At 46.2% G+C, this 72,089-nt stretch overlaps 2 non-coding genes across 2 annotated transcripts; both read right to left on the bottom strand.

The window, feature by feature from the left end:
• Positions 1–52,165: 52,165 nt before the first annotated feature.
• On the bottom strand, positions 52,166–52,319 carry LOC140457238 (5.8S ribosomal RNA). Its single transcript, XR_011953342.1, has one exon. It is a non-coding gene; the product is annotated as a 5.8S ribosomal RNA (ribosomal RNA).
• Positions 52,320–55,729: 3,410 nt separating this feature from the next.
• On the bottom strand, positions 55,730–55,801 carry trnae-uuc (transfer RNA glutamic acid (anticodon UUC)). The gene has a single exon. It is a non-coding gene; the product is annotated as a tRNA-Glu (tRNA).
• Positions 55,802–72,089: the final 16,288 nt, after the last annotated feature.

Here is a 72,089-nt window from a genome sequence, read left to right as displayed (position 1 = left end):
AATCTAGCACAGCTTTAGAGGATTACTGGCTTGCGAGAAAGGAGCTCATAAATGGACTGAGGAGAGCCATGATGGGGCACAAAAATAGGCTTGGCAAGAAGAATTAGGGAGAATCCAAATGCATTTTTCTCATACGTGAGGAATAAGAGAATTTTCGGGGAGAATGTAGGGCCGATCAGGGATAGCGTAGGGAACTTATGCATGGAGTCTGAGCAGATAGGGGAAGTCCTAAAGTAGTTTTTTGCTTCGATTTTCACCAAGCAAAGGAAACTTGTTGCAAATGAAAACTCAGAGGAGCTGGGCCAGATCAGTCTTGACCAGATCAAGATTGATGAAGTTGATGTGCTAGCAATGTTGGAAAACATTAAGATTGATAAGTCCCCAGGGCCAGACCAGATTTATCCTAGGCTGCAACGGGAAGCGTGAAAGGCGGTTGCGAAGCCGCTGGCAAGGATATTTGCCTCCTCACTCTCCATAGGCGTCGCACCAGAGGATTGGAATGAGGCGAATGCTGTTCCTTATTTCAAGAAGGGAAATAGGGACATCCCTGGCAATTAGAGACCAGCCAGTCTTACGTCTGTGGTCAGCAACATTTGGAAAAAGTTCAGAGGAATCGGATTTATGACTATTTGGCAAAGCATTATATGATTAAAGGCAGTCAGCATGACTTTTTAAGGGGCAGGTCATGCCTCACAAATCTTATTGATTTCTTTGAGGAGGTGTCAAGACAGGTGGACGACGGTCGAGCAGTGGATGTGGTGCATGTGAACTTCAGCAAGGTATTTGAGAGGGTTCCCCATTGATGGCTCATTCATAAAGTCAGGAAGTATTGGATACAGGGAGATTTGGGTATCTGGATTCAGAACTGGCTGGCTGGCTGAAGGCAGAGAGTGGTTGTAGATGGAAAGTATTCTGCTTGGAGGACAGTGTTGTGAGGGATCCCACAGGGCTTTGTTCTTGGGCCTCTGCTCTTTGTAGTTTTTATAAATGACACGGATGATGAGGTTATGGGTGGGTTAGTAACTTTGCTGATGACACAATGGTGGGGGTGGCGTCGATAGTAAAGGGGGCTTCTGTAGGCTGCAGCGCGACATAGATAGGATGCAGAGCTGGGCTGAAAATGGCAGATGGAGTTCAATCTGGATAAATGCGAAGAGTTGCATTTTGGAAGGTCAAATTCGAATCCTGAATATAATATTAAATACAGGATTCTTGGCAGTGTGGAGGAACAGAGGGACCTGGGTGCGCAAATGCACAGATCCCTCAAAGTTGCCACCCAAGTGGATAGGGTGTCAAGAAAGTATATGGTGTTTTGGCTTTCATTAACAGGGGGATCAAGTGTAAGAGCTGCGAAGTTTTCCTGCAGCTCGACAAGTCCTTGGTGAGACCACACTTGGAATATTGTGTCCAGTTGTGGTCGCCCTACTATAGGAAAGATACAGAGGCTTTGGAGAGGGTGTAAAGAAGGTTTACCAGGATGCTGCCTGGACTGGAGGGCTTGCTTTATGAAGAAAGATTGAACGAGCTTGGAACTTTCTTTCTGGAGACAAGGAGGAGGGAGAAGAGCTGATCGAGGTGTACAAAATAATGAGAGGAATAGATACAGTCAATACCCAGAGACTTTTTCCAAGGGCAGGAAAGACTAGTACGAGAGGTCATAGTTTGAAGATATGAGCAGGAATGTAAAAGGGAGACATCAGAGGTAGGTTCTTTACTCAGAGAGTTATGAATGCATGGAATGCATTGCCAGCTCTGATGGTGGAAGCAGAGTCATTGGGGACATTTAAGCGACTGCTGGACATGCATGTGAATAGCAGTCAGTTGAGGGGTGACTAGGTTAAATTACTACATTTACATTATGATCAAATCTTGGGACATCATTGTGGTCCAAAGGGCATGTTCTGTGCTGTACTGTTCTATGTTCAATGTTCTATTTAGTATATTTAAAACAGACTCAGATAAGTTTTGATTGACAAGTGGATCAAAGATTACTGAGAGGAAGCAGGAAAATTGAGTTGAAAATCTGTCAGTCGTGATCGAATGCCGGAGCAGACTTGATGGTCCTAATGGCTTCAGTTCTGTTCGTATAGAGTTGTGGCCTTATAATATTTCATTCCTGGATGGCACGGTGGCTCAGTGTTTTGCACTGCTGCCTCACAACATCAGGGAACTGGGTTCGATTTCCTTTGTGTGTTCTCGTTTCCTGCCACAGTTCAAAGTTGTGCAAATTAGGTGAACTGGCCATGCTGAATTGTCAATTGTGTTCAGGGATGTTGATGCTAGGTGCAATAGTCAAGGGTCTATGTATAGTATTATGGTTGAGAATGAGATTGTGTCGCATACTCTTTGCAGAGTCATTATGAACCTGGTGGGCTGAAGGGCCTGTTTCCATACTTTAGCGATTCTAAGAAAATGCAGGCTGCTGCAATGTTCCAATGAAGCACAACCCAAGCTCGAGTAACACCTCACTTTACACTTTGTTACGTTACAGTCTGTAGGAGTTCATATTCAATTCCATAAATTCACAGCCTGAACCGATTATGGCTGCTCTCCATTTTCCGTACACTGTCCCTCCTGGGCTCCCTAAGTTCGTGTCTTGTTTACGTTGCATTCAACAGAGAAAATAAACTTCTAATATTTACTCATTAATTTAAACCCATTATATATCTGTGTCTCTTTCACCACAATTTAAAGCCCATTTGTCTTTCACACTGGGCTTCCAATCATTCTTTCCCACCTCTTCCAAGATACAAAAACACTCATTTTCCAATCCTTTACACTTCTGAAGAAGATTTTCACTGGACTTGAATCAGTAACATTGTTTCTCTATCTCTGCAGATGTTGCCAGGCCCACTGAATTCCTTAGAAATTGAAAAGTTACAGAATACATTTTCAATTTAGCTTGCTGGGAGCTTTGAGGAACAGTCACAGAATCCGAAAGATTAACTCTGCTTTCACTGCACAGATGCTGTCAGACTTGTCAGTGTCTGCAGCAATTTCCGTTTTTGAATAAGTTTCAAACATGTGTGTCAAAGCTGCTCACACGCCCTGACCAACATGGAAGTGAATTATAGCGCAAAGTATACAAATTCATTTGTTCTGAATCTACATAAGGCTGTTATCACCGACACTACAAAGCTCTTAAACATGGTCATGGAGAGAAACAGAGTGAAACACATTCGCTTTAAACAGAAGCATGGCATTACTGGAGGGGAAAATATTCAGGTGAAAATGTTAAATGCTTTTGAGGAATGCGACAAATTGGAGGCATGGCATCATGAAGATACCCTAACAGGATGAGAATTTTTTATAAATGGAAGCCTTCCCACATCAGAAACTGGGATAAGGCATTGTGTACAGGGGAGAAGGGTGACCGAGTCCCCAGGCGAATTGAGGACAGGCAGCAGAATTGTGTTGCAGATATTGCAGCTCAAACTGGGCTTTCATGTGATGCTGCAAATCATAGCTGCTCTAGCAGCAGCAGCAGCAGTAGAATTATATTCAACCTCAATATAATCTCTCAGTCTACCATGACCATGAAGTCGATCTCCGGTTCTGTGATGAGTGTGGGTGAATATGCCACCGTCAGAACTATGTGTATCTAAACCTGATGACAACCCATTCAAGCTACCGCACCTACAGCTTACATTAACAAACAGCAGAGCTAACATCTGATAGAGAGGGCATCATGACACCAAGACGGTGACCATTTCTTTTAAAACCAGCTGTGAATTACTGCTGACCTGTCCACTTTTACTCTTATCTGTTAGAAAAATCCTTGTTCCTTTTGTTAGAGACGGTTCAATAACTTCCCTCCTATTACCATTTTGTTTACATCATTGAAATAAGTACTGTACCTTTCCCTGTGAGGAAAGATGTAAAATATGGATGTAAATTATATGTCTCCTCCCTGTAGCCAATTCTTCACTCACACCCTCCAATTATCCTCAGTATACTTTACTGCTTTAATTTCTACCTAAGGTCACACACTCATCTTACACTTTTTTATCCGCTCGGAAAAGCTCGTGCTGCTTGTTTTTGTATTTCTTGTCAATTTACTACATCATGTCTTTTCTCCGCTTTTCCTCCCTCTCTAGATTCATACAGTCATGTAGCGCACAAACAGGCCCTTTGGTCCAACTTGTCCATGCTGAGCAGGTTTTTCAAACTAAACGAGCCCCATCTGATTGCATTACGTCCATATGCCTCTAAACTGTTTCCAATTATATGTTTGTCCTAATGAGTTTTAAATGTTGTAGCTGGACTTGCATCTCCCACTCTTCCTCCGACAGCTCATCCCATATACACACTTGTGTGAAAACATTGATCCTTCGTCCATTTCAAATCTTCCCTCTTTCACCTGAAAGCTATGCTTTCTCTGGTTTAACTCCCCCATCTTGTGGAAAAGACCTTGGCTGGTCACTCTATTCATACCTCTCCAGATTTTATAAACTTCTACAATGTCATCCGACAACCTCCTGCACACTATCTGACACTAACTTCACGAACGAGCACGTAAAGATAAGTACTGCAAATTTGAAACAGTATTCAAATGACAGGTAAATAACACTCAGCCCAAGCTTCATACTGAGATTTGTCTTTCTCCATGTTACAATTATAAGGCAGCAGGAAACTGTTACGAGTACCAGTAAGAGGTCAAACACCTGAATTGCTTTGTCCAAATCGTGTGATGGTCTTTACATTGAAAGCGCATCTCTGGCCTGAACCATGTAAGAAGGGGAATTCTTGTACCACACATTCAGCGTCTATCTTTAGCAGAGTGAGATGAAGTCTGAGTATACTTTTTGAAATTTGGATCACAGTGTGAATTCAGTGCAAAGAGGGAGAGGTGTTTTCAATATTGTTTAGGCCAAGAAGGAAACTTTCCGTAATGAGATGTGAGTAGGACGTGTAAAACAGCATGACTGAAAAAGCCGAGCCACACTGAGACCAGAGCAAAGTGGTAGCACAAAACGCAGCTTGATGCTACTGCAGAGAAGGTAGACTTGATCAAAGAGTTTCAGGTGAAGTGCGTATGGGCCATAATATGATAAAATGTACTCATATATGTATTCATACTCAGAGGAAGGACCTGGAATCTGGAAGGGGAGACGTGCAGGGAAGAGGATGGAGCAGAAATGGCAGTGTTTTCTGGGCGGTAAATCAGGAACCACAGCTGAATTTCATGCCTCACATTAACTTATGGTCCCTGAAATAAACATCCTAAATCTGGCCATCAATAGTAATCTTGAGAGCTTTTGTCAACCATGTGTGGTTCACCTGCTTACCGAGTTCCTTTTTGGAAGAGAAACAATAGTTACTGAGCGGTTTGGGATATCTGCTTGAATGTCTGCTCATGTATACTCACTGACCTTCCTCTGGGTCTATTTTCACATTCCGGTTCAGACCAGACGTGAGGCAGAAATCCTCAAATTAGATGCCTGGTTCTTTTCAATCATTCGGGGGGAGCTTCTGCATGTGGTCGAACACATGATCAGCGTAGGCTGACTCCATTCTCCATGTTTCTCCACCTCTGTTATTTCTGTTTGATGATGCCACATTCTTCTGACTTGCGTCTAACGTGACCTCATTTTCCTTCAAACCAGAAATGCCCGAACTCTGGTGGACAGGGGCTTCAGCTGTTACTGTCCCATCTCCTAGGGTGTTGCCCTCAATCCGTCCCCTCCATCCCAGAACAATGATAGAATCCTCCTTGTCCACACTTCTTCCTGAACTAGAATCCACATTCACATAATCATCTTACGCCATTTCCACCTTCTCCAGCAGGAAAGCACCATCAAACACATCTTCCCTCCCGCCCACTGTCAGTAATTCGCAGGGACCATTCCCGCTCTGTCCCCACCATCACCCCGAACACATCCCCACTCCCCATGACACCTTCCCATGCAATTGGAGAAGCTGCAACACTTGCTCATTCACCACTTCCCTCCTCACTGTCCAAGGCCACAAACATAGCTTCCAGGTGAAGCAGCATTTCACTTGTAACCTTTCAATCTGGTCTCCTATCATGGCTGCTCACAATGCAGTCTCTCTGTATTGGCGAGACCAAACATTAGATTGCTTTGAGGAACACTCCCACTCTGTCTGTAGAAATAACCCTGACCTTCTCTTTGCTTTCCATCTCAATAACCTACCTTGTACTCATGCTAACCTTTCGGCCCTGGGCTGCTGCAATGTTCCAAGGAAGCACAACCCAAGCTCGAGTAACAACTCACTTTACACTTTCGTACGTTACATCCTGTAGGAGTTAATGAACAATTTCACAACTTCAAAGTCTGACTCCATTATATTCTGCAGTTTCCGTACATTCTCCTTCCTGGCCTCCCTATGACCTTGCGTGGTTGTATCTTCTTTATCGTTCACTCAATCGAGAGAACCCCTTTTCCCCATTCACATTTTAATTATTAGGTTACTTCACATGATCTTCTCGTTCACCACTACTAAAAGCATGTTTGTCTTTTGCCACACCCTCTTTTACCCGTCAACCCACTCCCCACATCTGTCAAGGGATTATAAAGCTCATTTTCCAATTCTTTTCAGTTCTGAAGAAGTGTCATACTGGACTTGAAATGCTAACTCTGTTTCTCTGTCTCTGCAGATAATACCAGACCTGTTGAGTGTCTCTAGAAATGAAAAGGCTCAGAACAAATTTTCAATTAAACAAATAATTATAGATACTGGAAATAAAAATGCAAAAATTGCTGGAGAAAATGGGAGCTTTGTAGAAGGTTCACTGATCCTGAAAGATTAACTCTGCTTTCACTGCACGAGATTCTGCCAGATCTGCTGAGTTTCGTCAGCAATTTCTGTTTTTGAACAAGTTCCACAGATGTGTGTAAAAGTTGCTTAAATGCCTTGCCTAACGGAACGCCGTGCATGGGAAGTGACTGATAATGCAAGGTGCGCAAGTTTCTTGATCTGAAACTGCATAAGGCTGGCATCTCTGACACTGCAGAGCTCTTAATCGTGGTCAGGGAGAGAAACAGAGGGGAACACATTCACAACAAACACAGAAGATGGCATTGGGCGAATGGAAAAGATTCAGATGCGTATGTGAAGGGGTTTGAGTAAAGTAACAAATTGGAGGCGTGACACCAGGGAGAGTAGAATGAGAATAGGAAAATGGAAGTGTTACCTCATCAGAAACCAGTTTAAGACACTGAGTACTTGGCTGATGGATGAATGGGTCTTGGTGTGAACTGGGGGATAGTCAGTAGAATCGAATTGAACATATTGGAGCTCAAAGTGCATATTCATGTGGTGCGGTAGAATCGCAGCAGAAGCAGAATTGTGTTCAACTACAATTCGTAACGTTTTCCCCAGGATAATCCCTCAGCCACCCATTAACATCAAGCTGATATACGGTTCAGCGATGAGTGCGGGTGAACATGATAGAGTCAGAACCATGTGTACCTAAACCTGATGACAACCCATTAAAGCCACCGCACTTGACTGGTTACATTCGAAACAGCAGGACGAACATCTGATACAGAGGGTGAAATGATCCCAAGACTAACAGATCAGATCGAAGTTCTGCAGTGCTGTCACATCCAGACATAAATGTCGATGGACTATTATACAACTCACTGGGGAGAGGACTCCATAAATATCGCCATCCTAAATCACGGGACAGCCTTGTACATCAGTGTAAAAGACATGGTTGTATTACCTGCACCTTCCTCAACCAGACGTATTGAGTTGACGATCCACCTCACCCTCGCCATGCTGCCCGCAGAATCACAGATGCCAGTCTTTAATCGATCTGATTTGCTATATGTGACATGAAGAAACAGCTGAACACAGTAGATACGACAAAAGCAATGGGCCCTGACACGATTCCTGCAATGGGACTGAACACTTGTGTTTCACAACAAGCCGTGTCCCTAGGGAAGCTGTTTCATTCCAGATCCAACTCTGACATCTCCCTGGCAATGTGGAAAATAACTCAGCTATGTCCAATACCATAACAAGAGAATAACTACGGTCTGACCATTTACCACGCCCTGAGTCCTGTCACGATAGTCACATTGGTGGGAGTTCTTTTTGACAGAGCTGTCAAGCAGCGCAGAAATAACCAGCTCAGTGTGGTTTCAGATAGGTCCCCATGAGGAGATGGTGATGTTGTGGAAAAGTCACTGGATTACTAATCCAGTCCAGACTAATGCTCTGGCAGCTGGTGGACGTTATAATTAATAAAATATCGAGATGTAAAACCTGGAGTCATTAACCTTGAAGCCAATGTCGATTGTAAACACCAAGTTCCTTCCTCAATGTACTTTCAGGAGGTGAATCTCTTGTTCTTTCCTGGTCTGGCCTAAACGTGACTCCAGACACACAGACATGTGATACACTCCTCAATGGTCTCGGAAACTGACAAGCAAGATACTCTATTGTATCAAAGTGTTCCGGGGTCTTAAAGGATAATACTGTACAGATCACCCGGCACGAGCCTCAGTATTGGAACGGAAAATACTACCATGTTGACTCTGCAGAGATTTCCTTCCTAACATCTGAGAGCAGGTGGCAGGATTTACTGAGCTTTCCTACAGACTGCACAGAAACATCGGGAATGGAGGAGTTCATTCAACACACTGAGCCTCCTCCATTCTCGTTCATGGTGAAAATCTCCTCAATTCAGTTTTCCCCACACAGTGTTCGTATCCTTTAGTATGTTTAAACATCGGAACATATAAAATCAGAACTATTGTAATCGCTTTGGTCCATCAATTTTGATCCTCCAGTCAATATACAGGCAGTTATCCAATAAAGGTGTGTTTATTAAACGCAATTTCGCTGCACCACAATTTGTGAATTGTGCCCTTTTCTTTATAAAGTGAGCTCCCGTTCACTGTTATGGGAGACCGTCTCTGGCACCAGCTGAACAGCAAATCCCATCTTCAGGATCCCTCTGTCTGCCAAATGCAAATCAGTGTGTTCAGCTAAAGCAGGAATGTAATCCCCTCTGCAAGCCTTGACACTGGGGCAGAATGTGGGATTTGTAGTCTTAAATTAGAAGGAAATTAATTTCAAACCGGGAGTGGAATGTCTTGGATAGAACCGGAATTCTGCATTGGCATCACGTGGTCAGTCAGCTCACGCGCTTTCTGAAGAAGATCTTGGTGAAAGGTGCAGGGCTGTAGTCAGTGACTGTAGTGTTAAAGTGTGACATTTACTGTACTAATTAATTGCAATATACGGTTTAAAGATTTATACAGCCTCGGTTTGGATGGAATGGATGAGGGTTGCTGAGGGATAGACTATAAATCTTTTAATCTTTTTAATCCGTCTTCCCTGTCTGTGGGAGTATTGTCGGAACACTGCACTGTTGTATATGTTTCACCCTGTTTATAAAAGGGAACAGGATAAAAGAATGACGGGTTGCATAAAATGTTTGCTGGAGAAGTTTCTAGATACCTTTGTCTAATGCTGCTCCAAGTTTGAAACTCCCTGTTATCAAGACCTTTCTTAACCTTGTGACATCATTCAAAGCATTCAAACTGCTGCTCAGGAACAGGGAGAAACTGGAAGTAGTGACTCAACTGCTCGATACTGGGACACAGGAACAGGAGGCAGTCACTCAAAGGGTCGAGATTGGGATACAGGGAAACCTGGAGGCTAATGAGGCCCCAGATTTATTTTCCCCAGGAACAGGAGGAGGTGACTCACTACCCACCCGTCTGGGACACTGAGAGAAAAGGGAAATCGGCTTATTACTAAGAGAAATAGCTGAACAAGTTGCATGAGCGAGCCATTCAATCCTGCTCCAACATTCTTCAAAACCATGACTGATCTGATTGCAATTCCCTCATTCCATTTTACAGAGATTCCCCTCTCTGCAGCCTCTGCTCCATTTGTTGGTCATGTTGCAGAACCAGATACTGGAACTACAGTCACCATGTTTCATCCAGAGTTGGATCACCAAAGCCTCTGGTCTTCCTGAATTTCCACAGCATTTTAAAACATAGCCTCCAGGAAACCATCCCCAACACTTCCACGAATGTACAAAAACTAGAGTTAAGTTAAATGTCAGTGAAATGCAAGTGAGAAGCCTGGTCTGAATCAGTAAAAGTTGTGGGGATTCCTCATGTTACTGAGCACATAGCAGCAGAGAGTGATTAAAACAGGCGTTCAATGGATAAGCACAGAGCAAGTTACAAAGATGTGCCTCAAAACTGCTAAAACCTCACTCTCCAACATGGAGATCAGGGAAGGACACTGGGACACACACAGAGACAACACATGCTGACAGACCCAGACGGACACACAGACATATTAGCATCTTTAGGATATAATTAGTTAGGTTATGCTTAATGATGGGATCAAGGCTTGTTGTGAGAAGGCAGGAGAATTGGCTTGAAAAGCATGTCAGCCATGGTCAGTAGCTCAGTAGACTGGATGGGCCAAATGGCCTTTTATTCTGCTCTAATTATTTACAGTCTACGGTACATGCATTTATCTGTGTTTATGCGTATACTTGTGTGTGTGTGTCCGTGTTTTTGTGTCTGTGTTTTTGTGTGTTCGAGTGTGTCTGTGTGTATATGTCTGTATGTGTGTTTGGGTGTGTCTGAGTGTGTTTGGCTGTGTATGTATCTGTGTGTGTGTCTGTGTATGTTTCTGCCTCTCAGTATTTTGAGAAATGGAAATATCATTGTACATTTAAAAAAAAAATTCTATTCTGTTTGACATTCACCTTTCCATCATAGTTCGAGGAACTTTGTTTTCGTCATGAATTTGTTATTTTAACAAATGATGGAAATCAACCTGACCTCTTCCGAGGATGACCCTGACCCAATGTGAGACCTATAACATTGTCGATATCATCAACCTGGTTACACCGATAATTTGCTGTGACCAATGGAATGGGGGCGTGTCGATTTTCAAGACTTTTAAGAAATGCCAACCAAGTTCCTTGCTTTCCAATGTGGCTGATTGGGCTTCTCAGGACTCATGGTCAATTTGGCTGGACATCGAGGCCTTCTAGGCAAATTGTCCCCTCATTAATCTGTTGTTCATAGACAAGATGAGGATTGTTATGGAGAATTGCAGAAACCGATTGTCCTGAACACAGTGAAAGCAAGGAGAATGATGGGACAAGTTGAGGGCACTTTACAAAACAAAAACTTCGGCTTTCACTCTTATTGTAGGATTGATAGGATTTCAGCCGGGATTGATGGATTCTGGCTTTATGCTCTGGGAATCCAGATGAGTTTTCTGTTTTGGAGAATTTTTTGACAGGGAGGTCATGATGAATTTTGAGCAACTGAGCCAGGAATATGAGGTATCTGGGAAGGACCTCATTTATTACTTTCAGCTTCAGTACTTTATACAGAAAAAAATACTATATTAATGGTTCGTCTCTGTACGTCAGATATGGAGACGAGAGTGCTTCAGAGTATGGGCTCTCTCTCTCGTTCAGCACCTTCTGTCATTTATTAGGAGGTCGTGTCTTGAAGGACATTTAGCCTGTTACACCAGTGCAGGAAGAGCGTATTCAGCCCCTGGAGCCTGATATACAGTTAGGGGAGGAGGCCAGTCAGCTCCTCGAGTGGATAACACTGGGCCCAGAGTAGGCCATGCAGCACGAGTACCCTGTTATACAGCAATAGGAGCAGTCTAGTCAGCCTCCTCAAGTCTGTAACATAGGAACTAGAAGAGGTCACACAGGGACTGGAGATTGGTGCACTGGAATACCAGGAGGATATTCAGTCCCATCGAGCCTGTTGCACAGGAATTGGAGGATGTAACCTATAAGATTTCTTATGGGAAATCAGGAAGAATTTTACCTCACGTGTCTGGTGTATGGGAACAGAAGAAGGCCAATCATGCCCTCAGTCCTAGATCAGGGATTCAGGAGAGACCGTTCAGTATCTCTAGCCTGTGATGGAGGAATATGAGAAGGTTTTTTCACCCTCTCAAACTGTTACACAGCAACAGGAAGATTGCATAAGACCTAACGACACTTACACATAAACAGGAAGAGGACAGGCAGACCATCGAGATGGTGATGTGGAATACCAGAAATACATCAGCCCAACGATTTTGTGCACAAGGAAGAGAATGACTCCATTCAGCGACTCCGACCTCTTACAGAGCAATCAGAGCAGGTCATTTCACGCCACGTGCCAATTATACAGGATTGGAGCGAACAAAGAGATTATAGAGAGGGAAGAATTTAGAATTATCACCGTCACGATGGAATATATAGTTGTGAGAAAACTGTTGAAATTTAAGAAAGATTATTAAAGTCGATTATTCAGGAATTAATGACAAGAAATTTGAAAAGTCAAACCTCAATCCATCAGAATCAACATGATTTGGATCATGGGGATCCTAGAGATGAAATATGTGGACTTCCAGAAGGCATTGAATAGCTCTGCACAAATGATTAATCTGCAGAATAAGATCGTTTACGATTAAAAGTAATTAACAGCTTGGCGACAGGCTTGGTGAAGCAATAAAATGCAGAGAGATGGAAAAAATATAGGTCATTTTCTGTTTGGCAAAATTCAACTTTTAGGAAACCATACGTCTTGGTCCCTGGCCCCAACTATTTACAATCTATAGTCTTAAGTAGTTGAGAGGATAGAACATGTTCTTACCAAATTAACAGATGACACTAACTCAGGTGAGAAATTGCAATGAAGATGTAAGAAGTTGGAAAATGTATATGGATAGTTTGGGGCAACAGTTGACAGAAGAAACTGAACAACGAAAAGTATGAGTATATCCGTTTGGATCAATGTAGCAGAAAGGCAAATTATTATCCAAATGGAGAGAGACTTCAGAATGATTAGGTACAGAGCAATCTGGCTGCCCGCGTCCATACTACAGAATACTCAGATGTAGGTACAGCAGATAATGAGAAAGGCAAGTGCAACTTTGGCATTTATTTCTTAAACAATGGATTATAAGGGGAGGGAGGTGTGAGATTGCAACTGAGTACTGTGTGCAGTCTTGGTGTCCTGACTGTAGGAGGGATGTATTTGCAATGGCGGCAGTTTAGAAGTGGTTTACTCGATTACTCCAGAGATGAGGAGATTGTCCTCTGAAGAGAGATTGAGCAGTTCAGGCCAACACTGCCTGCAGTATAGAAAAATGAGAGGAGATGTCAGAGGTCTGGGCGATGTTAAAGGTGATTGACAATGTAGATGCAAAGTTGATATTTCCTCATGTGGGACAATCTCGAATGACCCTAAAACCGTAGTTTTAGGATGAGGTGGGGGAGAAATGAAACAGGGATGAGAAGAACATACTTCTGTCACAGGGTTGGGAATCTGAGTAATTCACTGCCCCAGAGTGCAGTAGGTGCTGGGATATTGAGTAAGTGAAGCAATATGGAGAGCGGACAGAAACGTGGAACTGAGGCTGCAATGACACCGGGTTTTTTTGTATTCAATGTCGGAACAGGTTTGAGGGGCTGGATTGCCGACCTAATGCTCCTCGTTCTTATTCAGCCCTTTGAATGTGTTACATATAAATGGGGAGGACTGGTTATCAGACAGGAAGCAGGCACTCCGGATAAATCAGCCTTAGTCAGTTTGACAGAACTAGTGGAGTCACACAGTGACCAGTGCAGGGTCCACAGCTCTTTACAATCTGTATCAATGATCAGGAGGAGTGGAACAAATGTACTGTAACTATGTATGCCGATTAAACTAAGATAAACAGGAAACTATATTATCGAGGGAAGGTGGAGAGTCTGTAATTGGATATGGACAGGTGAAGTCAATGGATAAAAGTTTAGCAAATGGGATTAAAGATAATATATAGTCTGTCATTTTCTTTCGGAAGAATGTTAGGTAGTATATTACTGAAAAGGAAAAATACTACAGGACTTAGTGATGCAGTGTGTACTGGAAGGTTCATTCTGACCCGATCAGACACGGGAAGTGTTGCTCCATCTTCCTGATGTTCCCAGGGACCCCATTGCTCTCAACCACCATATATATCCTCCGTCTCCAAATGGTGATTTTTACGTCGGCATATTGGGAGATGGTGGATCAGTCACCCACTCCTGCCTGGAAAGTTCGGGATCATAGAAGCTGAGTGAACAGTGATCCTGGCAGCACCGTCCTCCCCCTGATGTGAAGATGCAGGTCGTGTTAAACGAATTGACACCACTCTGTGACAAACTCCTTGTACAGTCAGGGTCCCCTCACACTCTGCTCTGGGGTTAAATGTAACTTGGGAAGCTGTACCTGGAAAACCCGGTGTGGATACAGCAGATCCCTTTCCCCAAGGACACTCACTCCGTGGTTTCCGATCTTCCTCTCTGTGCAGCCTCTGCTCAATTTGTTGTTCATCTTCCAGACGCAGGTGTTGTAACTACAGTCTCCATGCTCCATCCAGAGTTGGGTCACCAAATCCTCAGGTCTCCCTGAATGTCTGAGGCGGATCACAGCACAACCTCCAGCAAGCCATCCAGAGCACTCCTCGAGCATTTCAATAACAGGATTCAGTCAGAAGCCCCTCAGCTACAATTAGACGCCTGCTCTTTTACAATTATACTCGAGAGGTTTCCTCGTGTTACTGACTACACAATCATCTGAGAGGGATAAGCACAGGTGATCAGTGGACACGCACAGTCCAAGATTCAAAGGCGTGTCTAAAGCTGCCAGAACCCCTGTCTAATTTGGAGCACAACATGGGGCACACCAGCAAGTGAACAGCAGTCAAACACACACACCCCTGCCCATGGAGCAGTACATGGGACACACCGGGAAGTGAGCAACAGTTAAACACATACACCCCTGTCTATGGAGTACCACATGGGGCACACCAGGAAGTGAACAACAGCCAAACACTTACACCCCTGGCCATGGGGTACCACATGGGACACAGCGGAAAGTGAACAACAGCTCAGCACACACACTCCTGTCCATGGAGCACCACATAGAACACACTGGGAAGTGAACAGAAGCCTGACACATACCATTTCATTGTTTCTGAGCTTCAAAATTCCAGCTCTCGATACACTAGGGATCCAAATGAGACCCACAGCTGGCACATACAGGAGACCACGAGCCATACGTTTTGCACATTGTTTCTGAGCTTCATAATGGTTTCCCCGGGATTCCAGGGATATGAGCACCAACGGCCAGGTTAAGGTACAGAAGGACCGATATTCATGTTATAATTGGATGATTACTTGATCGACAAGTTCAGTAAACGTGGCTCTTCTCAGACAAATGTGATTAACTGGATGAGTAGTACTTTCTTAGTTCCAATAACTAAAATAGGAATATAAAGTAAATGTGCTGACAAATTAGCTAAAATCCACGTCACAGAATCAGACACCATGATCCAGATGATATATCTGTGCAGCATGTAGCAGTGTTCAGACCAGGCTAGTGTACTGCTCAATACAACTCAGCAATCTGTGCAGAAAACGCCAGTCCATGAACTACCTCTCCAGCACTGGGAGCTATGCAGTGAACAGCAGTGAATTGTTATGTAAACCAGGAACATTTCCCATCCCAGCATGTAGAACAGTGTACACCACCCCAGGGCATGGATCTGTAAACCAGGAGCAGTTACCATATCAGCATGTAGAGCTGTGTACACCACCCCAGTGCATTGAACTGTAAACCAGGAGCAGTTGACCTCCCAGCATGTCGAGCTGTGTACACCACCCCCGTGCATTGAACTGTAAACCAGGAGCAGTTACCCTCCCAGCATGTAGAGCTGTGTACACTGCCGCAGTGCATTGTTCAGTAACACTGTGTTAGATCACTGCCCAGTGAGGGGAAACCTGCAGCCCATGCTGGAAGTGACGGGATGTGCAGCTCCAACCCATTTGCAGCTCCATATCTCCATTCTATCAATGGATGTAGAATATCTCAAGAGGAATGAGGAAAATGACTTAGGGTTAAGTAGGCAAGTATCAGACAAGGCTCTAGAGGGTTACAAGGTGGTCAGGAAGGAAGTGAAGAATAATCTCAGGACAGCGAGAAGCGGGCATGAAAAAATCTTGGTGAGTAGGATTAAGGTAAAATTTAAGATGTTCTATACTTTTGTGAGGAACAAGATGATGACTTTAGTGAGGGTAGGGCTCATCAGGATAGTGGAGGGAACTTCCGCCAGGAGTCGTAGGAGGTAGGGGAACATGGAATATAGAACACTACAGCGCTGCACAGGCCCTTCGGCCATCGATGTTGCGCTGACCTATCATACCAATCTGAAGCCTATCTAACTTACACTATTCCATGTACGTCCATATGCTTATCCAATGACGACTTAAATGTACTTAAAGTTGGCGAATCTACTACTGTTGCAGGCAAAGCATTCCAAAGTTCTCTCTTTAGGTCTTTCCTGGCTAACTTATAACCCTCAAGCGCCCTAACTGAGCCTTCACATCCCATCCTAACACAAGTCGCCGTCTTCCTCTTGACCAGAGATTCCACTTCATTCGGAAACCACGGCTCCCGCTCACTACAGCTTCCTCCCTACCTGACAGGTACATACTTATCTCGGACACTCAGGAGCTTTTCTTTGAATAAGGTCCACATCTCTAATGTGCCCATCCCCTGCAGTTTCCTTCCCCATCATATGCTTCCTAAATCTTGCCGAATTGCATCGTAATTGCCTTCCCTCAAGCAGTAACTCTTGCCTAGTGGCATACACCTATCCCTTTCTATTACTAAAGTAAACATAACAGAATTGTGATTGCTATCACTAAAGTGCTCACCTACTTCCAAGTCTAACACCGGACCAGGCTTATTACCCAGTATCAAATCTAATGTGACTTCACCCCTTGTTGGCATGTCTATATACTGTGTCAGGAAGCCCTTCTGCACATACTGGGCAAAATCTGACCCCTCTATAGTACTCGTACTATAGTGTTCCCGTTCAATATTTCAAAAGTTGAAGTTCCCCATTACATCTACCCTGTCTCTGTCACTCCTATCAAAAATCATCTTTGCTATCCTTTCCTGTACATCTCTGGAACTATTCGGAGGCCTATAGAAAACTCCCAACGGGTTGACCTCTCCTTTTATGCTTCTAACTTCAGCCCATACCACCTCAGTTGACGAGTCCTCAAACATCCTTTCTGCAACTGCAATACTGTCCTTGACCAACAATGTAACACCTCCCCCTCTTTTACAATCTTCTCTGTTCTTACTGAAACATCTAAATCCTGGAACCTGCAACAACTATTCCTATCCCTGCTCTAACCATGTCTCCTAAAAGGCCACAACATTGAAGTCCCAGGTACAAATCTATGCTGCAAGTTCACACACGTTATTCCGGGAGCTCCTGGTTTTGAAGTGGACACACTTCAAACCAACCTCTTGCTTGCCGGTGCCATCTTGCGTCCCTGAAACTTGATTTTGGACCTCCCTACTCTCAACCCTTTCTATACTCTAACTACAATTTTGGTTCCCATCCGCCCGCTGGATTAGTTTAAACCCACCCCAATCGCCTTAGCGAATTCTACCCCCCCCCCCCACCCCCAGGATATTGGAGTCAGGTGCACTTCCAGCAGATGTAGTCAGCAGGGACACTGGTGGTGGCCCTTACGTCCCACATTCTGCAGGAGGAACATTCGACTGCCCTAACCTCCATTCCCACCAGTCTAAACTCCCAAAAATACTGTTGGAAAAAAAAGGAATAACAAAACTCGTTAACTTTCCAAGCTGTGGCACAGGTACTTTGTTTTTGATTATAGGAGGAGGATGGGTGCTTTAACAGATTATAAAGCAAGGTGAGCTTTTCTGGGTGTTTGGTTTAATTAACAAACAGGATCATTGCTGTGTCGTAACAGCACACTTGGAACATTGTGTTCAGTTCTGTTCGCCTTGTTATAGGAAAGATGTACAAGCTATAGTGAGGATGCAGATGAATCCCTAGGGATCAACAGAAATATTGGCACGCACCACACGATCGAGTGAAATATTGAGGAAGTCACCACGCGAAAACTAAATACTGGCAGATTCTGCATGTCTGTATAAAGGTCAGTGTGTTAGTGTTTGTGGTGTGTCTGTACTGATGCCTGTATATCTGTGTGCGCACGTGCTTCAGTGTATTGGCATTTCTCTCTGTGTGACTGCACCAGTCTCTATGTGTGACTGTGTATCTACATTCATATCTGTGTGTATCTGCATGTCTCTGTGCGTATCCGTGTAAACAGCGGATCTGCCAGCCTCTGCCAGGTGTTTAAATTGATGCAATGTCCGCCTCTGCTGGCCTTCCCACTCTACTGCATTAATGGCAGTGTTGGGAGAAAACCATAAGGGATTCAGTCGAGGAGGTGGGGAAAGGGAGGTAGATCATAGCACAATCCAAACTGACAGCAACATCTGCACAAACACACACACACACACACACACACACACACACACACACACACACACACACACACACACACACAGAGTTGGGTACAGCGAGGATCATAATTGGACTGAGGACACTCAGAGTGGCGAATGCTCCTGAGTAATATCTGTGCCTTCTATGCAATGTAAAAGTGATTTGTCTTTGAAGATTATTCTTTACACAGAGTGTACACCTTAAAGAGTATTTCCAATGCAACTGAATCCAAGCAATTCTGACCAAATCATCTGTAAGGTGATGCGATGAATTTATTCCATGTTCTTGAAATTGAAATATTTTATAAGTCGCCCCTACAAGGTGTAAGTGAGAAAGGATTAAAAAGTCCTGAAACTGGCCCAGTGGTGGTGGTAATATATCTAGGTATCAGACAAAACTGTTCTGTGCATCCAGAGATATTTGCAAAACCAAACAGCCGTGCAATGTGAGAGATTCACAGTATTTGATGTCCTCTGATAGAGAGAAACAAAACTGACATTTGTGCAGTGGCATGGGGAGACCAGAAGAGGGTGGCATTGTATGACTATAACCTTAACAGGGACAGATGTCGAGGTGGAGGAGGTGTGTCGGGGTTTATCTCAATTTGATTGGATTTACCCCCACACCTACAGAGCCATCACTTCACAGAGATGCACACAAACATACACAGACACATTAAACACCCAACACGCATACATACCCAGATGGACACTTACACACACACATGCACACGCCTGCACACAGACACAGTAGTTCCTTTAAGATAGAGATAAGTATGTTTTTCATGAATAAGGGAATCAATGGTAAGTTGATGAAGGCAGGAGAATTTGGCTGAGAAACATTTTAGATTACTTACAGTGTGGAAACAGGCCCTTCGGCCCAACAAGTCCACACCACCCCGCCGAAGCGCTACCCACCCATACCCCTACATCTACTCCTTACCTTACACTACGGGCAATTTAGCATGGCCAATTCACCTGACCTGCACATTTTTGGAGTGTGGGAGGAAACCGGAGCACCCGGAGGAAACCCACGCAGACACAGGGAGAATATGCAAACTCCACACAGAGAGTCGCCTGAGGCGGGAATTGAACTCGAGTCTCTGGCGCTGTGAGGCAGCAGTGCTAACCACTGTGCCACCGGGCCGCCAAACGGCACAGCAGATCCAAGGGGCTAAATGGCCTAATTCTGTTCCAATTTTGTGAATGGATTCATTTTGGAATTCGAAGTTGAATGCAGATTAGTTGGTCAAATATAGGATTCATAGCAGTGTGGAGGAACAAACGAATCTTGGGGTCCATGCCTGCAGGTCTCTCATTTGCCCCCTAAGTTGATAGGGTTGTTAAGAAGGCGTATGGTGTGTTGGTTTTCATGATCGGGGGACTGAGTTGAAGAGCCGCAAGATTATGCTGCAGATCTACAAAGTTCTGGTGAGACCACATTTGAAATGTTCTGTTCGCCGCATTACAGAAAGGATATGGAAGCTTTAGAGCGGGTGCAGAGGAGATTTACCAGAATGCTGCCTGGACGAGAGGACTTGTCTTATGAAGAAAGGTTGAGGGAGCTATGGCTTCTCTCATTGGAGAAAAGAAGGATGAGAGGTAACTTCATAGAGCTGAAAAAGATGGTGAGAGTTACAGACAGAGTAAATAGCCAGAGACTTCTTCCCATGGCGGAAATGGTTGTCACGAGGTGAGCATAATTTTAAGGTGTTTGGAGAAAGGTTTTAGAAGATGTCAAAGGCAGTGAGACAACGGGGGCCCTCCCCATCCCCCCTAAACCGGGTCGCTGGTACTGTGAGACAGCCGTGCTAACCACTAAGACACCATGACCCCTCCACCTCCCCTCCCCCCAAACCGGGTCCCTGGTTCTGTGGGAAAGCAGTGGTAACCACTGAAACACCATGTCCCCCCTCCCACTCCCCCTTACCCGGATCCCTTGTACTGTAAGACAGCTGGGCTAACCACTGAGACATCATGCACCCCTCCCCATCCCCCTTAAACACGGACCCTGGTACTGTGAGACAGCCGTGCTAACCACTGAGACACAATGCACCCCTCACACTCCCCACAAACTGGGTCCCTGGTACTGTGAGACAGCCGTGCTAACAACTGAGACACCATGGCCCCCACTCCGCTAAAACGGGTCCCTGGTCCTGTGGGACAGCCGTGTTAACCACTGAGACACGATGCCCCCCTCCACCCCCATCAAACCGGTTCCTTGGTACTTTGAGACAGCCGTGTTACCCACTGAGGCACCATGTCCCAATTCCTCTCCCCCTCCCCCCATACCGCGTCCCTTGTACGGTGAGACAGCTATGCTAACCACTGAGACACCATACCCCCACCGCCTCCCCCTTCCCCGTAAACCGGGTCCCTGGTACTGTTGGACAGCCATGCTAACCACTGAGACACCATGGCCCCCTCTCCCTCCCCCCAAAACCGGGTCCCTGGTACTGTGAGACAGCCGTGTTAACCACTGAAACATCATGACCCCTCCCCCTCCCCTCTAAACCGGGTCCCTGGTACTGTGAGACAGCCGTGTTAACCACTGAAACATCATGACCCCTCCCCCTCCCCTCTAAACCGGGTCCCTGGTACTGTGAGACAGCCGTGTTAACCACTGAAACATCATGACCCCTCCCCCTCCCCTCTCAACCGGATACCTGGTACTGTGAGACAGCCGTGCTAACCACTGAGGCACCATGCCCCCTTCCCCACCCCCCTAATCCTGGTTCCGGCTACTGTGAGACAGCCGTGATAACCACTGAGACACATCTGCCCCCCTCACCCACCCCCAAACCGGGTCCCCGGTACAGTGCGACTGTCGTGCTAACCACTGAGACATCATGACTCAACCTCCCTCTCTCCCAAATCGGGTCCCTGATACTGTGAGACAGCCGTGCTAACCACTAAGACACCGTGGCCCCCTCCCTGCTAAAACGGGTCTCTGGTATTGTGGGACAGACGTGTTAACCACTGAGACACCATGACCCCCCTCCCCACCCAACAAACTGGATCCTTGGTACTTTGAGAGTGCCGTGTTACCCACTGAGACACCATGTCCCAATTCCCCTACCCCTCCCCCCCCCCAAACTGGGTGCCTGGAACTGTGAGACAGCCGTGCTAACCACTGAGACACCATGGGCCCCACCCCGCTAAACGGGGTCGCTGGTACTGTAGGACAGCCGTGTTAACCACTGAGAAACGATGCCCCCTCCCCTCCCTCCAAACCGGTTGCTTGGTACTTTGAGTCAGCCGTGTTACCCACTGAGATGCCATATCCCAATTCCCTTCCCCCTCCCCCCAAACCGGATCCCTGGTACTGTGAGACAGCCGTGCTAACCACGGAGACACCATGCCTCCCTCCACATCCCCCCTAAACTGAATCCCTGGTATTGTGAGGCAGCCATACTAACCACTGAGACTCCATGACACCCTCCCCTCCCCCAAACCGGGTCCCTGGTACTGTGAGACCGTCGTGCTAACAAGTGAGACACCATGGCCCCCTCCCGGCTAAACCGGATTTCTGGTATTGTGGGACAGCCGTGTTAACCACTGAGACACCATGCACCCCTCCCCACCCACCAAACCGGATCCTTGGTACTTTGAGAGAGCTCTGTTACCCACTGAGACACCATGTCCCTTTTCCGCTACCCCTCCCGCCCCAAACAGGGTCCCTGGTACTGTGAGACAGCCGTGCTAACCACTGAGATACCATGCCCCCCTCCCCCTCCCCACAAACCGAGTCCCTGATACTGTGAGATAGCCGTGCTAGCCACTGAGACACCATGGCCCCCACACCGCTAAACGGGGTCTCTCGTACTGTAGGACAGCCGTGTTAACCATTGAGACACCATGACCCCTCCCCTCACACCAAACTGGTTCCTTGGTACTTTGAGATAGCCGTGTTACCCACTGAGACAACATGTTCCAAATTCCCTCCCCATGCCCCCCCCAAACTGGGTCCCTGGTACTGTGTGACAGCCGTGCTAACCACTGAGACACCATGCCCCCCTCCCCCTCCCCACAAACCAGGTCCCTGTTACTGTGAGAGAGCTGTGCTAACCACTGAGAAACCAGCCCACTCTCCCCATAAAACAGGTCCCAGGTACTGTGAGACAGCCTTGCTAAGCACTGAGACACCATGACCCCCTCCCCCACCCCGCAAACCGGGTCCCTGCTACTGTGAGACAGCCGTACTCACCACTGAGAAACCATGCCTCACTCCCCCTCCCCCCTTAACCGTTTCCCTGGTACTGTGAGACAGCGGTGCTAACCACTGAGACACCATGCCCCCCTCCCCTCCCACCAAACCAGTTCCTTGGTTCTTTGAGACAGCCATATATCCCACTGAGATGCCATGTGGCACTTCCTCTCCCCCTCCCACCAAACCGGGTCCCTGGTACTGTGAGACAGCCATGCTAACCACGGAGACATCATGCCTCCCTCAATATCCCCCGTAAACCGGATCCCTGGTACTGTGAGGCAGCCATACTAACCACTGAGATTCCATGGCCCCCTCCCCTCCCCCAAACCGGTTCCGTGGTACAGAGAGATAGCCATGCTAACCACTGAGACACCATGAACCCCTCACCCTCCCCACAAACTGGGTCCTTGGTACTGTGAGACTGCCTTGCTAACAACTGCGACACGATGGACCCCTCCCCGCTTAACTATGTCCCTGGTACTGTGGGACAGCCGTGTTAACCACTGAGACACGATGCCCCCTCCCCTCCCACCAAACCGGTTCCTTGGTACTTTGAGACAGCTGTGTTACCCACTGAAACACCACGTCCCAATTCCCCTCCCACTCCCCCCAAACCGTGTCCCTTGTACGGTGAGACAGCTATGCTAACGACTGAGACACCATGGCCCCCTCCCCCTCCCCCCAAAATCGGCTCCCTGGTACTGTGAGCCAGCCGTGCTAACCACTGAAACACCATGCCCCGTCTCCCTCCCCCCTAAACCGGATCCCTGTTACTGTGAGACAGCCATGCTAGCCACTGAGACACAACGGCCCCCTTCCCCTACCCCCAAAACCGCGTCCCTGGTATTGTGAGAAAGCCGTGCTAACCACTGAGACACCATGCCCCCTCCCCATCCCCCCTAATCCTGGTTCCTGCTACTGTGAGACAGCCATGCTAACCACTGAGACACCATGGCACCTCCCCCTCCCCACAAACCAGGTACCTGGCACTGTGAGACAGGCGTGACAACCACTGAGACACCATGCCCCCCCACCCCCAAACCGGGTCCCCAGTACCGTGAGACAGCCGTGCTAACCACTGAGACACCATGCCCCCCTCCCCCTCCCCCAAACGGATTTGTCCCAGTTGTACCCACCACAAATGTCCTGAAACTGAGTGCTCTACAAAAGTCCAGCAGGAAGATTTTCAGTAAAAAGGTCTAGTTTCAATCATAGAGTTATAGACATCCAGAGACACACTGCACGGAAACAGACCCTTTGGTTGAACTTATCCATGCTGACCAGATTTCCCAAGCTGACCCAGTCCCAAGTTCCAGCCTTTGGCCCATATCCCTCCCAGATGCCTTTTCAATGTTGTAATTGCACCCATCTCCACCACTACCCTGGCAGCTTGTTTTACACACACACACACACACACACACACACACACACACACACACACACACACACACACACACACACACACACACACACACACACACACACACACACACACCATCCTCTGCATAAACAGATTGTCCTTGAGGTCACTTATACCCTACTTGCTACCCACAGTACCTCCTCTCTGTTCCCCCCCACACCCTCAGCTCCTCCTGTCCATTTCCACCCTGCTACCCACAGTGCCCCATGTCCATTTCCCTCTCCCCGCCCTCTGACCCCATCTATCCTCCCTCTCTCCCCTCACCCTCCGCTCTCCATCTCTCTGTTCCCTGTCTATTCTATCTCTCCACCAACACTCTGCTGCCCATTCTTCCACCGCCCCCACCCTCTCCTTGCCACTCATTCTCTCTCTCCACCCATTCTCTTCCCCCGTCCATTCTCTGTCTCTCCTCACATTCTGCGCCCCAAACCATTCCCTCTCCTGCCCCCCCCACTCTACCACCCCCCCTCCCCCATTCTCTGGGTCACCCACGCTCTGCCCTGCAGGCCTTTCTCTTCACCCCCAAGTCCTTCTCCTCTCCCTCACCCTCTGCTCCCCCGTCCATTCTCTCTCTCTGTTCTCCACAGCTCCACCCAGCCCCCGTCCATGATCTTTATTCTCGCAGCCCCCGTCCATTCCCTTTCTGTTCTCCCCAGCTCCAACCTCTAGCCCCCATCGATGAGAGGAAGGAATCTGGTTGATGGCATGGAGGAGGAGGAGCTAGAAAGTTAGGGAGCTTATTTGAAATTGAGTTCCCCAATGTTGAGTCCTCCCAACTCTACACAGTCCGGGTGGAAGATGAGATATTGTTCCTCCAATTTGCAGTTTGATTCATTGTGGTAAGGAAGGAGGCCAAAGATGGTTATGCCAGAAAGGGAGTGGGAAGGCGAATTAAAATGGATGGTGACTGGGATGTCCGGTAGGCCTCTGCGGGCCCAGGCACGATGCTGTTCTCCAAGTCTCCCAGATGTAGAGAAATGCACAATTGTCAAACACATGGCAAATGCAGTACCACAATGTAAAATTATAGCCTTTGCTGTGAAAAAAAAGCAGAAAGGAGGTGTATTGTTTACATGGTGATGTATTGGGATGTGGAGAAAGTGAGGACTGCAGATGCTGGTGATCAGAGTCGAAAATTGTGTCACTGGAAAAGCACAGCAGGTCAGGCAGAATTCAAGGAGTAGGAGAGTTGACGTTTTGGGCATGAGCCCCTCATCAGGAATGATGTGTGAATGTAATTGAAACCAGTCAATACCAGTTGTCAGACAGGGGCAGCAAGCAATCAGCAAGGCAAGTGGTATTTTAACAAGAGGAATTGAGTTCAGAAGTGGGATGTCTTCCTGCAGTTAGGGGGTCATTGAAAGTATTCAAGGCTGAGGTTGTCTGATTTTTGAACAACAAATAAGTGGATGTTTATGGGGGAAGGCAAGGAAATAGTTTTAGAACAGTTTCAGTCCAACTAGTCCATGCTGACTATGTTTTCAAACTAAATTAGTCCCAGCTGCCAGTGTTTGGCCCATATCCCTCCAAACATTTCCTATTCATGTTCTTGTCCAAATTTCTTTGAAACGTTGTTACGGTACCTGCATCCTTCCTCTGGACATTTATTCCACACACAAACCACGCTCTGTGTTTTTTTTAAACAAACTGGTGCCCCTCGTGTCTTTTTAAAACCTTTCTCCACTCACTGTCAAACTTTGTTCTCTAATCTTGAAACCACCCTCGAGAAAGAAGACCCGCCGTTCACCTCATCGAGATCCTTCATGATTTTATAAACCTCTATAAGGTCACCTCGCAGCCTGCTGTGCTCCAGTGAAAACGTCCCAGCCTATCCACTTCGATGTAATTAGATTCATATCCAGTTATGATCTGTTCAATGCTTATGCAGGCTCAAAAAACCAAATGGCCGACTTCAGTTCCCAGTTCTCACTCTGCGTCCAGGACAGCAAGAAACTATAAGACATAGAAGCAGACAGTAGGCCATTCAGCCCATCAAGTCTGCTCATACCATTCAATTGTGGCTCATAGGTTTCTCAATCCCATTCGCTTGCTTTCTCTCCATAACCCTCGATCCCCTTGGTACTCAACAACATATGTCTCAGTCTTAAATATACTCAGTGACCTAGCCTCTGCAACATTCTGTGGCAATGAATTCCAAAGATTTACCACAATCTGGCTGAAGAGGTTTATGCTTATCTATGTTCTAAAAGGCCTTCTCTTTACTCTGCGGCTGTGCCCTCGGGTCCGAGTCTCTCTTACCAACGGAAACATCTTCCCAACGTCCAGTGTATCCAGGCCATTCAGTATTCTCTGTGTTTCAATTAGATCTCTCCTGAGTGTGGGCCTGTTCGTCAGCATGAAGCAGACCCTTTAGGTTGAGGTACAGCAGGGATTCGGTTCAGCAAATGGAAAGAGAGTATGTGGGATGGAGATTTTCAGCTTCTAGGGAATAAGAGAGGAAAGAGAGTTCATTATAAATTAGATTTGTTCAGGTGGGCCAATGTTCCCATGCTCATTGGGACAAGGTGGGTTCTTGTTTTAAACTGCTCATTTCTTTCAGCCTCCAACATTGTCTTTCCACTGCACATCAGAAGGAGTGAATCAGTCACTGTTATCATTAGAAACCTTACGGTTTTCAGTACCTCAGGTATTACATTATTTCCTGAGCATTTTAAAGTTTACTGACAGCAGCGGGGTTTTGTATTCACTGGAAACGATTAATCAGACAGATAACACACATACGAGAGAGCAGGGTTGGACTTGTCTTTTGATTTGGTGGAAGGTGGGAGGTTCTACGCGCTGTGATTTGGGGCAAACACGACTGCAATAAATCATTCAATCTCTACAGTGTGGAAGTAGGCCATTCAACCCCTCTGAAGAGCATGCCATCCAGACGCACGCCCACCAGCTCCCTGCCTTGTCTAGTAGTTTCTGCTGGTGGATGAGCCTCGGCCATAAAATTAGGGGGAGTAGATTAAAGGAAGAGCTGTTATTCCCGGAGAGTAGTTAATCTGTGAAGGGTGAGGGTGGATTGGCTATGCTAAATTGCTCCACATGGTCCAGGGATGTACAGATGAGGGTGGATTCGCCATGTTAAATTACCCATAGTGCCCAGGTACGTGTAGGTGAGGTCTATTCGGGGGTAAATATCGGGCAGGAGAGGAAAGGGAATGGATGTGGGTGGGTTACCCTTCGGAGGGTCGGTGTGGTCTCCTTGGGCCTGTTGATCTGCTTCTACATTGTGTGGATTCTCTGAACGGAAAGGATTTTGAAAACTGTGCAGAGCAGTGCGGTCCGTCAATCCCGAGCAGGCGCAGTGCGGAGCCGCCGTTGGCCCCGCCCCTTCATTCGTCATGCCCCGTCTCGGAGGCCGTCGCTCCTCCCACTGTCCCGGCCGCATTCCGCATCCGTAACCGCGTCTCGCTCCACCCAGTCGCCCCGCCTCTGATCCCGATCGTCTCTCAGCCCTATCGCTCCGCCCCCTCCCCGCTGTTCGCTCCTCCCCTTCCTGTCTCTCCCTCTGCCGCACCGACCCATCGATGACGTCACAACGCGGAAATGTCTCTGCTCGATTCAGAGTAAAACCCTTTCGCTGGGCAACTCTTCAATCTAAGAGGGAGAAAATCTGTTCACTGGTAGCAACTGGAGTGAATCCAGGGAGGGCGCAGACTCTGCAAACTCAGCTATGTGTCTTAATTGCCCGGGTGAGGAGGGACGGAAGGATAGGGTGGGGATGTTTTCCCCAGCCCGCACCAGAATCTTAGGGGTAACCTTATAGACTTTTATGAAATCATAAGGAGCATGGATAGGGTAAATAGACATGGTCTTTTTCTTGGGGTGGGGGAGTCCAGAACTAGAGGGTGATTGGTTTAGGTTGAGGGCGGCGGGGCAGGGGCGTGGAGATTTAAAAGAGACCTAAGGAGGCAACTTTTTCACAAGGTTTGGGCGGGTGTGAATGTGTGTACGGAATGACCTGCCAGAGAAAGTAGTGGAGGATGGTACAATTACATCATTTAAAAGGCATCTGGATGGGTGTATCAAAAGGAACGGTTCAGAGGGCCAGGGAACACGTGCTGGCAAATGTGACGAGATTAATTTAGGATATCTGGTCAGCACAGAAGAGGTTGACTGAAATGCCTGTGTCTGTTTCTGTGTGTATATCTCTATGATTCTGGCTTTCCCCCAAAGTTTGCCACGTCTGTATGCTCAGTTGCTCTCTCTGATGTCGGTGTTAATACCTTGAAGTTTCATTATGCTCCCCTTCCCGGGGACATTAACCATTTCTTGAGGTTGTTCCTCAAGAAGCTGCATTGCAGGCTCATCCTGAATTGGCACACTTTATTTTGCTTCCCAAATCAGACCTGCTCACTCTCAGCATTATGCCAATGACGTGAAAGATATTAACTTTCAGGTGGAGTTTCAGAGAGTTAAGCCTTGACATTTTTGCTTTTCTGCACCTGTAATATCCTGAATCAGCACCTTCAGGAGAATTAGTTAAAGTGGAATGAGAACAGAGGGGGAGAGAGAGAGAATGGGATGACGCTTTCAATTTTGTGGAATAATAAAAGAAAAGAATGTTCTGCAGAAAGCAGAACTGACAGTGATGACTTTACATTCTCTTTTTACAGCGTTTGAACATCTGAAGACAGAAGTTTCAAAATTATTTCATTTGCTATTGCTATTGCCCAAATAACTTCATCAAATGCCAAAATATATTTTAGGCTGTGAATTTTCAGTCGGGTAATGTCATTCAGTTGTGAACGATCTGAAGATTAATTTAAATACATATTAAAAAATTAAAGAGATTGTGATAATAGAAAGTCAACATGGAGAGTTGCCAATGAAACGTAAACCAAGGCTGCTCTTAATTTGGTACAGACTAAATCGCAATCAAAATAAGTAGAAATAACAGCATTGTGTACAAACTGTTTGTAGTGAGTTCAGACTTTTTCTGATCATTTAATTCTGACACATGCAGTGATAGCAGCACCATGATCTGTTTTATTTGTTCATGGAACGTGAGCATCACTGGCAGAGCCAGTATTTTTCATCATCCCCTCTTTCCCTTGACTGCGAAGCACACAGTTATGAATATTGGATGAGGACACAATGAGGTTGAGTTGCAAGGCCTACTGTGGCATAACAAATTGTGCTGGCTTACACTGCAAGACAGATTTTGGGAGGAGAACAAAAATTGGAATTCCTATTTAAGTATTGATGCTCCCATTTATATCTCTCAAAAAGATATTGATTGCTCCATAAATTTGTAAAGGCTCTTTTGTTGAATTATTTCCCTGCATCCGCATATATCTGGAATCATTTTCTTTTCAAGAATTTTGTATTAACTTTTGCCACTTACTGGTGCCATCACCCCTTCAAGATCATTCCAAATCGTGATAACTTGACTATTTTCTTAAAAAATTAAATCTTCCCCCGCGCCCCAGCCCAAATCCCTTTTCTTGTAAAGTGACTGCACTATTTCAAACATGGTCATGCTTTCTAAATATTACCATGTACTTTTAATTATGAGATTTCAATGTGTCTTTTTAAATATAAAAATGCCCCTTCACATGTAGTTATGTCCTTTAAATGTGTTGTGTTCCTCTAAGCGCAATCTTGCCCCTCGATAATGTATCTTTACCACTTTAGATCTGACTATGTCTCTTAAAACATCATTTCTACTTTTAAATAGGGCAGCGTCTCTTCGAAATGTAGATTCATTTAGATATGACTGCGTCATTTTGCATATTAAAATATCCCTTTGAATGTGCTTTCATCCCATTGAAATATAATCTTGTCTATTTGCAGAAAAAGCCTGTTGAATGTCCATGTCCCTTTTAAAATGCAGATTTCCCGCTTCAGGTTGCAGCAGTTGTAGCGCGAGGTGGCTGTTACTTGGTGACGGTAAAGCTTCCCCCGGCCCCGCCCATCCCCCCGTGCAGACGTCACGTGGGGGTGAAGGCAGTTTGCAGGAGAAGTCGCTCGAGCGGGGAAGCGGCGGCCGTTAGGAAAATGGCGCCGTGCGGCCCCGGGGGCAGACACCCGTCACTGGGCACCGCCGCCTTCCTGGTGCAGCTGCTGTGTCACGGCCACACTGCCCGGCTGTACAGCAGGCAGGAGCCGGTGAGCATTCTGGAGGCGGATGTTCCTCAGTCATTGAAGGGGTAGGACCTGTTGAGAATGGTTAGTGAAGTGTGTGGTGTACTAAGCCTTATTAACATGGGTATAGTTTGTAATTTGTCAAAGTATACATTTTATTATTTAGAATGGTAGAGATGGACAGCACGGAAACAGGCCCTTCGTTCCAACCCGTCCATGCCAACCAGATATCCTAAATTAATCCAGTCCCACTTGCCAGCACTTGGCTCATGCCTCTAAACCCTTCCTATACGTATACCCATCCAGATCCCTTTTAAGTGCTTTAATTGTAGCAGCCTCCACCACTTCCTCTGGCAGCTCATCCCATTCACGCACCCACCCTCTGCATGGAAACGTTGCCCCTTAGGTACCTTTTTATATCTTTCTGCTCTCACTCTAGTGCAGACCTTCACCCCTTACATTAGGGAAAAGACATAAGAAAGTTCTACTTTTTTTTCTCATATTGGCATTTGGACACATCAAAATCTGTCAATAATACAAGCATCACCACTGAGCATATTGCATACGTTCCTCTGTGGCAACAAGCATTGCGCATGTTCCATGCTTTGGGTGTCACCCTTGTTAGAACTGGGGGTGGGTGTTGGGAGAGCTGCAGAACAAGGATGTGCTGGGAGCAGGGTGGTGAATTGAGGATAGGTGAAGACAGGTAGAGAGTTGAAACTAGTTGGTCACTGGGCGGAAGAAATCTGGTTGGTGGCAGGGAGGGGTGGGGATGAGCCTGGGAAGGGATTTGTGGAGTGGGGAAAGAGGTTATTTGACATTGGAGAACAGTGTTGTGTCCTCCAGGCTGAAGGCTGCCCAGATGGAAGATGTGGTGGTGTTCCTCCAATTTGTAGTTTGGTTTGTTGTGGCAATGGAGGCGGTCTAAGATGGTCATGTCAGAAAGGGAGTGGGAAGGGGAATTAAAATAGGTGGTGACTGGGAGGTCAGGTCGGCCTCTGCAGACCCAGTTGTGACGCTCGATGATCCGTACCCCACGTTTACCCTCTGTCTCCCGAAGACCACAATTGGCAAACACATGGCAAATACAGTACCCCAATGTGAAGTTAGAGCCTTTTGCGGTGTTAAAAAAAATGCAGAAAAGAGGTGCATTGTTTAAATGGTGACATATTGGGATATGGAGAATGTGAGGACAGCAAATGCTGGAGATCAGAGTCGAAAAGTATTGTGCTGGAAATGCTCAGTCAACATTCGACGAGCAGGATAGTTGATGTTTCGGGAACGGGCCCTTCATCAGGGATAATGTGTGGATGTACAAAGGGGCCTCAACGTCCTTCTACAACAGGCAACGCCAGTTGTCAGGTGCAGCGAGTAATGCAAGTGGTATATTAGCAAGTGGAATTGAGTTCAGAAGTGGGGATGCCTGCCTACAGTTAGGGAATTATTGAATATATTCAAGGTGGAGTTCATCTGATTTTTGAACTACAAAGAGGAGGATGTTTATGGGGAAGGTGAGAAAATGGCTTTTTTGACCAGTACAGAACAGTTACAGAGTCATACAGCATAGAAACAGACCCTTCAGTCCAACTAATCCATGCTGACTATGTTCTCAAACTGAACTAGTCACACCTGCCTGTGTTTGGCCCAATTCCCTCTGAACCTTTCCTATTCATGTTCTTATCCAAATGTCTTTTAAATGTTGTTACTGTACCTGCATCCACTACTGTGTCGGGATGTTGATTCCACACACAAGCCACTCTCTTTTTTAAAAAAAATTGCTGCCCCTCAATTATTTTGAAATCTTTCTCCTCTCACCTTCAAAGTTTGCTCTCTAATCTTAAAATCCCCACCTGTGGGGAATGACACCCACCATTCACCTCATCTACCCCCTCCTGATTTTATAAATCTCTAACTTTACCTCTCAACCTCCTGTGCTGCAGTGAGAAAAGTCCCAGTCTATCCACCGAGATGTAGCAGATTAATATCCAGTTATGTATGACACTTTGGTGGAAAGTGAGAATTCATTGCACTGTAGGGATGAAACCCTACCCTATCCAGAGATTTCTGCTGGTGGATGAGACTAGGCCACATAATTTGGAGGACTGGATTTTGGACAGAGATGAGGAGGAAGGAGTTTTCCTGGATAGTAGTCAATCTATGGAATTCTCTGCCCAAGGAAGCAGTAGAGACAGCCTCATTAAGTATATTGAAGACACAGTTCGTTAGGTTTTTGCATGGAAGGTTAATTAAGGATAGTTGGATAATGCAGGGAGGAGGAGTTGAGACGATAGATAGTTTTACCATTATCTTAATGAATGGCGGAGCAGGCTGAATGGGCCAAATGGCTTACTCCTGCTTGTATTACTATGAAACTATAACCCTGCATTTCCCATGGCTAACCCACCTAACTTGCACATTCCTGGACTTGATGGACAATTTAGCCTGGTCAATCCAAATCAAGGCTAGTGAGCAATGTAGTGATGTGGGAAATGAACATTAGAGCAAGGAGACTAAATATACCAGCAATCAAAACTGGATTCTGAATGATCACAAAAACGGAAACAAAAAGTGGTGTTTCTGCATGTGTGCTGCACTGTAACAAAAGTAAATGAATTGTTTGCACACATTGAAGAGAATAATTATGATCTGAGGCTCCTCACAGAAACATGCCTTCAGGATGACAAGGATTGGATCCTGAATATCGAGGGGGTAGTCAAATGGGAAGCTAGGTAAAGGTAGAGGGTTGCCACTGCTAATCAAAGCACTGACCACAGGGTAGTCTGGTGTCCGCTCTGATTTCAGGTCCTCATTTCTCTGTCCTCTGATATCTTATTCTGTGGGAACAGGGAGATCAATCTGTTCTCAGCTCTACTGGATTTCTGCTGAAGCTTTGACCCCCACCCCCTCTTTTTACACCTTCTGGAACAATAAAATATTCAGTCAGTCAATCAAAGCCCAAAGCACAATCTCCCAGTCTCTCAACCAGCCAGATCCAAAAGAGTCGTCATAGCAGGGAATCAAACAAGAAAAATGAAACAACATGAGAAATAAATAGGTGCGAGTGCTTAATGTCTGTTTATTAGGAAGCAAACCAGAAATAGGGCTCTCCCAGGATTCTGATTGTGCCCAACTTGAGGATCCTCTCTCCCTTACATCCACCTGTTAGGACCCAGCTATGATTTACAATATTTTCACCAGAAATGAAGCATCATATCAAATAGAGATAGACACGTACAGCACGGAAGTAGACTTTCACTCTCTCACGCGCGCGTACTCACAGAAATCCATAGGGGCGAATTTGTATTTGCAGATACATCCTATTTTGCTTAAAAATGCACACTCTGCTGGCAGTCAATACATATTATATTTTGTAAATTTGACTTTGGAAATAGAACCAGTTTGATTCAAGATTTGGACTCTGACCTCACACAGTTAATGCATTGTCTGAGCTGAGATGACATCTTTTGTTACAAAACCTTAAGTTATGTTGAGAAGTGCCTTACAGGAAGTTGGAAATTTACATATTAATGATGCCTGCAACCCATTTGAAAAGATGAAAGACTTAACAATCCAGGTTTGTTCAATATATCATTGCAGTGTCCTGCCACTGAAATGTTTTTCCATAAATTCTGTCCCTTATGATCTTATTCTTCACAAACACTTGATGAAAGAGTTTCGTGCCGAAAGCCAGTGCTTCCAAATAGCTTGGTGTTATGTGATTTTTAACTTTGTCCAGGTTCGGGTGGATTGGCCATGCTCAAATTACCCATAGTGCCCAGGGATGTCCAGGTTAGGTGCATTAGTCAAGGGTGAATCTAGAGAAATGGGGAGTTACTTTCTGGAGGATCGGGTAGTCTCGTTGGGTCGAGTAACCTGCTTCCACACTGTGGGGATTCTCTGAAGAGAGAGAGATTTCTGCAAACTATGCAGGGCAGCACAGGTGCCTCCATGTGAGTTTGTGCGTTAGTGTGTTTTTGCATGCGTGCTTGCTTGGTGAAGTGTGTTATGGAGTATCAGCCTGTGCGAGGGTGAATATTGGCGATGTGTGCGTGTCAGAAAGTATGTGCATAAGAGAGGTGTGGATAAAAGCCAGGGGTTGCAGTTTGCTAAAAGAAGGAAGGGCAAGAGGATCTGCAGAGGCTGACCAGATGTCCCAGTCACCACCCATTTTAATTCCTCTTCCCTCTCCCTTTCTGACATGACCAGCTTTGACCTCCTTCATTGCCACAACGATCCAATCTAGAAATTGGAGGAACAACACCTCATCTTTCACATGGAGTTGTCCATTCCCCAACTCACTTCACGGCCTCTGTCCCTCCCATTCACTCTTCCCTGCTACAAACCAGATTCCTTCCTCCCATCGACCATCAGGTTGTACCCTCTGTCTTCACCAATCCCCACTTCAACACCTTGCTCCCGGCAGCCTTTTATCTGCATCTTGTCCTACACCCATCCCCCATCCGGAAGAAACACTTGAAACGTAGACTTCTCCACCTCCTGATGCTGCCTGGCTTGCTGTGTTCTTCCAGCCTTATGATTGTCTACATTGTCAATCGAGACACAGACCTGGACCAACTGTTCCAGAGTTTGTTCCCTCCCTGGATTCATTCCCTTTCCATTCAGTTGCTGCAAGTCAACAATTGAACCCGAGAATGAAAAAAAAATTGAAAAAGTGGGTGAGAAAAGAGAGTATTGTACTCAGATGTTGGACAGAGGATGAAAGTTACAGTCTGGGGTGACGCTCAAACTTCATTCAGAGAGAGGAGCAGAATCTGTAATCAAATAGTCATAAATGTACAATTTAGAAACAGACCCTTCACTTGAACCTGTCCATGTGGAGCAGATATCCTAACCCAATCTAGTCCTACTTGCCATCACCTGACCCATATCCCTCCAAACCTTTCCTATTCATAACCCCATCCAGATGACTTTTAAATGTTGAGATTGTATGAGTGTCGACCACTTCCTCTGGCAGATTACTCGTTAAATGCACCACACTCTTCGTGGAAAAGTTGCCCCTCAGAACTCTTATATCTTTCCCCTCTCACGGAAAACCTGTGTCTCTAGTCTCCATCTCTCCGCCCCCCCCCCCCCCCCACCCCCACCGCCACTGACTCCAGGGAACCGACCTTGTCTATTTATCCTATCCATGACCTTCATAATTTTATAAACCTCTATAAGGTCACACCTCAGCCTCTGACCCTCCAGAGAAAAAATATCCCTGGCCTACTCGGCCTCTTCTTGGAGCTGTAAGGGGCAGTATAGAGAGATCTGGGTGTTCTTGTACACCAGTCAATGAAGGCAAGCATGTAGGTACAGCAGGTAGTGAAGAAGGCTAATAGCATGCTGGCCTTCATAACAAGAGGAATTGAGTATAGAAGCAAAGAGGTGCTTCTGCAGCTGTACAGGGCCCTGGTGAGACCATAACTGGAGTACTGTGTGCAGTTCTGGTCTCCAAGTTTGAGGAAAGACATTCTGGCTTTTGAGAGAGTGCAGCGTAGGTTCACGAGGTCAATTCCTGGAATGGCAGGATTACCTTACACTGAAAGACGGAAGCGACTGGGCTTGTATACCCTTGAGTTTAGAAGACTGAGAGGGGATCTTATTGAGACATATAAGATTATGAAAGGATTGGACACTGGCAGCAGGAAACATGTTTCCGCTGATGGGTGAGTGCCGAACCAGAGGACACAGCTTAAAAATACGGGTAGACCATTTAGGACAGAGATGAGGAGAAACCTCTTCACCCAGAGAGTGTTGGCTGTGTGTAATGCTCTGCCCCAGAGGGCAGTGGAGGCTCAGTCTCTGGATTCATTTAAGGAAGAGTTGGATAGAGCTCTCAAAGATAGTGGAATCAAGGGTTATGGAGATAAGGCAGGAAGAGGATACTGAGTAGGAATGATCAGCCATGATCATATTGAATGGCGGTGCAGGCTCGAAGGGCTGAATGGCCTACTCCTGCGTCTATTGTCTATTGAAACCCTCCAACTCTGGCAACAGCCTTGTAAATCTTTATTGATCCTTTTCAAAGTTTCACAACATCTTTCCGATAGAAATGAGACAAGAAGTGGATGCAGCATTTCAAATGTGGCTTAACCAATGTCCTGCACAGCCAACTCCCATACTCAATGCTGTGACCAACAATGGAAAGCATACCAAACACTGCCTTCACTATTCTGTCTGCCTGAGACTCCATTTTCAGTGAAGTATGAACCTGCACTCCAAGGTCTCTTTATTCTGCAACACTCCCCAGTCAGTCCTGCTTGACCAAAATGTAGTTCTCTAAATTAAATTCCATCTCCCATTGGCCTATCTGATCAAAGCTAATTTATAATGAACTCTTTCTCTCATTCCACAGAAGGTGAAAGTCTCCATTCCTTCATACCCTCCTTTGATGCTGCCTGATCTGTTGTGCTTTTCCAACACCACACTCTCGACTCTGACCTTCAGCATCTGCAGTAGTAATTTCTCCAACATTTCCAGAATCGGCCCCGCCTCCCGGATTCACTCTCTTCCGTTTCAATTGCTGCAAGTCAACAACTGAAGCCCCGAATGAAAAATAAATGGAAAAAGAGGGTGAGAAAAGAGTGCCATACTCACAGATGTTGGACAAAGGAAGGAAGTTACAGTCTGGGGTGAAGCTCAATCTTCATTTAGAGAGAGAGAGGAACAGCAGCAGCTTCAGAAGGACATGGTCCATCTTCCACATTCAGACAATAAGGGGGCTCTGATTGGCAGGAGGATAAGTTTCCTTCCAGTCCGACAATGCTCTCAATTGATCTATGAAGGTCTCGAGCCGTTTCCAGGGACAGCGCCGAGCATGCAGTTTTTGCTGACACCAGCTAACCCGCACAGACCTTGCTGACACAGAGGAGCATGTGCAGTATGCTCTGAAGATGCTGCTGTTACTGACAGATTTTAAATGGTCAAATGCCAGTAGGAAAAAAAAAGAGTAGAGCCACAATTTTGTTCTCCTGTGGTATGTCATAACCGTACACGGTCGTCAGTATTTTTGCTCATGATTTTGTAAGTCTCAATAAGGTCACCCCTCAACCTCCTGCGCTCCACTGAAAAAAGTCCCAGTCTCTCCTTAGAACACAATCCCTCCAGTCCTTGCAACATCCTGGAAAGTGTTTTCCAAACCCCCTCCAATAGTATTCCTATTACAGGGCGACCAGAACTGGACTCAGTACTCAAACTGGCTTCACCAACATCCTGGACATCCTCAACATGATGTCCCAACTCCTATCTCAACGGTGTGAACAATGAAGGCAATGCTGCTAAATGCCTTCTTAACCATCCTGTGTCCCAGCAATGAACCTTTCAAGAATAATGTACCTGAAAGCCACCATATCTCTCTATTCTACGACACGACCCAGTGCCCTACCATTACCTGTACAAGTCCTGCCCTTGTTTTAGTAAAATGCAACCCCTCGCTTTTATCTACAACTCTGTCATACACATGCTGTCTCTCAGACACACACACATATGCATCACCCATCCCAACCAAAATACTCACCCTCTTACAGACTTATACTCCAATCACACTCACACTTTACCAAGCATGCACACACGCAAACACTCACATTCACACACAGATAATAGTCTATGGGGTGAATTTGCATTTGCAGATCTATTCAATTTTGCTCAAAAAGTGCACAATCTGCAGGCAGTTAATCCATGTAATATTTTATAAATTCCTACTTTGGAAATGGAACCAGTCTGATTCAAGCAAGAGTGGGATACAGACAGACTCGAACCTCATATATTTCATGCATTATATGAGCTGAGATGTCACCTATTTTTATAAAAACTTCAGTCATTTTGAGAATGGGGACTTAAAAGTAGTTCTGGGATTTACATATGAATGAATTGAAACCTGCAACCCATTTTAAAAGATGAAAGACTTACTATCATTCTAGGTTTGTTCAATATATCCCATCAGTTGCATGACACTGTGATCTTTTGCTGTAAATTGTGTCTTATGATCCTGCTCTGCAGCTATCCTATGAAGGAGCAGCGCTCTGAAAGCTAGTGCTTCCATATAAACCTATTGGACTATAACTGGTGTTGTGTTTTTAACTTTGTCTATCCCAGTCCAACACTGACTCCTCCACAACATTTCTAGCCGAGACAGCCCATACCTCCTGGTGCTGTCTGTAAACATTACGACGCCGATGAAATGACGCAGTAATCGCACTCCTTAAAAGTTTACAATTTCTAACGATATTCGCTCGTCATTCACTGCTCGATCTGAAACATGACATTGGAAACTTAGTGCAGGAGGCTGAAAGAAATGAGCAGCTTTAACACAAAAACCTCTTGGAGGTCAAAGCTTTCAACTGTATCATTCAAAATCAGAGATAATTACACAGAGTGGTGAACTTAGCCCAGACAAGCACAAAGGTCAACCTCCCATCAATGTCATCCATCTATCAGGCCCACTATCAAGGTAAGGCCAGCAGCATTGTCAAAGGCTCATCACAGCCTGGCAATGTTTTTCTGCAACCTCTACTATCGGGGTGGATAGTTCAGAAACCTGAAAACATGCACCAGCCGGTTTTGAAACAGTTCCTACCACACTGTTATTAGAATACTGAATGGACTCTCAAACTCTTAACATTCGCCTGGACCTGTTTTTTTGTTTTTGCAGCTGTTTTACTTATATATTTACATATCTTTGCTACTTAACTCTGATATGCCTGTACTGCTCACAAGACAACTGTATCCCCGTTTGGACAACTTCCCACCGTAACAAATGCATGAAATTTGGCCTGAACACGGGGGAGGAACCGCCCTCGAAGGCAAGACCGTCCGCCGAACCGCCGGGTCAAATCCGGCTGTGCTACCCGGCCTGGAAGTCTCAAGGTCGGCATGAGCAGTCACGTTCAATCCCATCCGCATTTGGACCATTTCCCACTGTTGAACATGCATAAAATTTGGACTCAACACGGGGCTGGGTCCATCCTTGAAGAAGAGACCGTCCGCAGAACTGCCTGGTCAAATCCGGCTGAGCTACCCGGGTTTGAAATCTCAAAGTCGGTATGAGCAGTAACGTTCAATCCCTTCCCAGTTTGGACCACTTCCCATCGTTAAAAATGCATGAAATTCGTACTGAACACGGGGGCCGGTCCGCTTTCGAATTCAGGACCGTCGGCAGCACCGCCGGGTCAAATCCGGCTGAGTTACCCGGCATAGAAGTCTCAAGGTCGGCATAAGCAGTTACATTAACTCCCATCCGAATTTGGACAACTTCCCACCGTTAAAAATGCATGAAAATCAGAATGCACACGGGCCACGCTCCGCCCTCGAAGTCGAGACCGTCGGCAGAACAGCCGGGTCAAATCCGGCTGAGCTACCCGGCTTAGAAGCCTCAAAGTCGGTATGAGCAGTCACTTTCACTCCCATCCCCGTTTGGACCACTTCCCGCCGTTAAAGATGCTTCACGTTTGGACTGAACACGGGAGAGGGTCCGCCCTCGAAGTCAAGACCGTCCGCAGAACGGCCGGGTCAAATCCGGCTGAACTACCCAGCCCCGAACACTCAAAGTCCCCCTGAAGCCTTGGATTCGCCTCCTTGGAAAATGGACATCAAACATTACTAAAACGGGAACCCGAACACTAAACCTAAGTCGAACCCTTTCCCTATCCCTAAGCAGGAACCGAACACTCACCCGAAGCCTGACCCCACGGCCGGTGGCACTCCAGACAAACACACCCTTCAATTCCTCATCCATCTGCCAATGCAACTCAAAAAGGATCCAAATTCAGAAACACCCCCTTCAAAAGGCACTGCATCCTCGGCCACACGAACGGGGCATGCTCCCCTGGGCGATAGTTAAGCCCCCACAACTAATTGAAGCCAACCGCAGCCGCAACTCGAACGGAGAAGTCAGTAACCAATTCAAAAATGCACTTCGTTACTGACTTCTACTGACCCGAAAAAAATTCTATGTGTCGCTGGTTACTGATTTGTACTGACCCCCAAAAATGCTAAGTGTCAGTGGTAACTCAGTAACTGATCTCTTCAAAAAGCGAAGAGGAGGGGAAAATTTTTAAAAAATAAATAAAAAATTCCCCTGCCGCTTGCCATGCACCCAAGGCCAGTGGGTAACACGACCCACACTCCGCACACCGGTCTGACGGCATCACGTAACTGCTCCTGGCCAGGGAGCAGCACGGATGACTGCCAGGCGCCGGCATGCCGAGGTGGTGCAGCAAGAAGCACTTAGGAAGAACACCGACCGACCAACTCACCGAACTCTCCAACCCCCCCACACACACACGCAGAGCCGCCGCCCTCGACTCAGCACGTCCCACTTCGACTGTGGCCTGACTGCCATTGCCGCCACCCACGGGCAGGCGCACGCACGAACACCCCCGGGGGAGGTGGTGCGCCTGTGGGCGTGAAATGGTCGGCAGGGTGTCGGGTTCGATGCGGGGCCCGAACAGAAGCCGATGTAATGGACGGGTCCATACGAACATGCGTGGGAGTAAATTCTCATGCACCGGTTACCGACAAAAGGTTGGCTCGAGGGATGACTTTCAATAGATCGCAGCGAGGTAGCTGCTCTGCTACTTACAAAACCAAGCCAGAATCAGGTCGTCTACGACTGATTTAGCACCAGGTTCCCCATGAACATGAGATGCAAGTAAAGGAGAGAGGCAACGCACATACAGCCGCACTCCAGACCAGAATCGAATGGCGATACACACCGACTGGAATCGGTTAACCTCGGCCAACCAGTGATCCAAGGCGCTAGGGTATCGTTACATTTCGGCAGGATTCTGACTTGGAGGCGTTCAGTCATAATCCCACAGATGGTAGCTTCGCACCACTGGCTCCTCAGCCAAGCACATACACCAAATGTCTGAATCTGCGGTTCCTCTTGTACTCAGCAGGATTACGATTGCAACAACACAACATCAGTAGGGTAAAACTAACTTGTCTCATGACCGTCTACACCCAGCTCACGTTCCCTATTTGTGGGTGAACATTGCAACGCTTGGTGAATTCTGCTTCACGATGGTAGGAAGAGTCAACATCGAAGGATCAAAAAGGGACGTCACTATGAACGCTTGGCCGCCACAAACCAGTTATCCCTGTGGTAACTTTTCTGACACCTCCTGCTTAAAACCCAAAAGGTCAGAAGTATCCTGAGGCCCCACTTTCACGGTCTGTGATCGGACTGAAAATCAAGATCAAGCGAGCTTTTGCCCTTCTGATCCACGGGAGGTTTCTGTCCTCCCTGAGCTCGCCTTAGGACACCTGCGTTACGGTGTGACAGGTCAAACTCCCCACCTGCCACTGTCCCCGGAGCGGGTCGCGCCTGGCCGCCTGGGCGCTTCCGACCAGAAGCGAGAGCCCCTTCGGGCTCGCCTCACAGGGCAAGTGAAAAAACGATAAGAGTCGTGGTATTTCGCCAGTGGCCGAAGCCTCCCACTTATTCTACACCTAGAACATAGAACATAGAACATAGAACAATACAACACAGAACAGGCCCTTCGGCCCACGATGTTGTGCCGAACTTCTATCCTAGATTAAGCACCCATCCATGTACCTATCCAAATGCCGCTTAAAGGTCGCCAATGAATCTGACTCTACCACTCCCTCGGGCAGCGCATTCCATGCCCCCACCACTCTCTGGGTAAAGAACCCACCCCTGACATCTCCCCTATACCTTCCACCCTTCACCTTAAATTTATGTCCCCTTGTAACACTCTGTTGTACCCGGGGAAAAAGTTTCTGACTGTCTACTCTATCTATTCCTCTGATCATCTTATAAACCTCGATCAAGTCACCCCTCATCCTTCGCCGTTCCAACGAGAAAAGGCCGAGAACTCTCAACCTATCCTCGTAAGACCTACTCTCCATTCCAGGCAACATCCTGGTAAATCTTCTCTGCACCCTCTCCAAAGCTTCCACATCTTTCCTAAAGTGAGGCGACCAGAACTGCACACAGTACTCCAAATGTGGCCTAACCAAAGTCCTGTATAGCTGCAACATCACCTCACGACTCTTGAATTCAATCCCTCTGCTAATGAACGATAATACTCCATAGGCCTTCTTACAAACTCTATCCACCTGAGTGGCAACCTTCAAAGATCTATGTACATAGACCCCAAGATCCCTCTGTTCCTCCACCTGACCAAGAACCCTACCATTAACCCTGTATTCCGCATTCTTATTTGCTCTTCCAAAATGGACAACCTCACACTTGGCAGGGTTGAACTCCATCTGCCACTCCTCAGCCCAGCTCTGCATCATATCTAAGTCCCTCTGCAGCCGACAACAGCCCTCTTCACTGTCCACAACTCCACCTATCTTTGTATCATCTGCAAATTTACTGACCCACCCTTCGACTCCCTCCTCTAAGTCATTAATAAAAATTACAAACAGCAGACGACCCAGAACTGATCCCTGCGGAACTCCACTTGTAACTGGACTCCATGCTGAATATTTACCATCTACCACCACTCTCTGACTTCGACCGGTTAGCCAGTTTTCTATCCAATTGGCCAAATTTCCCTCTATCCCATGCCTCCTGACTTTCCGCATAAGCCTACCATGGGGAACCTTATCAAATGCCTTACTAAAATCCATGTACACTACATCCACTGCTCTACCCTCATCCACATGCTTGGTCACCTCCTCGAAGAATTCAATAAGACTTGTAAGGCAAGACCTACCCTTCACAAATCCGTGCTGGCTGTCCCTAATCAAGCAGTGTCTTTCCAGATACTCGTAAATCCTATCCCTCAGTACCCTTTCCATTACTTTGCCTACCACAGAAGTAAGACTAACTGGCCTGTAATTCCCGGGGTTATCCCTATTCCCTTTTTTGAACAGGGGCACAACATTCGCTACTCTCCAGTCCCCTGGTACCACCCCAGTTGCCAGTGAAGACGAGAAGATCATTGCCAACGGTACTGCAATTTCCTCTCTTGCTTCCCACATAATCCTAGGATATATCCCGTCAGGCCCGGGGGACTTGTCTATCCTCAAGTTGTTCAAAATGTCCAACACATCTTCCTTCCTAACAGGTATCTCTTGTAGCTTATCAGTCCGTTTCACACTCTCCTCTTCAACAATACGGTCCCTCTCGTTCGTAAATACTGAAGAGAAGTACTTGTTCAAGACCTCTCCTATCTCTTCCGACTCAATACACAGTCTCCCACCACTGTCCTTGATCGGACCTACCCTCGTTCTCGTCATTCTCAGGTTTCTCACAGACGCATAGAATGCCTTGGGGTTATCCTTGATCCTATCCGCCAGGGATTTTTCATGCCCTCTCTTAGCTCTCCTAATCCCTTTCTTCAGGTCCCTTCTGGCTATCCTGTATCCCTCCACTGCTCTGTCTGAACCTTGTTTCCTCAACCTTATGTAAGCCTCCTTCTTCCTCTTTACTAGACATTCAACCTCCCTCGTCAACCAAGGCTCCCTCACACGACCATTTCTTTCCTGCCTGATCGGTACATACATATGAAGGACACGTCGTATCTGCTCCTTGAAAAAGTCCCACATTTCCACCACATCCTTCCCTGACAGCCTATGCTCCCAACGTATGCTCCTCAAATCCTGTCTTACAGCATCGTAATTTCCCTTCCCCCAATTGTAAAAACTTCCTTGTTGTGCGCACCTATCTCTCTCCATAACCAAGGTGAAAGTCACAGAATTGTGGTCGCCATCACCAAAAAGTTCACCCACTAACAAGCCCACCACTTGTCCCGGTTCATTACCGAGTACCAAATCCAATATGGCCTCCCCTCTGGTTGGACAATCTACATACTGCGTTAGAAAAGCTTCCTGGACACACTGCACAAACACCGCCCCATCCAATCTACTTGATCTAAAGAGCTTCCAATCAATATTTGGGAAATTGAAGTCGCCCATGACTACGACCCTGTGGCTTCTGCACCTTTCCAAAATCTGTTTCCCAATCTGTTTCTCCACATCTCTGCTGCTATTGGGGGGCCTATAATAAACACCCAACAAGGTGACTGCACCTTTCCTATTTCTGACTTCAGCCCATACTACCTCCAGAGGCAGATCCCCCTCAAACTTCCTTTCTACAGCCGTTATACGATTTCTAATTAGCAATGCCACCCCCCCTCCTTTTTTACCACCCTCCCTAATCTTACTGAAACATCTGTAACCAGGAACCTCCAACAGCCATTCCTGTCCCTCATCTATTCATGTTTCCGTGATGGCCACAACATCGTAGTCCCAGGTACCGGTCCACGCCTTAAGTTCACCCACCTTATTTCTGATACTCCTTGCATTGAAGTATATGCACTTGAGCCCATCTCTGTGTCCGCAAGTAGTCCCTGTCAGTGCTACCTTCTCCACAGCCTCCCTACAGTCTTGAACATCCTGACACACAGCTAGCTTACTTGCTGGACTACAAGTCCGGATCCCATCCCCCTGCCAAATTAGTTTAAACCCCCCCGAAGAGTGCTAGCAAACCTACCCCCCAGGATATTGGTGCCCTTCTGGTTCAGGTGCAACCCGTCCTGTTTATACAGGTCCCACCTTCCCCAGAATGCAGTCCAATTGTCCAAATATCTGAAGCCCTCCCTCCTACACCATCCGTGCAGCCACGTGTTCAACTGCACTCTCTCCCTATTCTTTCTCTTCACAGTGCCAGACTAGAGTCAAGCTCAACAGGATCTTCTTTCCCCGCTAATTCTGCCAAGCCCGTTCCCTTGGCTGTGGTTTTGCTAGATAGTAGGTAGGGACAGTGGGAATCTCGTTCATTCATTCATGCACGTCACTCGGCATTTGGCTATTTGATGCACTCACCATATGCGATGGATCGTGTCCTTTCCAAGATTTTAATGTCGCTCGTCGACAATTGAAATACCCCTGTTCAGCGAAACCACAGTCAGAAGGTCTAAAAGGGGACCGTAAAAGAAAATAAAAGAAGTTAAAAGTTTAAAAGACGTTGTGAAGCAGAGTTTCAGCGAGGCGAGGGACGAGCTAAGGTTATCAACCGTTGGACAATGTTACCACTCATCCCTTGTTGCGTGTAGCGTGTACTTTAATTAATTAACACCTAAAATTACCCACCACCAATTAACCTAAGTGATCTAAAACAGTACAATTTTATTAATAAAATCTTAAAATTTAACTCTAAATTAAAATCAGCGATTAAAACTATTTAAAATACTATTTAAACTACTGAAACATATATATAAAAATTTAAAACCACACTATTTAAACTATTTTTAAAAATACGTTGATCGGAGATATTAAGAGTCCATGAAAATCCTTAAAAGTTCGAGGGTCAAAGATAAAGTTAGGTTTGTGATATTTTGTGCAAATGATTTAAATTTTACAAACCCGGGGCCTTTCATCAAATCCGAATTCTTCTCAAACCACTTCCCTCGAGCTCCTATCACAAACCCATAAAAAGATATCTTTCCTCCTCCAACAAGGTCCATTATCTCTTTACCGAAGTGACTATATTTCTTTATCTTCTCCTCCCATGCCAATTCGAGGGAGTTTATTTGAAGGTCCGTTCTGACTGTCATGTCCACCACCACGATTTGCTGTTCCTTCTTAAAGATTAAGTTCGGTATCCATAGTTTTCCGGGCGCATCTTTAACTCGCGGCTCTATATATAAAGTCCACCCGTTTTTCCTAACAAAACTAACTAGTTCTTTGGCTAACCTATTGTGCCTTTTAAATCTCATATTCTTGACCTAAGGGCACCATCCAGAAATATGCGCGAAAGTTTCCAAAATGTAATTACATCTTCTGCAATTCTTAATGTTAAAATCCTGCCATATGACAAAGACGCCCGCGTTGGAAATAAATTAGTTGGTAACAAAATCGAAGACTTTTGACGTCTTCACAAAAGATAATTTTGTCAACCAATTATTTGATGCACTATCATTCTTATAATAATGGAAACCTGCCCCTTGACAGGGGAGGCCCATCCATCTCTGTATCTCCACAGATCTCCAGTTGCATAGTTAGTACTCGCAAACTCCTCCATCCCATCTTCACTATCTTCTATGATCGCATCTGCTTCATCCAATTGTCGATTAATGTTAGGATTCCAGATCTTTTCCATTACCCTTAATTTACTCCATTTATGCATTTTCTCCACTACACTCTCACCCTCAAACTGAAACGAGGCGTGCAATATTTCGTCATCAGATTTATGTAGCGTCTCATATTTCCTCACAATCGATATTGGAATAAAAGTTGACAGTCTATTTAACGCCAGGCCTCCATCACGGGCTTTAGCATAAAGCATTCCGTCCGTGATGGATTCCGGAAGGTGTAAGATCTCTTTCGCTGCGCTTTTATTAATATTATCCAATTTGTTAAGGTAATTAATAGAAACTTCTGATAAAGTGAAATAAAAATACAGTCTAGGAATAAAATAAGTTTTTAAACGTTCTATTTTCTGTACTGGTTTAAGAGGCGATTTTTAAAAAAATTCCCAATCCATGTATCCAATTGGCTCTCCCAGTCCACTTTACTAACTCCAATCCACGGATCTATTTTAGCACCCAAGTAGTTATCCGTGTTGCCCGGTTCTATGAATTGTATAACCCCTTCATTTAACTTCCAATTAATTTTATCGTTAAATATAAAAGACTTATTTCTATAAGTAAGATAAAATCCTTTAGGTTTCTTTATGTTCACTTCCATTCCCGTGTTATTGCAAACTTTTCGACCAATTTTAAATTGTAAACCATACCCTCATAAAATTGACTAATTAACGCTATGTCATCAGCAAACGCTAATGTTGCGCAATGAAAACTGTTTCCGTCTAATCCTAAGAATATCCCCTTCTGCTTCTCTTCGATAGGACTAATTAATGGATCCATTACAATGTTTAAAAGGATCAGTGACAACTCGTCACCTTGCTTTACTCCTCTTAAAATTTCAATGTTTCCGGTTTTAAATTTAAAACCTTCCACTTGAGTCAAATTATTCTCATATAAGTTTGTAATTCGTTTAATAAACATTTGCGGGAGCTGGAGTCTTTTCAATGCTGTTATAATTAATCTATGACCGACGGTATCAAAGGCTTTCGCTCAATCTACAAAAACCACAGCTAAATTCCTCTTATTCTTTTTCGCACCTTTCATAATATTTTCCAGGATTTTTACGTTCTCCTCACATCCTGCTCCGCCGGTCATAAATCCTTTATGCCTTTTATTCAGATTTATCACTTTACTAAGTCTATTCGCAACGATTTGTGTAAAGATTCTAAGCATAATTGGCCCTATAGTAATCGGCCTCCAATTATTTATATCTTTTAACTCATCTTCTATGCTCACCTTTGGGATCAGAAACGTTCTACTTATTTTTAACTGATCTGGAATTTTACCGGTTTTTATCCAAATTGTAAATAGTCTAGGAAATAATAAGTTATCCTTATTAAATATCTTAATTATTTCTTTGTATTACCCTGTCTGGCCCTACAGCGGTTTTCACGTTCATAGCCAGATCGACGTCTTCCACCGTCACAGGACCAGTCAGAATGCCACTCAAGGATCCCTCACTTTGATTTTAATATTTAGCAAAACCCCTTAAATTATTATTTTCATTCAAATTTGTTAGTCTTTCCTTAAAATATTCCTCTAACTCTACCTTGCTCAGGGGACATTAACTCTTAACTAGGGCCCCCATTAGGGTTCTTGCAAAATACTGCCTCTTAGTTTTATATAGAACTTGCATTTCTTTAAATTCTCCCTTCTTTTTACTATAATATTTTCTTAGCTTTGTTTTCCTTCTTCTTTCTTTGCCCACTATCCCTTAGCTTAAAACTTACTCTTTTCATGTGAGTTACATTCTTACCTGTCCCATCGTCCTTTTTCTTTCTTAATTTATCCATTCTTACACCCATAATATTCTCCTGATCCTTTATTCTTACCCTGGTCATCTTCAATTATTTTTATCAATTCTAATATCGACCTACCATTATAATCTTGACAATCCATAATATTAGCGTTCTCCTGCTCCCTCTGTTCATTCAATCTTTCTTCCTCCAACAACCTATCTGACCCCAGGTAGCTATCTCGCATTTCGTTATTGTCATTACCATTAAAGATCATTTCTAATTCTATACCCTTATCATTATCGTTAGTTTTATTCTTCTAATTCAATAATCTCCTTTTATCCGAAATTTGTTTAGCGGTTTTGGAACCGATTCTCTCTGCAATACTTTTACTAATATTCTTACAGCCACTAAATTCTATTTCTAGTTGTTGCAACTTTTCTACATCTTCCTTAGACCATACTCCCCTCTTGTTTCCCTCTCTATTATCTATCGTAAACTTACTCTCCATCTTCCCTTCTTTCGTTTTTTTCATTTCTCAAGATAGGGTGAGCATGTCTTTCGTGTTGCCCCAACCCTCTGGCTGATTTAAATTTTAACGGGCAACCTTCACACTGGTATGATTTTTCTAATCCACCTCCTTCATTACTATTACTGGTACTATTACTACTACGACTAACATTATCACTCATCTTACATTTTGGATAGTGGCACTATACCGCCTGATAGTTCCCTTCCCAATCGCATTTACTGCACCTAATCCTCACTGATTTAATTCCCTTACATATTTTCAAGTGTTTCCTAAACTTCCCTGTGGTATTGTAGATATTATTACAATAATTACATAGAAAATCTTTTATTGGGTATTTACTTATTAACTCTAATTTATCTGTTTCTTTAATTACTGGGTGAATAATTCTTCCTTCGTACCTCTCCTAATTGCTCTTCAAATCTCCACATCGACTAAAAACAAATGGCCCTTTAAAATTCGAATAAAAAATCATCCGGCTGTTAAATGGACTTGGCTGTCGAGGGGCCTCCTCTACAAGCCCTTCCCTTCCAAAGCTGTACTGATTATTCTGGACAATGTTAACAGCTACCTCGTGGCTGCCCGAGGATAGCCTTGCCAGAATAATTCTTATGGTCTCTTCGGTCTGAGTCTGAGGCGAGATGGATTGCCCAGACCGTTTTTGACTCATACATTAAGCACACAGAGCCGCCAAAAGCAACCGGGGCGGTTATTTTCCCGGTCACCCACCCAACTGGAAATTTTGGAATCGCCCATAATCGCCTCTGCCAAATGTGGTTTCAACCAGACTGAATGGTCACCAGCCATCTCGTATCTTTTCGGGACGTCGTATTAGCCGGCATGGTCCGAGTAATGCTCAAACGACGGGGAAAACAATAATAACAGCCAGTGGCGTATAGCAGTGATGAAATCAAGTTAAGACCAAAGATAAAATCGATGGTAAAAACACTGATAAGACCAGACTAAAACAACCACAAAACAATTTAAAATTGCCTTCCCGTCAAGAACTTCCTCATACAGGCCGTTACCAGGGGGAACCACGTGGAGGTTCGACCTTACGTTGTGATCGACAAAATTCGTAGAAATGTATCACAAAGGTGACGACGCAGGCAAAGGTCAGAAACCAACTACCTTAAAAACACTGTAGTCACATCTCCCAAGAGAGGGAATAAGAGAGTCATAGTTATTCCCGCCGTTTACCCACGCTTCATTGAATTTCTTCACTTTGACATTCAGAGCACTGGGCAGAAATCACATCACATCAACACTGACCGGTGGCCTTCGCGATGCTTTGTTTTAATTAAACAGTCGGATTCCCCTGGTCCGCATCAGTTCTACGTCAGCTGCTAGGCGCCGGCCGAGGCCACCCGCCTGCCATGGTAGGACGATGGGCACCGCAGCTGGGGCGATCCACAAGAAGGGCCCTCTGGCACTAGCTCAGCGAGGCTCGACCCGACTCGGCGGCAGGACGCGGTTGGGGCGCACTGAGGACATTACACCCCGGTCGACAGACCCACCGGGAGCATGGCGAGCCCGCTCGCCACACGCGGTTCCACACACACCGCGAGGGGGGGAGGGAGGGCCGCAGCGGGAGGGCGCGGCAGCGGTCGCTTCCCTTTAATCCGGGGGTGCGGCAAAGGATATTGCCATGGGGCTATAACACTCGCCAAACGGAGCAGCGCGCCACCTTCCAAAGCCACCGGTCTTCCCAGCCGACCCAAAGCCGGTCGCGGCGCACCACCAGCTGAGGAAATGCGCCCGGCGACAGCCGTGACCATGCCGGAAGCGGTCCCAGCAGAGGAGATCCGCCAGACCCCAAAGCGGCCAACTGGAGCCGCCGAGTTGAATCCTCCGGGTGGACTGCGCGGACAACACCTATTTACCTCTTAACGGTTTCACACCCTCTTGAACTCTCTCTTCAAAATTCTTTTCAACTTTCCCTTACGGTACTTGTTGACTATCAGTATCGTGCTAGTATTTAGCCTTAGATGGAGTTTACCACCCGCTTTGGGCTGCATTCACAAGCAACCCGACTCCAAGAAGACACAATCTCGACGAGCCTCGCACCGCCACTGGCCTCACACCGTCCTCAGGCTAGGCCTCAATCGGGCGGACTTAGGAGACTGTGCACCGTCAGAGAAAGCACTTCTATACGCCACATTTCCCTCGCCCGTCAGGCAAGCGGGGATTCGGCGCTGGGCTCTTCCCTGTTCACTCGCAGTTACTAAGGGAATCCTGGTTAGTTTCTTTTCCATCGCGAAGTAATGTGCTTAAATTCAGCGGGTTGTCGCGTCTGATCTGAGGTCGTACCCAGAGTCAGAGGATGGCCAGGCCGCATCGCCAGCGTGCACGCCCCCACCTCTTAGTGGGCCGGCAACATTTCACTGCGGACGGGGGGGTTGGCCGACACCGCAATAGTCAGAGAGCCAGCCACCCACACGTCGCTCACCACCCTTGCCAGCAATGGTGTCAACGAGTGGCCGCCCCTGCCGCCAACCATGCGCGGGGATGTGCTCGGCGCAAATTCACGAGACTGGCGACTCTCCCCCATCCACGGTGGGAGGCGAATCTCGGAAGTGCCGGCAGCTTACTCAAGCGGAAGAATCAGCCCGATTCCTGCCTTGCCAGCGGCCCGGGCACGGCAGTGACGATTCGCCGCCCAGAACGTGCGAGGCGCCAGCCGACAGAGTCTGTCCGACTGTCAGAGAGAGGGAGAGAGAAGTTCTGAGACACAAGTGGCGAACAGTCGCACAGGCACGGCACGCACATCGATCGCCAGCCGCAGAACGGCACGGCCTTCAGTGGGGCCGGTGGGCGACGCCGCTCCTGAACCCAGCGGCCCCGAGCCGGACGAGTTGAGGAAGGCACGCCGACGGTGACAGGGTACGGAAGACACAGCGGTGGCCTTCTGGCGACTTGGCCCCCGATAGCCCGACGTTCCGCCGTCCTCCCGATGGTTGGCCTTGGCATAATAGGTGTGCCTGCACGGTGACCGTGCACAAACCACGCCCGCCAACCCCTCTGTGCCTCCCGAGACCGGAGACAGGACTGAGCAGAAACGTGCGGACTGAATGGGATCGCCAAGAGCCAACGATCCACGTGCGTGCGACTGTCGAAGTCACAGTGTTTCACGAAAAACTCCTCCCTCAGCCAGGCACTCATCGCCAGCAGGGGAGTCAGGATCAGACGTCCCACCGGCCACTTTAGGCCGAGGAAGAACCATGAGATGGGCGGCTGCAGCAGCGGGCGGCTTGCAGCTGCCAGACACGGTCTGTGCCTCTCAACACTCTCAATCAATCAACCATCGAGTCGGGTCAGCGTTTCGAACTGGCGAGCTCCACGGTGAGGCCAGCAGCTCTCCAGCACCGGACGTCCGCAGCTACCTTCACTCTTTCCACTGCCAGCCAACCGAGAGACGGACCCAATGCGGACGTGCAGAGCTTAGGCAGACCCCATAGGAGGCTCAACTTATCGAGGCAGCTCCTTGTCCCGAAGACGAAGCAGTGCACGTCGCCGTGTAAACCACCGACGGCCATTCTGGGGGACCGGTGACAGCCGTGATGGCCACACTGCCACGACACAGACGGACGCCAGGCCGCGCTCCCCGGCGGGGGGATGGCGTCGAGCCTGAGGAACGGAATGTGCAGGGTGTGGGGAAAGGCAAAGTGCTCTGATGCCGGAGGGCTCCAGAGTCTGAACTTAGAGGGACTAAGCGGACGGGTCCTCTGCGACACCCCAGCCGCGCTCTCGCCAGCCAAGGCGAGTGCGATTGATTGCCAAATTACCCTCAGACAGGCGTGGCCCCAGGAAGAACCCGGGGCCGCAAAGTGCGTTCAAAGTGTCGATGATCAATGTGTCCTGCAATTCACATTAATTCTCGCAGCTAGCTGCGTTCTTCATCGACGCACGAGCCGAGTGATCCACCATCAAGAGTTGTCTGAGTTTGTTTTCGGTCTCTCCCGCGCCAGAGGAAAGCGACCCGGACCGCACACACACTCCCCACCTTAGCAGCAGCCACCTGCACGTCGGCGTGCGCACATAGCAGGGTGGCGTGAAGCTGTGGGGAGCACCAGCCTGGCGCGGCCTGCGGAAACATACATCTAAAGGGAAAAAAAGGGCGCCCAAGAGGCGATGCATGTCAGCACGCACCGCAGTGACGGAGGCAGGATCTCCTCCACCATGTCGCCCGCCGAGTGTCACGAGGCATGCAGCAGCTTTGCCCTAGGAAAAGCAGAGACGGAAACGGGGCCAGCAATCGATTCGGCAGCGTTACTGACGAGTGCACGTGGCGGAGTGTCGGTGAGTGGACTTTTGAGAGGAGTCGGGGGCTGCAATAACCAGAGCTGACGGCGGCCCGGCCCGGCCATTGCCAAGGTAGGCTGGGAAACGCGGCAACGTGGGCTGAGAAAGAGAATAGATGGGGGAACAGAGGGATGGAGAGCAGAGGGTATGGGGGAGAGAGAAAATGCATGGGGAGTCAGAAGATGGGAAGAGGGACTGGACAGGGATGCAGAGGGTGGGGGTGAGATTAAGAAAGAGAGAGAGAGAATGGACGGTGTGCCGGGGGTGGCGAGGGATTGGACAAGGGTGCCGTGGCTGGCACGGGGGAATGGAGAGGGTGGTGCCATGAATGGCGGGGGAGAATGGATAGAGGTGCTGTGGGTGCTACAGGGGAGGATGGGCAGGTCATGCCGGAGTTGGTGGGGGAGAATGGACAGGGGATGCAGTGTGTGGTGGGGAGAATGCACAGGGGCGCTGTGTGTGGCAAGGACAATGGTCAGGGGATGCTGTGGGTGGCGGGGAGAATGGACTGGGTGCTGTGGGTGGCGGGGAGAATGGACAGGGGGCGCTGTGGGTGGCGAGTAGAATATAAGGGGATGCTATGGGTGGCGGGGAGAATGGACAGTGGCACTGTGGTTGGTAGGGGTTAAGTCCAGAGGCACTGTGGTGGTGGAGGAACGGACAGGTGGTGCTGTGGGGATGTTTGGGTCTTGGAGGGAGATTGTGTTGGTGAAAGCATCCCACTCACTCACAGCATCCCTTTCTCTGCACACATGCGGTGCACATTTTTGTGAGTCTGGATGGGATGCTGTTTGGAGGGTCAGTGTTGACTCTATGGACCAAATCGCCTGCTCCCACACTGTAGGGATTCTATGATTAGGAGAGTTGTCAAACCAACAACTTCTAATTGGTGAAATAAAAGACCAGGAGAAAATCTTGAAGCAGATTTCCATTTATTCACTCAAATTGCCCTTTCAATTTAATTCCTTGAATTTAATGTGGTCCGTTGTAGTTTAATTATGATCCATGAAAAGCAATATCCAGTCACATCTGAGGGAAGAACCAATTCAACTGACTGAACAAGTGTAACAACACTTCTGTATGCACTTTAGATGTGACATCCTCTCCCTCTCTCTCTCTGTTGACCCAACGGGATGACCAGGTCTAGAATTACCACTTTCAAAATATAATTGCTGATCTACTGTTTGCTTCTGCTGCTTAACATAAGGATTTAAAAGCTGCTAGCCTGATCTCACAGAAAGCACAAAAACAGACTGTTCACTTGCGGCTGCGCAGAGATAAAATTTCATTTAGAATAGATCACAAAATCACAACAGGTGCCAATCCCAAAACTCTGTGTTACACATGGAGGGAGGGGAGGGGAAGTAAAGTGTGTTACTCTCAGATGTTAGAGGGCAGGACAAAGTTTCAGCCAGTGGGAAGTTAAAATTAAACCCTGTGCTGTTTTCTGTTATAAAAACTCAAACCACATGGATTTGGTTTGAAGGAAAATGAAGGAAAGGCAGCTTGAAAAGTTTCTGAACCCCCACAACACGCACACACAATTCCCTTTGCTTAGCTGGACACAGTGCTTCCCCCCTCTGTTTAGGAGTAAACTCTGGAAAGGTGGTGGTATTGATAGTGAGGAGGATGGTCTCCGGCCACAGTTTGATACGAATCAGCTGGTAAATGGGGCAGAGAGATGGCATTTAATCACCAGGCATTCTGGGAAATGTAATAATGGAGGAAAGTAATCAATAAATGGTAAATCCCTAGTGGCCTTCCCACACTCAGGGGGACAGAAGAGCCTCTTCCCCTCTGTGGGCCCATTGGTGCTTCACACCCCTTTCAACTTTCACAATATCCTTCTGATAGGAGGGAGACCAGAATTGCACGCAATATTCCAAAAGTGGTCTAACCAATGTCCTGTACAGCCACAACATAACTTCCCAACTCCAATACTCAGTCAGAGGATTGCGAAAGCTTTCAAAACGCACAAAAAACAAACAGGAAAGAATGGAGGGACAAACCAGATTTTTGAGAGTGAGCTTGGAAGCATCACTGAGAAATCAGCGGAATGACTTTATTGGGGATGCGTTCTCCTTAAATACACTATATACGTATTCCTCTTGTGCTCTTCGTAGTTTCTCTGTGCTGCAGTGTGTAGTGGCTCGTTAAAATAATGTCCTGATGCAGCTTTTTTGTGGGTGTTGGGATGATTGCTTTTGTGGTTAGGTATTTGGTTTGTGTGTGTTGTTTTACTGTAGATGCTAGTTTGAAGTTCCCCATTGACTGTTCGCTCAACTGTGACATCTAAGAATGACAGTTTATTGTTGTTCTCCTCCTTTTCAAACCAGGAGTCCCCCTCAGGCCATAGTCTCACTACCTGGAACACCAATATACAGACGAGTCAAAGGCCTACACTGAGGACTAAAACACCAAGTCGAAGATTCATGCCACTCCATTTACTCCATCTAAGAATTCCTGAACACCAAAGACACTAAGATTGAAGAGGTGGAAAAATGTTGTCCTTTGACATAACAGCCCTGTTCACATCCATTAACATCAACGTGGCCAAAGAAAACTGAAGACACTACTCGAAGAACCAACTTCATCAGCAAAGATAACACTGTCAACCTCATGGTTACCACCCACTTTATATTCAGTAACAATCCCAACAAACAAATCAACGAAATACCCATGAAACACTTCTGTCATCAAAAAATGAAACAAATTAGAGGAAACCTACAACACCATCAACAATCTCCTTACTGGCATAAAATTCACAAAAGAGGAGAACAACAACAAAGTGCCATTTCTGGATGTCACAGTAGAGCGAACAGTCAATGGTAAATTCAAAACAGCCTCTGCAGGAAAGCAACACATGCGAACCAAGTACTCAGCTACAGAAGTAATTATCCCTACACATACAAACAAATTTGAACGAGGACACTATTTCAACTAGCCATGACACACTGCAGCAGCCAGTAACGACGAAGACCAAGAAGTTACTGTTCAGCGCATTTAAGGAGATCAGGTAGCCCAAAAGCACACTGAAAATTGCTTCCCTGACCGGGAATTGAACCCGGGCCGCAGCGGTGAAAGCGCTGAATCCTAACCACTAGACCACCAGGGAGATACAGATGGAGCGTGACTGCTCTGCTGAAAATTTCTTCCCTACCCGGAAATCGAACCCAGGTCACGGAAGTTCGAAGGCTTTCACCAATGTCATTTCTTGTATCCATTGCTCTCGATGCGGTCTCCTCTACATTGGGGAGACTGGAGCCTCCTCGCAGAGTCAAGTCACTGCTCTTGAGGGAACATCTCCAGGACACCCGCAACAATCAACCCCATCGCCCTGTGGCCCAACATTTCAACCTCCCCTCCCACTCTGCCAGGGACATGCAGGACCTGGGCATCCTCCATCGCCGTTCCCTCCCCACCCGATGCCTGGAGGAAGAACGCCCCAACTTCTGCCTCTGATACATTCAACCCCAGCACATCAATGTGGACTGCACCAGTTTCCTCATTTCCCCTCCGCCCCACCTTACCTCAGTTCCAACCTTCCAGCTGAGCGCTGTCCACCAGTCAATGAAGGCAAGCATGCAGGTACAGCAGGTCGTGAAGAAGGCTAATAGCATGCTGGCCTTCATAACAAGAGGAATTGAGTATAGAAGCAAAGAGGTGCTTCTGCAGCTGTACAGGGCCCTGGTGAGACCACACCTGGAGTACTGTGTACAGTTCTGGTCTCCAAATTTGAGGAAAGACATTCTGGCTATTGAGGGAGTGCAGCATAGGTTCACGAGGTCAATTCCTGGAATGGCAGGATTGCCTTACACGGAAAGACTGAAGCGACTGGGCTTGTATACCCTTGAGTTTAGAAGACTGAGAGGGGATCTGATTGAAACTTATAGGCTTATGAAAGGACTGGACACTCTGGCAGGAGGGAACATATTTCCGTTGATGGGGGAGTGCCGAACCAGAGGACACAACTTAAAAATACGGGGTAGACCATTTAGGACAGCGATGAGGAGAAACTACTTCACCCAGAGAGTGGTGGCTGTGTGGAATGCTCTGCCCCAGAGGGCAGTGGAGGCCCAGTCTCTGGATTCTTTTAAGAAAGAATTGGATAGAGCTCTTAAAGATAGTGGAGTCAAGGGGTATGGAGATAAGGCTGGAACAGGATACTGATTAGGAATGATCAGCCATGATCATATTGAATGGCGGTGCAGGCTCGAAGGGCAGAATGGCCTACTCCTGCATCTATTGTCTATTGTCCATTGTCTATTGACTTGTCTTACCTGCCAATCTCCCTTCCCACCTATCCGCTCCACCCTCCTCTCTGACCTGTCACCTCCGTCCCCACCCCCATTCACCGATTGTTCTCTTTGCTACCTTCGGCCCAGCACCCCCCAATTTATCTCGCCACCCCTGGAACCGTCCTGCCTCTCTTCCTGATGAAGAGCTTTTGCCCGAAACGTCGATTTTCCGGCTCTTCGGAAGCTGTCTGACCTGCTGTGTATTTCCCTCACCACTCTGATCTAATCTCTGGTTTCCAGCCTCTGCCGTCCTCCCTTTTGCCTACCAAATAAACCCAGTGTGCCGATTTCATATCAACAAATTGACACAAGTAGACTCAACGTCTACAGAAACCCTAGCACATTACTTTACATTAATGACATCTGGGAAATGATGTCTAGACAACTCAACCCTCTTCGCATCATGGTAGCCCACAAACCTACCAACACACTTAAACAGCGGCTAATGAACCTGAAATACCCGATACAAACAACCAGCAAACGAATGTTATTTACAAAATACCATACAGGGAACTATATACATGAACTCTGCCTCACAGTTTTCTGTGGCAAGAAATGCTGGGATGAGATAAGGAAGATTTTTTTAGCCAAAAGGAATCGGCACTGACTGGACAGCCATTTAAAATCAACGCAGTCTGCCCAGGATTGAAGACCCGAAGGGATGAACAGTTTTCTTAATTCCTGAAGATTTACAAAGCTGAGACTGGGTTTTGGTGTTTTTTCCCTTTCCACTCCCAGGAGCCGCAGTGGTTGGGGCGGTGAGGAGGGGAAAGTGAAATGTGCCCGTGAGCAGCGTGTGGGGCTATTTCAGCTTCCTCTCCTCTGACAGCGCTATAACTTGACTCTGATGTTCTCAGGGACATTTCCTGACGCGAGACAGTGAAAAGCGTCTCGTTCCTGCAGATCAGGAATTCAAACCATATGCCGGCTTCAGGACAATGAGAAAGATTATTTGGGGTGTGTGAAGAAGCTGTGAGCTGCACTTCAAACAGGTAGGTGGAGTCTGATGCGTTATCCATTGCGCCCTGGCACTGTGCGTACCTCATGCCGCCATGGTGCAGAGTTTTTCCAGCAGTTTCGCTTTCTGTCTCGGATTCTCAACATCCGCAGTCCTTTACGTTAGAAATTCAATCAATTCAGAAACCCCTTTGTGCTGCCTCAGTGGAAAAGATTTCCGTTTGGGAAACATTTTCCTGAAACCATTAAAAACGTGCACTTTCGCAGCCAAGAAAGCGGTCGGAGCGAGAACAAGAAACACTCAGTCTCTGAGTGTTCGTGAGCCACCAACGTTTCAGGTAACAGCCGAAAGCGCTGACCAATTGCGCCACAGAGACAGGTCCCAGCGCCGCCCGCACAGTGTCTTTGAGGAACCTACTATTCAATTCATAATTCAACCCGCCCCGCCCAAAATTACCATTGTCTTCTATCAGTTTTACTTTTCCATAGTAAAGCCTTGGACATTCATTAGGGAGACATGGGGACAGTCTGATCACACCATCTGCAGGCACATCCATGTCACGAGAAACGAGCTCTCCTGCACCGGGGCCATCGCCCTCCGAGCCTTTCAGTGTTTTGCCTCTTCCCGAATTTTCTCATTGTCCCCAAGCCGAGAATGGGTTTGAATTCCTGATGTGCAGAGAATTCTTTCAATGTCTCGGGTTAGTTCATGTCCCGAGAATATCAGAGTCAATCTCCCGGCCTCTTAAACAAGGGGATGGTGTCTGGACTATCTCTGCTCAGTCAGACAATTCATCCTTCATTCTCCTCTAATTCCATTTCCCAAAGAGTTTCTAAAGATTCACAAAGCTGGAGACTGGGATTTCTGTTTTAATTCCTGAACATTTTTCCACCTGCTAACTGACAATATTTTGCCAAAACCTCTTCCCCATTGTAAAACTTGCATCATGTCCAGGGATGAGCAATTTCCATTTTGTGGAGACATTCCCAAGTTTGGGAATGTTCTCTTTGGAGCAAAGAAGGTTAACTGGAGATTTCCAGGGGTTTGTATCAATGATTGGAGAAGACATGGTGTGAATGGACAGGTTAATGATCAGAAGACCCAATTGCCATTGCCTGGGGTCAATTACCAGAGGACAGGGATTGAAGTTATTTAATGGAAAGCAGCATTTGTGTCGAACAAACACAGCGAATACTGCAGAAAGCCAACGGGTCGAGCAGCATCTGTGGAAAGGTAAACAGAAACGACGTTTTGAGTGTGCTACGGTTTTTGTTCAGAACTCAGTCTTTTGCCTCTTCCCGAAGTTGGTCAAGGTCTGTGTCTCAATTGGCAAACACATGGCAAGTGCAGTGCCGCAATGTGAAGTTATAGCCTTTGCTGTTTTTTTTAAAAAAGCAGTCCATTGTTTAAATGGTGATATATTGGAATGTGGAGAAAGTGAGGACTAGAGGTAAAAGTCGAAAAATGTGGCACTGGAAAAGCACAACAGGTCAGGCAGCATCTGAGAAGCAGGACAGGGAACGTTTCGGGCACAAGCCCTTCATCAGGAATGATGTATGGATGTACAAAGGGGTCTCAGAGTCCCTCCACACCAGTCAATGCCAGTTGTCGGGCAGATGCAGCAGGCAATGAGCGAGGCAATATTACGAAGACGAATTGAGTTCAGAAGTGGGGAAATTGAACATATTCAAGGCTACGTTCATCTGAGTTTTGAGCAACAAAGAAGTGCATGGTTATGGGGGGAGGTAAGAAAATGGTTTTAAGACCAGTACAGGTCAGTCACACAGTCTGACAGCACTGAACAGACCCTTCATCCAACTAGTCCGTGCTGAGTATGTTCTCAAACTAAACTTGGCCCACCTACCAGTGTTTGGCCCATAAACCTTCGAAACTTTCGTATTCATGTACTTATCCAAATGTCTTTTAAATGTTGCAAACTGTACATGTATGAAATCATGAGGGGCATGGATAGGATTAATAGACAAAGTCTTTTCCTAGGTTGGGTGAGTCCAGATCGAGAGGGCATGGGTTTCGCGTTAGAGGGGAAAGATACAAAAGAAATCTAAGGGACAACGTTTTCACGCAGAGGATGGTACGTTTATTGAATGATCTGCCAGAGGAAGTGGTGAAGGCTAGTACGATTGCAACATTTAAAAGGCATTTGGGTAGGTGTATGAATAGGAAGGGTTTGGAGGGATATGGGGCCGTGTGCTGTCAGGTGGGACTAGATTGGGTTGGGATGGTTGGTCGGCATGGACAAGTTGGACCAAACAGTCTGTTTCTGTGCTGTACATCTCTATCTCAATGTCAAACATACTCACTGACCTGGCCTCCACAGCTTTCTATGACAATGAATTCCATAGATTCACCACTCTCTGGCTAAAGAAGTTTCTCCTAATCTCCATTCTCACTTTATGCTTAGGCTATGCCCATGGGTATTAGTCTCTCCTCCCAATGAAACACCTACCCAATGTCCACTCTGTTCAGGCCGTTCATTGTTCTGTGCGTTTCAGTTAGATCCCCCTTGAATGTGGGCCTGTTAATCAGCATGAAACAAACACTTCAGGATGAGGACTTCCGTGATTAGATCCAACAACGTGAGAATGGAGGGTGAGAGTGTGGTATGGAGATTTTCAGCTTTTAGGGAATAAGGTAGGAAAGAAAGTTTAATACAAATTATAATTGATCAGATGAGCCGATGGGCCAAGGAGTAGTGGATAGAGTTTAATTTAGACAACTATTAGCTGTTGCATTTTGATGAGGCAACTCAGGGCAGGACCATTGTGGTTAATGGTAAATTAATGGAATTCTGTGCTCAAGGAAGCAATAGAGGCAGCTTCATTAAGACACTGTTGGATGGGTTTTTTTGCGTGGTAAGGGAATTAAGGGAAGTTGGGATAATGCAATAAGGAGGAGCTGAGACGATTGATCGATCCGCCATGATTTTAATGAATGGCGGAGAAGGGTCGATGGGCCAAATGGCCTACTCCTTCTATTACTTTGAAACGATAACCCTGCGTTTCCCATGGCCAACCCATCTAACCTGCACATTCCTGGACACTGGGGAATTTAGCATAGCCAATCCAAATCAAGGCCAGTGAGCAATGTCGTGATGTGGAAACCAAACACCAGAGAATGATAGAAAGAGACAAGGAGAATAAATGTACTAGCAATCAAAACTGGATTCTAACCATCACAAAAATAAGTCTAAAAGCTCAGTATGTGAATGTGTGCTGCATTGTAACAAAAGCGAATTAATTGACTGCACACATTGTAGAGAATAATTATGATCTGAGACCCCTTACAGAGATATGGCTTCAGAATGACAAGGATTGGATCCGGAATATCGAGGGGATACGTGGCATTCAAGTCGAGTGAGAAGCTCAGTAAAGGTAGCGGGTCGGCACTGCTAATCAAAGCACTGATAGCATGGTAGTCTGGTGTAAGATCGGATTTCAGGTCCGGATTTCTCTGTCCTCTGATCTCCCTGTTCCCACAGAGTTAAATGTTGTCTGTCCTCAGCTCTGCTCGATTTCTGTTGAAGCTTTGACCCCCTTTTACACCTTCGGGAGCAATAAAATATTCTGAGCCTCCTGGGAATGACACGTTATCTATACCCCTCCTGATTTTAACAATCTCTGTTACGTTAACTGTGAATTTGCTAGGCTCCGTTGGAAAAATGTCCCAGCTTCTTCTTAATTCAAACCCTTCATTCCCAGCAACACGCTGGTAAAGTCGGGAATAGGGAATTGTATCAAATCACATAAATGTACTGTCTGAAACAATCTAGCTGTGTTCTGGCCTGAGATATTGAGAGTCCCTGGTGTCAGTAAATACGAATGCAATAATTTTGATCACAGAATTGGACAATCATTTTGCAACAAAGGGGTCTACTTTGATAAGGAAGTTGTGGTCATTTCTAGGGTAAGTGAACAGTTTGTAGATCAGGGAGATGAAGTTCCAGACACTTGGGAAGAGCAAGAAATGAATTTGATAAAGAAACAAAGAACTGTGGATGCTGGAAATCTGAAACAAAAACTGAGAACACTGGAAAAACTCAGCAGGACTGGAAGCATCTGTGGAGAGAAAGCAGAGTTAAAGTTTCGAGTCCAACAACTCCTTTTCAGGATTCTGAAATAGTTTGTGAGAACCCCTTAAGTCATCTGCCCAGCTTTAAGACCATAATACACAGGAGCAGGATGAGGCAAGTTGGCCCATTGAGTCTGCCCCACCAGTCGATCATGGCTGATATGTTTCTCTATCCCATTCTGCTGCCCTCTCCTCATAACCCTTGACCCCTTATTAATCAAGAACTTATCTCTGTCTTAAATGCCCTCAATGACTTGGCATCCTCAACCCTTCTCCGAGTGGAAACATCATCTCCACGTCCACACTATCCAATCATAGAATAGCACAGCGCTGCCTGACCCAATGTGATCTTCAGCATTTGTTGTTTTCAGGAAGGATTCCAGCATCCATAACAACGCGCTTCTAAATTTTGTGCCCAGTTGGTTAGCTCTCCCTGGATCCCGTGAGATTTAACCTTACTCAACAATCCACTGTGTAGTACAATTAACAAAGTTCCCAGCCCCAACCTCTTTCTGCACACATGGGCAGCACGATGGATCAGTGGTTCGCACTGCTGCCTTATCAGCGCCAGTGATCCATATTCGATTCCAGCCTGGGGGCGACTGTCTGTGTGGAGTTTGCACATTCTCCCTGCCATGTCTGCTGGGTTTCCTCCGGGTGCTCTGGTTTCCTCCCAACATCTAAAGATGTGCAGTTTCGGGAGAAGTGGCCATGCTAAAAGGGCCCATAGTGTGCAGTAAGTGTAGTGGAATGGGATAGGGGAATGTGTCCACATGGGTTACGCTTTGGATGGTCGGTGTGGACTTGTTAAGCTGAATGGCGTGTTTCCACATTGCAGGAATTCTACGTGGCATTCCCCCAACTCCAGAAGCTCAGCACTCTTGGCTTTTCCCATGGACAGTGTGGGGGAGGGAAACAATGTTTTACACGGGAGTAAGGTTCCGTGAGTGTGAAGCTAAAAGTAAACGCAGTGCATTGCTTGAGATGTTTTCCCCGGTATAGCAGAGGGTGAGGGGTGATCTTACAGACGTTTATAGAATCATGAGAGGCATAGATAGGGTAAATAGACAAGGTCATTTCCCTTGCATGGGAGAAGTCCACAATAGGAGGATAATATGTTTGAGGTGAGGGAGGCAAGTGTAAGGAATGATCTGCTGGAGGAAGTGATGGATTAGGTCCAAGTATAACATTTGAAAGGCATAAGGATGGGTATTTGAATAGGAAGAGTTCAGAGGGATATGGCCAAGTGCTGGTAAATTAGACGAGATTTATTTAGGCTATCTGGTCGGCACGGACGAGTTGGACTGAAGGATCTGTCTCTGTGCTGTGTATCTCTGTGACTCTGGCTTGCCCGTAATGTTTGCCATGTCTGCATGTTCAGTTTCTGTCTGGTGTCGGTGTCAATGCCTTGATATCTCATTTCCTCCATCTCCCCACTTCCACCTCCCCAGATGTTAACCATTTCGTGTCTGGTTGTTTCTCAAGAAGCTGCATTGTAGGTTCATCCTGAATTAACACTTTTTTTTGCTTCCCAAAATCAGACTTACTCACTCCTAGATGTCGTGAAAGATACTAACTTTCAGGTGGAGGTATCCAAAATTCTCAGCTGTCTGTCTTGATGTTTTCACTTTTCGGCCTCTGTAAGATCCTGAATCAGTACCGTCGGGAGGATTAGTTTGAGCGGAGTGAGAATAGAGGGGTGAGAGGGGGTGGGATGGTGCTTTCAATTTTGTGGAAAAAGAAAAGAATGTTCTGCAGAAAGTAGAATTGCTTGTTTGGAATTTCTAACCTGGACTGACAGTAATGACTTTTGTAATCTCTTTTTACGGATTATTTGAAGATCTGAAGAGGGACGTTTCAATATCAATAGATGAAGAGCATTGCCTGAAACATTGGCTCTGCTGCTCCTCAGATGCTGCCTGATCTGCTGTGGTTTGACTCTGACTCTCCAGCATTTCCACTTCTCAATTTCAAGTCAATGAATGGCAGTCACTGAATCCATCGGGACTATAACAATTTTCGACTATGATTCTGTGAGAAGGAACCAAGCTTTTTAGTTACTCTTTCAGTACGTTTTCAGCATCAGTGAGACTGGAAGAAAGACCCGACTGTTGCAGCACTCTGATTGTGGAGCCAGTAAAAGTTATACAGACTGGGAAGAGGAATTCAAGGCAGGGAGGTGCTGTACACGCGTTTGTGTGCAGCTGAAGCTTCGGTCATGGAGAAACCCAAGGAATCCCGTCCCGTGGAGAAACCATGAAAATGTGGCGACTGTGGAAAAGGCTTCCGTTTCCCATCTGACCTGGAGACTCATGGGCGCAGTAACACCGGGGCGAGACTGTTCTCCTGCCCTGAGTGCGGGAAGACCTTCACCAGTTCCTACTTTCTGCAGAGACACCAGAGGGTCCACACAGGTGAAAGGCCATTCTCCTGCCCCGAATGCGGGAAGGCCATCAGCGTCCTACTGACCCACCACCGGGTCCACATATTAGAGAAGTCCTTCAGCTGCTCCAAGTACGGGAAGGCCTTCAACGATACCTCTGCCCTGCTGAGGCAACAGTGGGTCAACACCGGGGAGACCCCGTTCTCCTGCCTCAAGTGTGGGAAGGGCTTTACCCAGGCATCCCACCTTCGGGTCCATATGGGGGAGAGGCCCTTCCCCTGCCCAGAGTGCGGGAAGGCCTTCAGCCATTCCTTCCACCTGCTGAGGCACAGGTTGGGCCATACTGGGGAGAGGCCGTTCATCTGCCCCGAGTGGAAGCGGAGGTTCTCATCATTCTGCACCTTGCAGAAGCGCCAGCGGGCACACAAGTGCTCCCAACAATCTGATTCTGCTGGTGAAACTGCAGTGGGCCACTGCGAGGAGTGAATCCCTGCACATTCAGACAGTGCTTATAATGGGAGAGTCGGTTGGTTTTTCTTTGTTTTATGCCGTCGTGCTCCCCCACCCCTGCAACTTTGCTTCCAGTGGGCGCTGCTGCTCGTTGAGACCAGGAGCTGTTCTCTTTAGTTTTTTTCTCGTCCAGTTAAATAATTATTGACTCTGTCTGGGAACGAGCTCCAGTCTGTAAGAAATAACTGAATACTTCAGGGTGTCCATTCGCATTCAACAGTGACTTAGAAATTAAATTTATGGTCATGTGCCTGTGAACAACTCATCATCGAAGGATTGCCCAACGGCTTGGCAATCCATTGTTGGGAACTGTTTGCTTGAATTGATGATTTTAAAAATTCTCTGCCTTAACCTACCCCTTTAGTTTCTGTCTATGAGATGGTGGAGGACTTGATCAAACGGATTAAATCATTGCTATTAACTGAATTATCTTGTTTAACTTTGCCAGAGTAAATTTGCGGTATGCATTATTTTGATATTGTTTAAATTACAATTCTGGTGTGCAAGATCTGTTCATCAAGTGTGGTTCTCTTTATGAAACTGCTGTTGGCCACTCCCAGGACTGAGCCCCTGTGCATTCTGACAGTGTGTGTGAAGTGGGAGAGTCAGTGGGCTTTTTTGTTTTATGCCCTTGCCCCGCCCTGCCCCGCCGCCAACTGCTTCCATTGGGCGTTGCTGCTTGTTGAGCCCAGGAGCTGTTCTCTCTAGATCTACTGTCCAGTTAAAGAATTGTTGGCTCTTCCTGGGAATGAGTCCCAGCCTGTAAGAAATGGCTAATACTTTGGGGTGTCTATTCACATTCAGCAGTGACTTTTAAATTAGATTTACAGTTACGTGTCTATGAAACAGTCATAGTCCAAGGATTGCACAAAGGCTTGGCAATCTATTGTTGGAAACTGCTTGAATTGGTAAGTTTAAAAAAAAATCTTTCTTAATTTGCCGCTTAAGTCTCAGTCTCTGAGATGGTGGCGGACTTAATCAAAGGGTTTAAATCATTGCGATTAATTAGATTATCTTCTTTAACTTTGCCCTCGAAAATTTGCCATATTTATAATTGTTGTTTTTTTATTTAAATTATAATGTTGATGTGCAAGATCTGTTCTTCATCAAGTCAAGTTCGGAACAGTTGATAAATTGAGGGACATTGCATGTTTTAATTTCACTGTGTTGTGAATCTGGTGACAGTGACATTCATTTGTATTGGGTTGCTTACCCTTAGTCGTCGTGTCTTCCACCCCAACTATTCACTATGCTATTGAGTTCCACAGTCTCACCATACTCTGAGGTTTTTCATGAAATCCTTAGTAGAGAATTGTAAGGGAAAATGTTGACGAGGGCAGAATATAGCGTCTGAACTGCAAAAGCCAGGAAGACATTCTACAAAGTAAAATCATGACAATGTAGAGACAAATAAGGAAATTTGACAGCAATGAAGAGGTCACACGTCAGAGTTCAAGATAATGGTCGTGACAAAAAGAAAAAGTACTCTGCAGATATTGGATATTTAAATTAAGCAAGTTTCTAGATGCTGTAGTTGGTTGAATACGATAACGTAAGAGATGAAATCACCAAATCCACGAATGTAATTTGATTTCGGTAACCATAAAACAAGTGCATACTATTGATTGATATAGGTCAATTGCATGCAAGTAGGCCATTCAGGCCATCGAGTCAACATTGACTGACCATCCCACCCAGACCCACTTCGTTACCCTATCCCTGTAACCCTGCATCTCCCATGGTCAATCCACCCTCACCTGCACATCCTTTGGACTATGGGAGGAGGCCAGAGCACCAGAGGAAGCCCACGCAGACACAAGGGGAGAATGTGAAATCTCCACACAGCCAGTCGGCCCAAGGGTGGGATCAAATCCAGGTCACTGATGCCGTGAGGCAGCAGTGCTAACCACCGTGCCACCATTACATGCTGCTCTCTAGAGAAGTGAATTTCATAGACTCGAGAACACTTGAGAGAAAAACAAAACTCTCCTATCTTAAATGAGAGACTAGTCTCTGGCTAGAAATGAGTGGACATTACATTTACATTAAGTCCTCTCCAGATGTTATGCAGCTACATCAGATCATCTGTTTCTTCTAAACTAAAACTGATACAATCCCAACTCACATCCCCTTTTCCCTGATTATAAGTTGAGTAAATGAGCCACCCTCAACCTCACTGGCATGACAAAGGATGCCCTCAATCCAAGTTGACCTTAACTGCCTAACCTCTTGACCCCCACGCCACAATGTGGTCAGCCGCAACTCAGCCCTGAACGAGAGCAGAGGAACCTAATAGACAGCAGTGAGGTGGACAATGCATTCCCAGAGAATATTGTTCAAGTGTGAAATATGTTCAGCTCACATTCGGATCACTGCAGGGACTATGTCTCCTGTCATTTAAATGTCTTTGATCCCAATAACAGTCTAGTTTTGTTGTATATTGTGTGTGTTTTATCTGTGTTTCACTACATGATTTTCTGATGCTGTCATTCCCATTAGGATGTGTGAATTCAGTAAGAGATAATAGTCTCAGTTCTGAATTTTCCTTGAGTATTGGTGTAGAACGTACTAAGTGTCAGTCATATTGGAAGAAGCTTCACTGTATATTTAACCCTTTCCTGTCCTTCTCCTGGGACTGTATGCATGGGGAAGTGTAGAGGAAGTTTTACTCTGTATCGAACCCAATGCTGTCTCTGTCTTGGCAGTGTTTGTTGGGGACAGTGTTGAGGTAGCTTCACGTTCAATTTAAGAGTAGAGGAAGCTTTATTCGGATTGTAATCCCATGCTGTCCTTGTCCTGGGAGGTTTAGATGGCATCAATAATTGAAGTGAATGCAGACTTGGCTGTGGGAGTGGAGGGTACTTCTACTTAAGCACACCCATCTTTGAGATTGCTGTGCTGATCAAGTCAACCTCAGACACCTTCATGCACTTTTCCAACCAACCACGGGGTGGTTAAGAATGGGTATAAATACTGGCATTGCCAGGCGATGCCCACATCCCATGCATGAATAAATACTTTCTGTTTAAAAGTTACATTCACGTTCCAAACCCTCTAATGCATGATTACTTACATGGAAAATTCCTGTCTGTTTGAAATTTCATTTTAAAATATAGGAATGTGTCAACCATGTAGAAATATAACAAGAACAACAAATGGAGCAGGTAACAGGTAATGAGCAGGACCAGAATGCTGAGTCAGCCTGACCCCCATGGCTGAGAGAGTTCTCCCAGATGTTGAAGTTACACCAGTGCCTTTTACTCTTGCAGCTTCCCCAAAAGTTTGTCCCTGATGTAAGATCATTCAATGACCCGAAGTACTAACTGTTTTTATCTCCATAGCTGGTGCCAGACTTGCTGAGTAATTCCAGCCCATCTACTCTACCTTTTTATGGGATGTGAGCTTCTCTTAGTCAGTATAATGAAGAACTGCAGATGCTGGAGATCTGAAACACAAAAATGCATCAAATGCTGGAGAAATTCAATAGGACTGGCAGCACATGTGGAGAGAGAAGCAGAGTTAGCATTTCAAGTGCTGTGACCCTTCTTCACAACTGTTCTGGGATCAGGCCAGGATATTGACTATGTTTCTTTCTCTCTTTCTCCAGCGGTGTTGGCTGAGTTTCTCCAGCAATTTCTGTTATGACACTTTCACAAGGTTGATGTTTGTTATCCATCCCGAAGTGCAAGGTGTCTTGCTTGTGCCAATTCAGAGGGAAGTTTAACAGTCAACCACATTGCTGTGGGTCTGGAGTCACATGTAAGTCAGACCAGGTAAGGATGGCAGTTTCCCTCCTGAAAGACATTGGTGAACATGGGTTTTTATGACAATTGACGTCAGTGCCATCGATACCATATTGATACGAACTTTGTGTTCCCTTTTTATGATTTGAATTATTCACATCTCACCTCTTGCTGTGGTGGGATTTGAACTCATGTTCCTTGGATTACTCATCCTGTGACATTATGACTACTCTGTTGTTTCCCATTCTTTGCTATTTTGTGTTTGCTGTTCACGTCTTTGTCCTCTGATGTTTTGGAAATTGAACCTGTTTAAAAGATTGCCCTAAACTTGCCCCTTTGATCAAGTCTTTGGTCACCTGTCCTAATCTGTGCTCCGGTCTTGTGATTTTTAAAGGAATTCTCATTATGTTCATGTGAAGCACTTTGACATAGTTAACTGTACCACAGGTATTATTTGAATGCAGCTTGTATCCTTATCTTAATATCTGAAAGTACAGGGTCATATTTTTAATGTAGAAGACAAAAATGAGGATGATTTCTTTTCTTTCTGAGGGTTGTGTGTCTTCCTCCAAAGGCAGTGGATGCAAAATCTTTAAGGCAGAGGTAGATAGGATCTTGATAACCAAGTGGATGAAAGACTGTCGGGGATGTGTTGGAATGTAGAGTTGAGGTTGAATTCAGATTAGCCATGATCTTATTGAATGTTGCAGCAGGCTCGAAGTGCCGAGTGGCCTACTCCCACCCATTATGTATTTGTATCAAGCAGTCTGTGTCTCCCCTCTTCTCACTATGAACTGGGTAATTCCTTTGCAATATTGCGCCTTGTAGACAGTTAAGTGAACACCAGATGGCCCCCTATTGAGAGCAGGCATATTGTAGCAATTGCAGTATTTCTTGTGTTAATTTTGTTGCTTCTTACTCAGTGTCGCTGAGAATCTTCGAAATAATAACCAAAACAATATTATTATCGCACCAATGGAAGTGTTGGTTTGGATGCAACATTGTTGAATTAGCCATTCCATCCCTTCCAGAATTCTGTGTTTAAAGCCCTCTAGTCTCGTTTCCACCAGTGAAACAGTTCTTATCAAGGCCATGTTTGACATTCTTTGCAACAGTGACAGGGATGAACATTCCCTCGTCGACCTGTGGACAGCCTTGATCAGGGTTAATGACAGTACTGACCCTCTCCAGCATCACTCTATCCTCTGGGAGGATCTGCTTTTAGCGTCTTCCGTTATTATTTGTTTAACCGTAGCTGCTGGTGTTGGCATCAATACTGATGATAGCCAACTGTGCCTGAACACCACTTCTCTCCCGACTCCTCTGTTATTCATAATTTACCAATAATTTTATTTGAATGCCTGCCCAATTTCCAGCATTGGATAACCATAAACATTCCCTTAGTTAAATATTGTGAAGTGTGAAGCCATTGTTTTAGTCCCCAAGTTCGACCTGAGCCCCCGTCCTACACACCCACCCCCCTCCCCACCCCAGTACCTCTGTTGACAGCCTTCATGTCACATTTAAAACTCGGATCGATAGATTCGGGATCAGTCGGGGGATGAACAGTTACAGGAAAAGGTCAGGAAAGTGGATGTGGGGAATGGCAGAGCACCCAGAATCCTACTGAATGGAGAAGCAGGCTCATGGGGCTGAATGGCATATTCCATTCCTATTTCTTATGGTTCCCGAGCCCCTTACCTCTGATACAGGACACTGACTTCATTGTGTGCCATTACTGAGAATGCTGATGTACCCTTATGTAACATCAACAACTTAACAGCTGCGAAAACCTCTTGCTCCTCTATTATCTCTCAACACAATAAGCCAATGTGTTCAGGGGAGGCGATCGCCGACTTTATTATCACCAGACTATTCACCCCGGTAATATTCTGGAGACTTGGGTTCAAAACCTGCCACAGCAGATGGTGGAATCTGAATTCAATATAAATCTGGAATTAAGAGTCTAATGATGAAATCGTTGTGGTTTGTTGTCAAAACTTATCTGGTTTCCTGCTGTCCGAACCTGGTCTAATCGACATGTGATTTCAGATCCACTGTCCGCTGGTTGAATCTTCACTGCCCTTTCAATCAAAACCTCCACTATAACCTCCCTTATTTTATCCTCCATTTATAGGCCAATCTCCTTTTTGCCTTCCCTATTAGTCACTGTACTGTTTGTCTTACAAACGTTTCGTCCCCTGTCTAGGTGACATCCTCAGTGCTTGGGAGCCTCCTGTGAAGCGCTTCTGTGCTGTTTCCTCCGGCATTTATAGTGGCCTGTCTCTGCCGCTTCCGGTTGTCAGTTCCATCTGTTCGCTGTTGTGGCCGGTATATTGGGTCCAGGTCGATGTGTTTGTCGATAGAGTCTGTGGATGAGTGCCGTGCCTCTATGAATTCCCTGGCTGTTCTCTGTTTGGCTTGCCCTATAATGGTAGTGTTGCCCCAGTCGAATTCATGCTGCCTGTCGTCTGTGCGTGTGGCTACTAAGGATAGCTGGTCGTGTTGTTTCATGGCTAGTTGGTATTCATGTATACAGATCGTTAACTGTCTTCCTGTTTGTCCGATGTAGTTTTTTGTGCAGTCCTTGCATGGGATATTGTACACTACATTAGTTTTGCTCATGCTGGGTATCGGGTCCTTCGTTCTGGTGAGTTGTTGTCTGAGCGTGGCTGTTGGTTTGTGTGCTGTTATGAGTCCGTGTGGTCGCAGTAGTCTGGCTGTCAGTTCAGAAATGCTCCTGATGTATGGCAGTGTGGCTAGTCCTTTGCGTTGCGGCATGTCCTCGTTACGTTGTTTCTCCCTGAGGCATCTGTTGATGAAATTGCGATCGTATCTGTTTTTGGCAAATACATTGTATAGGTGTTCCTCTTCCTCTTTTTGCAGTTCTGGTGTACTGCAGTGTGTTGTGGCCCTTTTGAATAGTGTCCTGATGCAACTTCGTTTGTGTGTGTTGGGGTGGTTGCTTTCGTAGTTAAGGACTTCGTCTGTGTGTGTGGCTTTCCTGAAAACATTTGTGGTGAATTCTCCGTTCGGTGTTCTCTGTACCATCACGTCTAGGAATGGGAGTTGGTTGTCCTTTTCTTCCTCTCTAGTGAATCGGATTCCTGTGAGTGTGGCGTTAATGATCTGGTGTGTGTTCTCTATTTCTGTGTTTTTCATTATTACAAAGGTGTCATCCACATATCTGACCCAGAGTTTAGGTTGAATTTGTGGTAAGACCGTTTGTTCTAACTTTTGCATTACTGCTTCTGCTATGAGTCCAGAGATCGGTGAGCCCATGGGTGTTCCGTTGATTTGTTCGTATATTTGGTTGTTGAATGTGAAGTGTGTTGTGAGGCACAAGTCCAGTATGCCGTCTTTGTTGATAGGTTCAACGTCCTGTTGTCTGTTATGTCTGTCCAGGAGTTTGGCTATTGTTT

This window comes from Chiloscyllium punctatum, chromosome 31, assembly GCF_047496795.1.
Source record: "Chiloscyllium punctatum isolate Juve2018m chromosome 31, sChiPun1.3, whole genome shotgun sequence".
In the NCBI taxonomy this organism is placed as follows: Eukaryota; Metazoa; Chordata; class Chondrichthyes; order Orectolobiformes; family Hemiscylliidae; genus Chiloscyllium; species Chiloscyllium punctatum.
This window is presented reverse-complemented; position numbering and strand designations above follow the sequence as displayed.